General features: G+C 33.2%; 5 protein-coding genes across 5 annotated transcripts in view; 2 read left to right on the top strand and 3 right to left on the bottom strand.

Annotated features, from left to right (window-relative positions):
* LOTGIDRAFT_171371 (hypothetical protein) overlaps positions 1–8494 on the top strand; it is a gene marked incomplete at both ends in the record, with an annotated part of 11358 nt that extends 2864 nt beyond the window's left edge. Inside the window, 13 exons of the mRNA XM_009047558.1 lie at positions 557–715; positions 840–924; positions 1631–1758; positions 2174–2308; positions 2489–2585; positions 2801–2916; positions 3248–3403; positions 3979–4027; positions 4754–4884; positions 5105–5248; positions 6439–6591; positions 7576–7710; positions 8190–8494. Of these exons, the coding sequence (XP_009045806.1) occupies positions 557–715; positions 840–924; positions 1631–1758; positions 2174–2308; positions 2489–2585; positions 2801–2916; positions 3248–3403; positions 3979–4027; positions 4754–4884; positions 5105–5248; positions 6439–6591; positions 7576–7710; positions 8190–8494 (1793 nt within the window). The remainder of the gene's footprint in view (positions 1–556; positions 716–839; positions 925–1630; positions 1759–2173; positions 2309–2488; positions 2586–2800; positions 2917–3247; positions 3404–3978; positions 4028–4753; positions 4885–5104; positions 5249–6438; positions 6592–7575; positions 7711–8189) is intronic.
* A 7465-nt stretch (positions 8495–15959) lies between these two features.
* LOTGIDRAFT_171370 (hypothetical protein) lies at positions 15960–21370 on the top strand (the record flags this gene model as incomplete). Its single annotated transcript, XM_009047557.1, has 8 exons — positions 15960–16030; positions 16293–16470; positions 17129–17223; positions 17582–17616; positions 17739–20153; positions 20592–20671; positions 20990–21042; positions 21247–21370. 8 exons carry the CDS (start codon positions 15960–15962, stop codon positions 21368–21370), a joined length of 3051 nt encoding a protein of 1016 aa, XP_009045805.1.
* A 3203-nt stretch (positions 21371–24573) lies between these two features.
* Positions 24574–24972, bottom strand: LOTGIDRAFT_69446 (hypothetical protein; the record flags this gene model as incomplete). The annotated part of the gene is made up of 1 exon (XM_009047556.1): positions 24574–24972. A coding segment is annotated over one exon (399 nt), but the record flags the coding sequence as incomplete, so codon positions are not given.
* Positions 24973–27764: 2792 nt separating this feature from the next.
* Positions 27765–29485, bottom strand: LOTGIDRAFT_137239 (hypothetical protein; the record flags this gene model as incomplete). The annotated part of the gene is made up of 4 exons (XM_009047555.1): positions 27765–27864; positions 28284–28444; positions 28764–28931; positions 29240–29485. Coding segments are annotated over 4 exons (675 nt in total), but the record flags the coding sequence as incomplete, so codon positions are not given.
* Positions 29486–50285: 20800 nt separating this feature from the next.
* LOTGIDRAFT_237670 (hypothetical protein) lies at positions 50286–57417 on the bottom strand (the record flags this gene model as incomplete). Its single annotated transcript, XM_009047554.1, has 7 exons — positions 50286–51532; positions 52955–53068; positions 54706–54741; positions 55415–55450; positions 55494–55523; positions 55628–55850; positions 57328–57417. 7 exons carry the CDS (start codon positions 57415–57417, stop codon positions 51117–51119), a joined length of 945 nt encoding a protein of 314 aa, XP_009045802.1. The 3' UTR covers positions 50286–51116.
* Positions 57418–63855: the final 6438 nt, after the last annotated feature.

Genomic DNA, 63855 nt, shown 5'->3' with positions numbered 1-63855 from the left:
AGAATGGGAATTAATTTGTACATGCAGGATGGTGAAAGATATAATTTAGTGGTAAAATGGAATAGTCTTTGTAATTCCATATCAATAATTCATATTTATTTAACTTAAGGTCCTAGAGCTTTAAAGGGACAGGTAGGCCATTTTTTTGACCAATCATACTTTAATCTAAGAAAATGGAGTATTCACAGCTCACGTTCGAAATTTGAGCCTTCAAATCCATGTGTGTCGAGAATTATCCGCATTTGAATGCATTTGAGTATTAAATGACGACTCGTCAATTTAAGATACTCTGTGATAAATAGAAAAAAAACGTATAGAAAAAGTGAGTAAAATTCCTAGTTTGAAGTATTTTAAAAGGAATTATGTGATTTCCTTACTTTTCTAGTATACTTCTTAATACTATTTACATATACTCTAGACTCAAATCAACCCCTCAAATTGGCACACGTGTCCCTTTAAAATGTAATTCTGTCTTTAACTTAATATAAGGGATGATCATGACATTGGTAGAAGAGGAATATTTGATTGATATATAAATGTATAATTTATATTTAAGGCAGTTCCAGTAATGCTAAATTTTTGACAACGGCCAATCAACGCAGCACAAAAGTCACCGGTTCCAAAAAAAATATGTTTATTAAACTCATTCGACAACCTTTCTACTACAGTTTTTTCAATCGAAAGGATACTTTTTTACTAGAAATGACAGCAACTGGTAATACTCTGATTAAAATATATTTATATTTTGCTATACCAAATGGAATTCTAGAATACACATCTTTAAAATGAAATCATTGAAGTGATTATGCTGCATTATAAATTTATGTCTTTTGATATAGATCAATGTGAAAGTTTTGTTAAGAAGTTAGAGGTTCCAAAAAATCAATCTTATATTACTATCCAGAGTCCAAACAGGTTTACAAGGTAAGATCCCCAGTTAAATTTTAATCATCAGGATCTAATATTTGGGAGAAATAATCTCACTGTAACATTTCAAAATGTTAAAAAAAAATATTCAAAATATTGAACAATTGATCACTATTTTATCAAGTTGCACGTAAAATGTAAACGATGAATTGTGCTTTGTAAGTTTTTATGTTAAGTTTTTTTCTGATGACTTGTCGAAGACACGACAGGTCTTGAATGTTTACACGCAGTAAGATGGCCTAATGGGGACTTTTCTTTGGATTTAATATTCCACAAATCTGTCCTCCACCATTCCAATCAATTCTTCATTTCACTTTCCCACACTTTTTTTTACCTTTGAAAGTCAGGCTCCTAACTTAGCTTTTCTCGTCGTTTTTACCATGTGCTTTTTGCTTCTTGTTGTTTTTGTCGACAAAATGGCATAATTCTCAAACTCAACTCCGATTGTTTTATTTTGAGAGATATGACTATTTCTTTGACCATCTGACCAAATCTGAAAACGGTTAAAACTCTAAGTTACCTGATCAACGCCAGATTCATCTAAATGTAAAAACCATATTAAAAAAAGTTGAATTTAGAACTGAATAAATAATCTTTCCAAAATCTAAGGTAGATCATTAGGTAGAGAGATCGGTTAAGGGGACTGGGGTGTCATTGAAAAGGTCCCAATATTATGATTTATTTTTTTGTATTGAATAAATAGGACTGTTTCTAGAAATGCAGTGTATGAGTATGAGGTATCAGCTTCTCGACCTGATTCTCTTCTCTATATACGAGGTGTTGTTAGTGTTAGCGATGGATCCTGTAAAAGTAAAGTAGAGTTTTATAACTGTAAGTAAAATTATACTTGTCTAAGATAATCACATCAGAATTTCGAAAACCAAATTTGAATTGTCAATAGTCATTTGGAAAGAGGTCGCCCAACAGAATATTCTAGCTTTAATCTTTAGCAAAAAAAAAAAAAACATATTTTAATTTTTGCTGTTGCTAAAATACACAAGATTACCAGATTACAAATGTGGGTTATACTTATGAAATTCACCCACAGACCACGTCTATAGCACTAATCATTAACTGATCAAAGTCTCGATCATCTGAATATCGATATTGTTCAATAGCCAATCATTATTGCAGCTTTTATCGCGTGCATACGGAGCTAATCTGTTTTGATTTGTTAAGTAAGTAAGTCATATTTTCATTTCAGTAATACTGGAATTTAAGTCATTTAATTACATTGTCTTTTCAGCCAATAACACATTTTATGAATGGTGTATACTTGATCACTTTTCTAAGAGGACATCATTCAATAAAATAGGATTTACTTTTCATTTTGATGAGAAATCTAATGTCAGTTATGAAGTGACAGTGATAGAATATCAAGGTAAAGGACACAAAACTGTATTCAAATTTGACAAGGAATAGACCAGATTTAAGTCTAGAATACATTTTCATTTGATTACGGAGCTCAACAGATATTCAATTGAAAGTTATACTACTAGCTACATTTATAAAAAATCAATTCTCTCAGTTAATTCAGTTTATATCTTTGTTTTATTAACAGGACATAACAGTCCGTCAAGTCATCAATGTAATGAAACACGAACCATCTACCCTGCAAGAGGAGAGAGTAAATATCTCTACATAAAAAACTATCCATCGTAAGTCCTTTAAGCCACCCTGACACGCGTGTCGTGCGTACCACTCATATATCGTGTAAACTCGGTGCAAACACCGCCGACGTGTATGTAAAAGCGTGAACAATGCGTAACATGTTGTGCCAATGTGTCAATGTGATCATGTTTTGTCGTGCATTGCGTATACAACTTGCATGGACAGTCCTATGCGTAACTTCAGATCTGTTTATGTTTTCCAGGACTTTCGACTGCTCATGGTTGTTCATAGCCCCTACAAATTACGAGATACAATTTACACTACAACATATTGAAATAGATTCTTTCGAGTGTATTTCTTCATTGGAACTTTACAGAGGTTAGTCAGGTTTAAAGATTGATTTCATTCCAAGCCATTAGAACGCCTCTACTTTCTATTCATATAGGTGTAAGCATTTTCATTTTTATAAATGAAAATAAGGGAACCCGTCTTTAAGTAGTTTTGTCCAACAGAGAGCATGGTTTAAACAATAAAATGCTTGAGTTTTTTGCAATTTTGACCTCCGAGGCGTGCAATTCCAGTGTAACAGATTGATATCACGCATAGAAATGTTTGGTATATGATACACTAGAAATTCCACATTTCTTGAATCTAATCGACCTCTAACACGTGAAAATGACAATAGCATGTTTCAATATTTATATTATAGGTAGAGAATATTCATTTAATAAAGAAATGTTGCACTATTGTGGAAATTCTAAGAGTATTATTAGTAAACGATATACAAGCAGTGTACTGCTATTACATGTTTTATCATATTTTATAAATAGTATTGATGATGTTGAAATAAAATACGAAGTAACAAGTAAGTTGAATTTTAATATCCAATTGTCTTGGTAATCCTTTCTATCAGAACCATTTCATGTTATGTTATGTCGCCCATTATTTTATCGTCTGCAAGACATAGCGTCATTATCCTATCAGATTCATTTTCCTTTCAAATGCATGGTCCAATGATCGACATAGTGGATAAACGGCAGACTGGAGATTTTTGTTTCCTCGATCAAAACCGTTCGTGTGCCTGCACGAACATTTCTCTGATCAGCTTAAGGTGGAATTGTTTTACTAAATCTGTCCCTTCTGCTTGTACGTTAGTCACATAACGGTGACCAAACTCACCATCACGTCAAGCAGCTGTTCTGTTACTTAATAACAACCATAATAATTTCTGATACAACTGTTACGTTGCATTCACGCTTATTAAACTTAACTACCCCGCATGTTGCTCTTATTTAGTTCAGCGATTGGTAACATTGTGTTATTTATTTTACTTGTACCTCTATTTGACAAGAATCTAATGCTTGCAGCTTAACTATATCTGTAATATAAGTTACAGGGCAATTCCGATCTATTCTTAGTCCTTTCTTTTGCATTTACCAGGTCCTGCATTCTATGTTTTGAAAAAGCAACAAACAAAAACCTTTTACAGGTCAGTATAGCCTACTTTGTTTTTCCAGAAAAATAATCACTTTATGAATCTCATAATCCTTCCTTGATTTAAAAAATAATAATGCCATTTTTATACGCCCACATGAATATCTGATCGTATATTGTCGTCGCCCCTGTCCGTCGGTCCGTCCGTCAACATTTCTTGTGAGCACTATAGAGACTACAGTTTTTATCTGATTTTGATAAAACTTGGTGTGATGCTTTAGATTGATAAGATCTCGGTCAAGTTCGAATTTGACATATTTTTGATGAACGGTTTTTTGAGATATTGCCCTTGACTTTGTTAAAACGCCTCGAAATTTGATATAAAATAGTTTGTGAGCAGGATTGAAGCTACAGTTTTCAATCAATTTTGATCAAACTTGGTGTGATCATTGGAATTGATAAGATCTCTGACAAGTTCTAACTTGAAGCATTTTCGATCGACGCTTTTGGAGTTATGGCCTTTGACTTTGTAAACACGCGTCAAGGTTGTCGTTTGCCCTTGAGCTGTGTGATTTAATTGTTTGTTGTATTTGGGTTATTGATATTGATTTTAAAAAATTTTGTGGAATTACTCAGCATAAATAACTGGCATATATGTAATTGAATTCAAGCTTATAAAATTTCTTCCATATGAGAAAATTCTTACTTTAGTCACTAAAGACTGTTTTATCATTTCTGACAGCTTCCAGTGGGCGTATGTTACCTTTTCTGTTGTTTTTAGGTCATTAGAAGTTGGGAATACTATGTTTTACCGTTTTACCAAGGAAAAAATATACTCTCAATATAGAATTGTTTTAAACATCCAATGTGAGAAGAATGTCTCTGAATATGGTTTTATACAATTTGCCAATGGTAAGTATGTGGTTATGACAGTCTAATTTGAATAGACCGAGCAGGACAGTGTTAGACCTTACTGTAGTGGTTACGTACAAAGCTAATGAAACATTTGAAACGAAACTAATAATATACCAACGGAAGTTAGGTCTGATTTTAATTAGACTTACTATTTGATTAGCAAACTATTTAGTTGATTGTTAATTACAGTGTTAAATTTAATTGATTGTTTTTACAGTGATAGTGGGAGGTAGATACTATAATAAATATAACACGTTGGATAAATCTACTACCCTTTATGGTGTTAACGATATTATTACTATGGACATATACAGGACTAAAACGTCTAGCTTAAAAGTGGACTATATGTTAGAAGACATCGGTAAGTTTTATCAAATGGAAAACGCCCTGTGACAGAATGTAATGAAATTTGTAATCTTTCACAATTTTCGGCCGATACAATTATTGAAATTTAGATGTCGGTTTTTAAATATACCAATTAGAAAAGTGAAGTTGGCATCCTTTTTTGACATTTATACTTTTTGATAGGTGAATGTGGATCCAGTGGGAATCTTATTGCTACAGATCATTATCAAGAAGTTGCAACACCAAATATGCCTGGGCATAATGTGGAATCAACTTGAAGTGCGATAAAAGAAATGAACAGGGTTCATGTGTGCCGAAAAAAGTAGGTTTAGACAGAATTTAAATGGGGTAAAAGGGAGTGGCACTGACATATCCGGTTTCGTATCCGTTTGGTTCTTAATGGGGGGGGGGGGGGGGGGGACCCTTTGGTGGTTGCTATTCAAAATGCGGCAGATCTGTAGAGGTGCATGGACGTTGACTTCCCCTGAGGCGTCTTTGAGAGTTCTTCTCATGAAAATTTTATGATTTTTTATATTTTTAGACACTGTGATTGGAAGATACGCACCGACCCTGGTTATGTCGTGTCTGTAGAAATTACTTATTCTGATTTAGGTACAAGCACATTTAAAGATTATATCAAAGTTTGGGGTGAGTTATAATTAAACTCTATTTCAACTAAAATAGTTTAAAATTCAAGTATAGGAGGCTTGGGCGCCCATTATTGTTAAGATGGAACACACATTTGCGGCTCAAGTCAGCGAAGCATTTATTGAACACTGCAATTGAGCTAATTGAAATAAAGTTTACAATGGCACTATCTGTTAAAAGATTCTTGCTGATTCTTACTGATCGTTGATCTGTGTAAGCTCGGAAGCTTTTAGAACACCTCAAAGTATGACTCTTTGTAATAAGGGGCAAGTGGGATAATCCACAGGAAAATACACGAAACGTCCAAATATTTTCGGATAAGATTGCACCTGACAACAATTACTCTGGTTTGGTAGTTACGTAATGCGAAATTCACTGTTTTTGTTTTTGAAGAAATGCACACAAAAATATGTAGTGTACCAAAGTTTATCGATTGAACATGAATTTTAATCTTCATAGTATGTGATAGTGGATACCGTATCATGAACAATCATCACCCGGTTAGTATGAAGATCATATACATGTATTTATATAAGCTTTACGTATTAGGCCTTTCAGATAACGGATATTATGTATATATAAACGGATATGGTGTACGTGATTTTACTAGTGTTCACAGAATAGAGTTTTCGTCTGATTCACCACTATCAGAATCTGGTGGTGCTTTGATTAAATATACCAGGAAACCGCTCCCTTCATATTCAAGTAAAGGTATGTGATTTTCTAAATTTTTATCATTAAATATCTGTTGAGATGATTTTAAGAGTTTAATATGTTACCAGTATAGTTGAAAAATCGATGAGAAAATAGTTGGCACAAAAAGCAGTTCTCGAAGTTTAAGATAATTTTGAAATCAAGCAAATTTTGACAAGTTTTAAGGGTCTAAAAAATACATAAAGTTTGAGGTCCAGATCCAGAATCAAGATAATACATAATGTAAGTTATTGAGATCCAGAATCAAGATAATGCATAATGTAAGTTATTTAGTTCTAGATACTAGATAATACATAATGTCGGTTATTAAGGTCCAGAATGTAGATAATACATAATGTAAGTTATTGAGGTCTAGAATCTAGATAATACATAATGTAAGTTATTGAGGTCTAGAATGTAGATAATACATAATGTAAGTTATTAAGGCCCAGAATGTAGATAATACATAATGTAAGTTATTGAGGTCTAGAATCTAGATAATACATAATGTAAGTTATTGAGGTCTAGAATCTAGATAATACATAATGTAAGTTATTGAGGTCTAGAATCTAGATAATACATAATGTAAGTTCTTGAGGTCTAGAAACTAGATAATACATAATGTCGGTTATTGAGGTATAGAATCTAGATAATACATAATGTAAGTTCTTGAGGTCAGAATCTAGATAATACATAATGTAGGTTATTGAGGTCCAGAATCTAGATAATACATAATGTAAGTTTTTGAGGTATAGAATCTAGATAATACATAATGTAAGTTATTGAGGTCTAGAACCTAGATAATACATAATGAAAGTTATTGAGGTCCAGAATCTAGATAATACATAATGTAAGTTATTGTGTTCTAGAAACTAGATAATACATAAGGTAAGTATATATATGTATGTTTATTGCTTGCATGGTATTTTAAAACTGATTTTGATTAACAATAAGTTGAGCGAAATTAATTTTTTACACTAATACAGTGGTTTTATTATACAGGTTCGGGTTCTTCAGTTGCACTGACAGGAAGTTTGATTGCAGTAGGAATTATTTTAGTGATATGTTTTGTTACATTATGTTTTGCCTGTAAACGGAAAAACACCAATTATCAACAAAACAATTCAATAAATAATGGTAAGTACAACACTAAACATTCTGACAACTATAAGCTTTTTTCAGTAAAACCTCTAAATACTGTCTCTCCAATTATGTTTTCCATACCGTAATTGGTCTGTTTGTAATTTATTAAAGGGGCGGATTTGCCTTTGACCGATCATAAACTTTGAAGTTTGAAGGACTTTTGCGGTTTTCATTCATTTCTAGTACTTGTGAAGACTATTTACATTTTATTCAAGACTCCAAAAGATGTTGAATCTGCCTTTTAAAGCAAAATTGGCGTTTCGAATGAATAACGGTTTTTGTGCAAAGTTATATGAAATAAAGGAGTTTTTGTGAGGAATAACTGGTTATCACAGGTTGTTTAAATGTTGATATGTGACAAAATAGAGCGCTTCTTCCCCATTTTCCCAATATCGTGAATTACGTTACTGACTCATGATAATACTTTCATTTCCCTCCTAACATTGATATTATATTAATTGTATGTATTTCAGATATATTATCACAACCACCACCATCTTATTCAGAAGTAGTAAGGTCGAGAACTGTACACCATTCGTCTGATTGTCCTACTCCTCCACGGATACTTACTATTAACGATGGATTACCAAGCAACCAAATGGCAAAACAGTTTGAAATCCCTAATAGGTCGGTGGACACTAGAGATAATGTATCGATTCAACATACCTCGCCTGAATTACCTCCTTCCAACGATGGATTACCAAGTTACGAAACTGCACGGCAGTTTGAAATCCCTAGTTCGACGGAGGCTGAAGATCATTCTTCCACCTTCTTCTAAGATCCAACATATGAAACCTCACAACATTTTGATAGGTCTGTGGACACTGGAGATCGTGGTTCGATTGATCGACCTTCTCAAAATATACCTTCTTCCAACGATGGATTACCAAGTTACGATAACTCTCGACAGTTTCAAACCCCTAATATGTAGTTGGATACTGACTTCTGACGGTCCTCATTCTGACTGATAATGACATTATGACATTGTTGCTAAAATAAAATACTAACCTCTTTGAAGGGAGAAAGTAACCAGATATTAGGACTCAGGTAAATGTCCACAATGTGATCATTATTTCCATTTAACGGTTAATATCGTACATTTTTTAGAAGTATATTTATATTAAAGCCGAGTTAGTGTTGAGTTAGTGTTATTAATAAAACTTGGTTAGTTATTGTTGTGTCTTCAACATTTTATTGCAGTTTGATAGTAAATAAATATGAGTATGTAAAGTTGTATTGTATTGATAAAAATGTCGTTTTTGTTACAAAAAAACCAGTAAAGTACTAAATTAAAGTATTAATACACATTATGCAATCGCTCAATATAATTGAATAGCGCGTTTCTTTACTCGTGAAAATAATATTGTTTTAGAAGTTTCCATTGCTCCACTTTTTACTTACACCATTTTTTAATGTTCGTACTTTATATTTTATGTTGTTAGATAGCCTATTGTTGAATTCTTAACACGTTTTTATGAAATGTAAATGTATATTTTCGTAGCTTCTGGTGCCGTCTGAACACCTCTTGAGGAATTTCTCCTCGTTTTAGCGTGGACATTAACATTGTTTTTTCGTGCAGCACCTTTCAAAAATGCTATCAAACTAATTATTTTGATCTCTAATCTGAAAAATGGATATTATATTGAAAGTGAAAGTTTTAAAAAAAAAAGTTAGGCGCATATTGTCGTTCTCCCGGTTTGTCGTAATCATTGCTCTTGTTTTCACTAAATTTGGATGAAACTTCATATTGTCACTGACAAAAACTGCAGTGTACATGTTTTTAACTTTTTAACGTAATGTGTAAGAATATTGTATAAAACAATTGGTATAGTTCAAAAAACCACTTGCCATCATTTTAGGTTGACATCTAAGTATTGGTACTATTTACCTTAATGCTTTTATAACTCTTGATCGTTAGGTGCCATCCCACATCTAGTACATTTCGATCAAGACTCATTCTTCCATTTTGATATTGATATTATTGCTAAAAAGCAATGCCGACCAATCATTATTCTTACAATCATTCAATTGTATTTTTAATTTCTCAAAAAACCTTTTTACAACCCTAAAGAAATAAGTCTAAAGGGTTTTTAGAACATATCGAGCAAAACATATTTTTATGTTTCATTTCATTATGATTATATTTTCTTATGTCTCCTTGAGAGAATGTGAATAAAGTTATTATTATTATTATTATTACAACCAAGCAGAAATAAGTCTATAGGGTTTTTAGAAAATATCGAGCAAGACTTATTTTCTTATTTGATAAAATACATCTGATTGGTTGATATTATAGCTAAAAGCAATGTCGACCAATCAGTATTCTTAAAATTATTCAAATATGTTTGGTGTTTTAACTGATATTTATATTTGGATCATTCTTTGTCTGTTATTTCTGCATGGTGCAGAAATCTTGATCAGCTCATGTGCACTACGACGCCAAAACGATTAAAACAAATGACATTGGCGTTAGTGACGTCACATAAGATATAAGTGTTCCCGATACATATACATATAATAAGAATAGGAAACCTCTTTTACTATGTTTTAACATTTATTTTTTACGTTGGTTTACAATTTTTGTTAATTATTCATCTTAAATTATTTTTCATAGAATTTTATACTTTATTGAAAACAATTAACATTGCTTTTATAAAATGATTATATAGAGTGTTGGTTTATTTCTTCAAAATGGGGTGGTCAAATAGGACAGATCGGCCATGATGTCATAGAGGTGGGTTTGCGTATTACATTATGCGCAACAGTTTAGGGGAGGATGCTTTTCATCTAAGCTATTTTATCAACAAGACTGGGTCTTTGAACATCGAGAATCAATTTCAAGATGTCAAGGAGTAAGACAGAGTTTGTAACACACTGTGAAACTAGAAACGGGTTACCTTTGCAAACAAATTGTCTACTGTATCTAGGCCCCAAAGTCTTCGCAAATAATCTACATCGTCAGTCGTATTGTATTCACCTGTCGTCGTAGAGTTTTTTTCAACTTGTTGAAAACCCTTACGGAAGTAATTGTATTATATAACATGGTGCTTACTACTTGATACCTGTTTTAGCTTAGCTTTCTGGAAAGTTAAGTTTTGGAATATATAGTATTAATTCATAGAAAGCACAACTGGTTTAGTTTACTTCTAAATTCTACTTATTCAATGGTCTGCCCTTATTTCGTGCCCGAATGAACACAAAAATAAATTATATACGAAGAAGAAATAGCCACAACAACGTTTTTGATATACTTTATTAAATTACTTTCCGTACAAGTTGTTTTAATATTGTTCTATTTCTGTAAGCCTGTAAATCAATAAAAAATAATAATAATAATAAAATAGAAATAAAACATAATCTGATCATAATTGAATATTATCTATTGTCTGAGTAAAGTGAAAAAGTATTCAAATTTTTTCTATTATTTTTCTGCATTTTTTTTCGAGCTGCAGAAGTAATTCGGTTCTATCCAGTTCTATCCAAATAACTTCCAGATGTTTTCTCAGTGGCAAATAGACTTATTCGGTTATAACCAAAAGTAATCTAGATTGGAAAATCTACCTCCAGAGGTGGATTTCGTCTAGATACGATACATGTGCAGTGCAAAACCAAACAGGAAGTTATCCAGATAAGTATATCAAGTGGGGTGCACGTAAAAAAACACATCAAAATGGAGTCTCCTGTTGGTGGGGATGTTATATTAAAAAAGGAAATAGTTGAAAATCACACGAAAGGGATTAATAAAGGACGCAAATATGCATCGGAAAGGAAATGGAAAATCATATTGTTATTATGTTCATATGTTATATTGAAGACATAGTAGTTCAATTCCGTCAACTGTTACTAAAATAAAAAGTTATCTAAAGAACCTTTCTCTCAGTGACTGAGTTAGGTTTACGTCCGAGGGGCCGAAATATCTGAGGTTGCCCGGATATCTAATATAGTTATGAGATTTTTGCCCGAAAAACTTATTTAAATATAATAAAACACAGTCTGTGTTATAAAACCAACATCATTAAAAGATACTACTTACAAAGTATTATCATATTCACTGGAGTCACTGTTCGATTCTTCATCATCCTCAATACTACCAGGTGTAGTACCACCTCTCTTAACTAGTTCAATGTTGAGTTGATCTGGTGTTTCGATACGGTATTCAGTACTCATGCTAAGCATACTGATGAATACAATCAAAAACAATGCAGCTGTGAATACCTTCATTTTGATTACAGATTTTTTTTTACCTTGTAAAAAATAAGCCTACTTTAGTTATAGATTGTTGAATGAAAGTCTGTTAAAATCTCCTGGCTTTTATAACTCTTCGTAAATTGCCAATTCAAATAAAACTGATTAATAAGGTAGATAATTGATGTATGTTTTTAAAATATCAATATATTCTCTTAATCTATATGAACAATCAGTAGATATGAAAAGTGGGAATGTTATTTTGTAGAGTATTCGAAGTTTAAGAAGGATCGTGTTTCAATCTTTACAAGACTCTGTCTTAACTTCTTCAATTACACATCTGTATGGTCTTTTTAGTCCAAACTGATGAAATATTCCGTTCAAATTTAAACAGACGTGTGCCATAGTCAACAAGTTAACGTCATCGTCAAATAATTATTAAGGACAACATTTACATGTTCGTCAATCATCTATAAGTATATTGCATAAGATAGCCGAAAGTTACGATCTTTAATAGCCCCGTCACATAGGAAAGGGGTCCTTACTTAGGTTTTACAGTCGCCATAAGCGTGGTATTAGCGAGTAAGAAGAGTCAGATATCGTGCGGTGGGTGGTATTGTTACTAATAATCGCAATGGAATCGAGAATGTCTTTAGACATTTCATTTAGCGGTAGATGGCATCAATTTGTAGATGTTGTGCTTGTGAACTTTAGGCCTACATTAGCTATTATTTTTTCCACTGGACAAATACTAGTGGCATTTTTTATCACCATAAACGGCATTGCCTCATCACCAAAACACTAGGCGTAGTAATTTTAACCAGTGACGTCGTTATTCATTGTGAACAATCATATCGGTAGTCCCAAACGTTAAAACGTAAAGAAATAGGCTCTACTTAAATCCATACTAAAGACTTTTTTTTTTATCAAAATTTAAATGTCTTGAAAACGTAAATATAAGCAATAAACTGTTACCCTATGGCGGTTATGGTCGTATATCAGGACAAAGGATGGCTGGAAAATAGGCTGTTTATCAACTTCTTAAATCATTTTTCTAAAAAAAATTGCCATTTATGATTCTTTGACTTTATTATACACCTCTATGTTTGACTCACATTTTTGCTATGACGTCATAAGGTAGAAAAACTTCTATTCCATTTTCAAATTGAAAGTCTTCTTAGATTCAATTTCTAGTTAAACGATTATTGATATAACCAACTGAAATGGGTGATTAAATTAAAATGTATCGTCCAGATAAGAAGCAATATAGTAAAATAAATCTAAAAGAAAATATATTCAACCCAAAGTATTCGATTTCGGACTCATTTTTTCGGATTTCTGTGTTTTATCTCCAGACAATCGGTTAGTTAATTAAAACTTAATACTTAAATGATAATTCAAATATAATTGACAAATAATGCTAATTTTTGTCTGACCGAGATTTTAAAAATTGTTATCATGTAATGAAAATGATGAAGAGACAGAGGGTATGTTAAATATTTAGCCAATAAACCTTTTTAACATTTTGGTAATTTTGGTAAATGATATTTTTGTTACCATGCGTTTGCTTCCTGGACAGTCGTCTTTTAAATATTGTTGAAGGTTTATTCTTTAAAGAGTGTTATAACCTCAATCTCAGCAACACCTTTGACTAGAAAATATCTTCTATGCAATAATCTAGATTCTTTAGTCTGGATTATGCAGACATGGCTTGAATCAGTCGCATGGTGGCTCTAAATTTGCTGGTGTGGTATAAACTGTTTTGGCGCCTCTAGAAAACTGCACGTATTGTACAAATAAATTTGAATGAATCAGTGCTTCTCAACCTGAGTCAATATGCACCCCGGGGTGAAATTAAAATTGTCGGGATGAAATCTGTAAAGTGGGTGAAATGAACGCAAAATAAGGAATTTTGTGAATAGGCTGAATAGACTGAAAGTTCCAAAATAAAATCGCTGATCCTCAGAATCACTCCTGAGCTGATGTTTTCGTCCTGAAGAAAATTGCTCACGTGGCTTGACAAAGATATCATTGAATACTATCCCAATTTGAGTGCGTAGCATGTATCTTTGATGTGGCGATCTAAGCCTAACATTAGTCAAGCTACTTCCAGGTGTTAAGATCCTTGTTCGAGATTATCAAGCACAAGTTCTCACTGAAGGATCTTGGCATTGTACTTTTTGTATATATCCGTGGCCTGTGATCTTTAAATATAAGTGTGTAACAATAACTCACTAGATTTAAGTTTTATAATAATTTGAAGTTTAATATTGCTAGGGATGAATGCCGGAAAAATTCCAAAGTGATGAATTGGAGCTGATCGAATGGTTGAGAAGCATAACGTATAGTTCTCGGAAATAACACACACGAACGTAGTTCACAGCCGTTTTGAATCACTATCTAGACTAACGAGTCACAAAACCTTCAAATCACATTATTTTATTAATTTTTCATTCATGGACAAAGCTTATAAATCTTATTTGATTGATATAAATATTGGATAAAAACCAAATTTGACATTATTTCGTCGTCCATTTTATTTCACATTCATTACAAAATGTCTAAACCTTCCAGGAAATAAAATAGCCATCAAAAATGAAAAGTGTAAAACAGACTTGCCTTTAAAGGATGGTAAAGAGGTTTTATAAATTGTTTATGTGTATTGGGGACAGTGATAGCATCAATTTGCGCCATTCCAATTTTCAATCTGACGTCTGTGGTTCTAGCAATTCTACTAAAATTACGTGATTTATGACACAGTCGTCATTTTAACATTCAAACGCATATAATTCTAGAAACACGTATATGACGTAATCTCAAGGAAAGACCTTTACTAATGGACATTATTTACCAAATAATCGCCTCACTGTACATTCGAAACCGGCCATTTTATCATAAATAAGGATATTTAGCGCTCTGATTTGCACTTCATATCATGCAACTCTTCCGTTCCGTTAAAACTAAGCAATATAAGATGTAGTAAAGAGTTCTATAAGGCAACGGTGAAGCAAAATGTGAAAGAGTCGACAATTTTCAGTTATAAATTCCACCATCTTATAAGAGGAGATAACATATTATATTATTATGTTCTTGTGGTTTGGTGGTAGGTTGGTTATGAATTCTCTTGCGAGAGCTGCGTCATTTCCGGTGACGAAGAATTGAAGTGTCCCAATAGAAGTCAAAGGTGTCCCCGATACACATAAAAAGGCTTGAAAACTTAGGCTCGCTTTAAGTTGTCTAATGTACTATCCCTATATATGATTGACGTAAACGTAAATATTGTTCTTTTTAGAGAATGATGATAGTTTGCTTGTAATATCTTCGCGTATTTGTAGTCTACGGTATGTTTCAATTGTTTGAACTAAAATGACTGATTGTTCATATAGATTAAGAGAATATATTGATATTTCAAAAACATACATCAATTATCTATCTTATTAATCAGTTTTATTTTAATTGGCAATTTACGAAAATTGTAACAGATTTTTATTCAACAATCTAAAACCAAAATACATTTTACAAGATAAAAAAATCTGTAATCAAAATGAAGGTATTCACAACTGCATTGTTTTTGATTGTATTCATCAGTATGCTTAGCGTGAGTACTGAATACCGTATCGAAACACCAGATCTACAACAACTTATCGCTGAAACAGAGAGGTATTCTTGTTGATATTACACTTGGTATCAAAATAAAATAAAATCCATCTTTCTTTTTCTCTTTTAAATGGCCTTGCGACAACTCCCTTGACAATAATATATCTATTTCGTATCCTATAAGTAGATGAATATATTAGATAATAATATTGAGGGGTTAACTCGCTATTGAAGAGTTCGTTAATTAGTAATTTGAGCATGATGATATCTACTTCAACTCATTGCGATTGACGTGACAACTGGTTTAAATGACCGATGTCACTCACTCCCAATAAGGCCATAAATAGAATTCACGATTAATCAAAATTCAAGTTACAGATACAGGTCGACATAAATGGTTGATTTATGAGTGTTTTTAGTTGATTTGATAATTTTAATTCTATTTTGTTGAAATTGTCAAGATGAATTCCACAATTTTTATCAGAATTTATAAAGTACATTATTCAGATATACCTGTTTCCGAGACTTTAAGGTAAGTTTTTTTTTTCAAAACTCCTCAATTGTTAGATAATTCTTGTCATGCCACACGAACAGATAAATATTATCAAGCGTGCGCATATCCTCCGTCCCTTCCGTCTTTTAAAGTTGTTCGATTCTTATTAACCCCAAGACTAAGAAGGGTCAAATTCCCGAAAGTTCTGAGAGCTACTTTTATATCGTTTTCAATAAAAAAATAACGGCAAATTGTAAAACAGTGCAGTGGATAACAGAAATATTCAATCGGTTTTTTTCAGCATGAACTTGAAAGTATGTGGTAAATTTACAATAGAAAGTATGCGACAAGAATGTGACAATCAAGATCCTAGTTTACTACATTTACACGTTACAGTACGATTCAACAGACTAGATGACGCTTTAGACGCTATCAATAAGTATGTAATATTTCTACAAATGGGTCTACAGTTTAGTGGGGTGGGTTCCGAGATGACCTTGGTCACTTGGTTTAAGTTTGAAAGGTTAACTTCGTGGTTGAATTGTAAGGGTATCATCTTCGTGTTAATTGTTCTTTTAAAACCGCATGTATTGGGAAAATATCTTACTCTGATCTGAAGCACTAACGTGAACAGCAGAAAATCAAAAAGAGGAATTTTTTGCCACTGTTCCCTCACAGTAAAATTAATTAGCCAAATCAAGAACGTATTAGTTTATTTCATTTCTGTGGATTTTCGGCCTTGATCTGACGCTATATACACGAAAACAAATCCTTAACATTCGATTTGTTTTCCTACCCTACAGGTACCATAACACACGGTTTATGAATCGTTACACAATGAAAGTAGCATTTTACAGGCCAAGTTTGAAACAAAGTAAGTATTTGAACTTTAGTTTTCTTTTAATGTAAGTTTTCAGTATACTTTCATTATGGCACTACAACCACTCATTTCTATATCAAAGGATAAATATATTACATTTTTACTGACGAACAGTACAACCTTATATTATATAACATTAAAATTTTCCAGTTTTTTCATTAACAGTTTTCTTAAAAGTCATACTTAGTTTATGCATAGAAATGTTTGTGTAGAACTTTTATAATTTGAATAATAATTAATGATTTAATGCCATACAGCACGTGATAAGAGTCAAGAAACAGAGTACCAGAAGAAGTATAGAAATACTAGCAAGGATAGAACAGTTTCTCGCAGTAATACTAAAGAATACAAGGTAAGGTATTCACTGACTTTCTTTGTAAATCTTCACTGTACCTGCCTCCCAGACCTCCATTTTCCGGAGGGGTAATGGTGTATGACGTTTAGTTGCCGTAATGTTGCAGTTTTTTCGGGGGTAGTGGGGGGGGGGGGGTGGCTTGCCTCCTCCAGCTACGGGTTTGATTAAATATCTTTCTTTGTATCCAGGCTTACAAATCTTAGCTAAGCATAAAAACCGCCAAACTTCGAGGCATTAGAATTACTTAAGCTGCACAAAGCTCTGGAAATGTTGAGTCATGCCACACATCACAAGCTGAAAAAAAATCAAGATATGTGAACAAGAAAGTATTAATTTTGTAATAATCTGCTTTCAGGTTACTGAAAGGAAAAGGTCGCCTCCAATTAGAAGGTTTGTAATTTTTTGACAAATTTGAGCCTGGTATAGAATAAAGTTGGCTTTGGTAGTCACTCAACGTTATCGATTTTTGAACCTTTTCCTTTTTTGTTTCAAACTCGGTATATCTTTTCCAGGAGTCCACAAAGACAACGCAGACGACAATCAAGTTCCTCTTCCGAGAAGATCTGAACATACCTCAAGAATCCGATCTCGTTACAGCTATAAGGAAAAAGTCAAAAAAGCTATTAAACGTCGTGTTCGGGTGTTGTCTAACAGCTCGAGTTCTGAAACTTCCAGTACCCTAGTGACGTCTGGAACAGACAGCAGCAGTCCATCCTCTACGATCAGTAACCATGTCCGAAAAATATCAATTATCTCCAGGTCGGAAGAGCTTAATGATGTTTCACTACCTATAACTGATAATAAACCAACAACAGTTTTCGAGAAGAAAACAAAGAAGGTAGAAATTAGTCCAATTAAGTTTGGGTATGTCTCGGTAACCAACCAAAAACCAAAGTTTCAAGAAGTGAGAAAATTAGTAGTAGCAAAGTCTCATGAAGATTCCAGACGTATTGTTTCTATGGCTCCATCTAAGACTAAGCACCAACTTTTATCAAGTAGAGACATTTCAGGGAACAAATCGTCTGTAAAAATGAACCACCAGGAAATAAACTCTGATTGTACTTCAAGTGAGTCAGAGAATAACAAAAAGGTTCCCGAACAAACTGATCCCAAGAAAGCAAAGATTGTTGAGTCAGATAACTTGTCTGTAGGTACAAAAGAATTACTTGCTTCTGCAGATAGGACATTGTTACCCGATAACAACGTAAACGTTCCAAACCAAACTAGAAAAATCAAATTTAATATAAATAAAACGTCTACGCTTGTGAAGGATTATAAGATGTTTCAAAATCCTTTAGATTCGAACGAGCTGTGCAATACTAATGATGTTAATGCTAATTCTGAAAATATTAAGCCAAAAAGAAAGCGAAATAAATCCGAAATTACGCCTTCATTTAAATCTAAAATTCCGTCAACTTCTTCGAGCCTTTCGAGAAATACACAGAAACAAAGACTATATAAGAGCAAATCTTTTCAAAATTACGAGGTCGCAGATAAATCAATAGATATCAATGGATATAATACTGTCACACACGATCATCACGAGACGATAAAACAAGCTGATGTACAACCTGATGTAACATCTTTGATATCTAAACGGTTTGTGGACTTTCACCAGAAAAAGTTGACAAACAGCCAAACCAATGAAATTACATCTGATGTCCAACAAATACCAAATATCTTGACAATTAAGATAGATGGTCCTAAAGAATCTTTTAAAGAGGGCAGAGTAGAAAATGTTTCATCTCCACGACGACGTGTCACAACAACAACCGAAGGGATAGAAGCAAACAATAATGAAGAAAGTGACCACATGTCCACTAGAAAAGATTTGGAATCCCATCTACCTGATGTAACATTGCGTTCATTTAATGCATCCGTTGATTCTATACATCAACACTCGGGACCAAGTCCAAAGACCCACCAAGAATTTAATATTCAAATTGAATCAACCAATGTGCTCAGATTAAATCTAGAAAAAACAAAATCAACAAATCACAAGATCCAATGTGACGACGCAATTCTTCCTGTTGATTCAGAAGCTCTTGACTCAGACCATTCCATTCTTAGTGACAATTTGAGTGCTACTTCCATTTCTTTCAGTGAAGACAAATCTAGCATTGACACTCATGTTGAAGAGTCTACGATTCTATTAGATGAGGTCATGCATTGTATAGATTTAAACACATCTTCAGTGACTGAAACAGATGCAACTGTGCCTATGAAGGAAGAGCTGCAAAGACATAACAATAATACTTTTTCTTGTAGTCAACTGGAGTTAAGTGGATCCCCATCTTACAAAGTGGATTTTGTTTCATCAAACGATTCTGGTGTTCAACCCCCTAAACTATTAACTTTGGTCACAAATAACAACACGATGAAAGACAATTTAGGCAGTAACACATTCGAAAAGACTTCACCGTGTCTGAAGTACTGTAGTATTGCATTAAATCCTGAAAATATCTATATACCTCCCTGCACTGATCTTGTAAGTTCAAATCCTCAAGTTAATACATCGACAAAATGTGAAAAACTTTATTTATCGAAACCACAAGACGCTTTAAAAGAGTCCACAATACAAAATGTATGTTGTGAACAGAATATCAACTCACTAAAAGGTTATTTAAAGGATCCACCAATATCTGCACCAGGTCCTAATTCTGATTTGACAAACACTGAAATGGAAACTGTTTCCAAATATGGTAGAAAACAAAACCAAGAGACAGGTATGCGACTTATCGAACACTCAGAATCTGCACCATATGGTTTACATTCGGACACTCCACTGCAGCAGATGGGTATAGCTTTTGCTGAAGAGACTGAATCAACAAATAAACTGAAACGACCAATATCTGAAGATATAGACCACCCTGGGGGGGAAATCAACATCAAGCAGTCAACCAATCCTGCAAAACGACAAAAACAAGGTAAGCGCAAACACTAAATGGATCTTGCTGTCTAATTACCCCGTTAAGCTTTCAAATCGGATGGGTTGGTTTGGTAGCTATTTCGGGTTTTTCAACCAGGCTTCTACCGGTTAAGGGCCGACATTGAAAAGATGAATAGTCTTTCAATGAGATAAAACAAAAGCTATCAGCTATGCGCTAAATGTGGATCACGAATCAAGATACAGAACACTCGACAGTTTTTAATAGAAAAAGAAGTAGTCAAATGTCGAAAGGTAGAATTTTTCTCTGTGAAGACAGCATGGAGTTATCCATCTTTATAAGCAAAATCTGTAACAGAAAAAAATTCCTTTCATTTTAAACTGATCGTTGTTAAGGATAAAATTTGGACTGAATTAATGGTTTAAAATATATAGCATAGCATATAGCATATGTAATGTGTAAATTTTGTATTTCCAGCTGATGATGGATATGTGTGCTCACTAGTCAAACCGCACCAAATGTCATTTTTACTGGGTGAGAAGGAAAAGTTAGAAAAGGTGGGGACATGGTATTATACTTTGAATGTCAGTTAATTGTGGATACTTCTCCAACCTTTGAACTACCAGTTTGCTTCTTGAAAATAATTCTTTTGATTTTGTTTGACTACCAACATATAGTTTATTCCACGGCAGCAATCTTTTGCAAGTGTCTCATTTTTTTTGCACTAAAAGCAAGTTATGCTTTTAAAACAGCACTTCAGCAAACCTTGACTATTTCACCGTGATGGTTCAGAATATTGTGACACTTTTCCAGTGTCGTGACGTAGGTTCAAATGACACTGAGGGCATTGGATCTTTTTTTTCTTTTTATTGTAGTTATATAATGAGGAATGTCGAACGGTTTGTAATGTGGTTCAACTATTAGTCAGGTCAGTATATATATTTCATCCTTTTCCCCCTTTTTTTAAGCCATTGTGTGTTTATAATAGGCAAATATAGCTTCAATATGCATCATTTAGATTTCTGGTCTATGATTTCTGTAATTCCATCAAAAGGGGCAGACATTTTTTTATGGACCAAATTAAAAATGGCCGCCACCCTGTCATAACTTACTTGTTTTCATTAACTTTCAGTCAAGATCCGAGTTTAGAGAAACATGTTGAGAAAAGTTTGAGTCAAACATTGGAGAATATAGGAGAGAAATATGTCAGTAAACTACAAGAAACTGTTTTGGAACTGTCTGAATTGGAAACATGAACCTTGAATACATAAAGGAAATCGATAATGGGCATTAAATGTACCATTAAATAAGTGTGCCCACAATTCTCATATGGTACATCTTAGACGTATGATTTCGTTTGACGAGATGACAATCTAAGTGCAGAAATGTCTTTTATATTTTAGCTAATAGCATTTATTTAATAGAAATGGCATTTCAATCAACAGGGATTACTTTTCATTAAATAGAAATCGTATTTCATTGAATAGGAATTACATTTCATTGAATAGGACTGACATTTCATTGAATAGGACTGACATTTTATTGAAAAGGAATGACATTTTATTGAATAGGGCTGACATTTTATTGAATAGGACTGCCATTTTATTGAATAGGACTGACATTTCATTGAATAGGACTGACATTTCATTGAATAGGACTGACATTTCATTGAATAGGACTGACACTTTATTGAATAGGGCTGATATTTTATTGAATAGGACTGACATTTCATTGAATAGGGCTGACATTTCATTGAATAATTTCATTGAATAATTTCATTGAATAATTTCATTGAATAGGACTGACATTTCATTAAATTATTTCATTCAATAGGACTGATATTTCATTGAATAGGACTGACATTTCATTGAATAGGACTGACATTTCATTGAATAGGACTGACACTTTATTGAATAGGGCTGATATTTTATTGAATAGGACTGACATTTCATTGAATAGGGCTGACATTTCATTGAATAATTTCATTGAATAATTTCATTGAATAATTTCATTGAATAGGACTGACATTTCATTAAATTATTTCATTCAATAGGACTGATATTTCATTGAATAGGACTGACATTTCATTGAATAGGACTGACATTTCATTGAATAGGACTGACACTTTATTGAATAGGGCTGATATTTTATTGAATAGGACTGACATTTCATTGAATAGGGCTGACATTTCATTGAATAATTTCATTGAATAATTTCCTTGAATAGGACTGACATTTCATTAAATTATTTCATTCAATAGGACTGATATTTCATTGAATAGGGCTGACATTTCATTGAATAGGACTGACATTTCATTGAATACGACTGATATTTCATTGAATAGGACTGACATTTCATTGAATAGGACTGACATTTCATTGAAAAGGAATGACATTTTATTGAATAGGGCTGATATTTCATTGAATAGGACTGACATTTCATTGAATAGGACTGACATTTCATTGAATAGGACTGACATTTCATTGAATAGGACTGACACTTCATTGAGTCGGACTGACATTTCATTGAAAAGGAATGACATCTTATTGAATAGGGCTGACATTTCATTGAGTAGGACTGACATTTCATTGAATAGGACTGACATTTCATTGAATATGACTGGCATTTCATTGAATAGGGCTGACATTTCATTGAATAGGGCTGACATTTCATTGAATAGGGCTGACATTTCATTGAATAGGGCTGACATTTCATTGAATAGGGCTGACATTTCATTGAAAAGGAATGACATTTCATTGAATAGGACTGACATTTCATTGAATAGGAATGACATTTCATTGAATAGGACTGACATTTCATTGAATAGGGCTGACATTTCATTGAATAGGGCTGACATTTCATTGAATAGGGCTGACATTTTTTTGAAAAGGAATGACATTTTATTGAATAGGGCTGACATTTCATTGAAAAGGAATGACATTTTATTGAATAGGGCTGACATTTCATTGAGTAGGACTGACATTTCATTGAATAGGACTGACATTTCACTGAATAGGACTGACATTTCATTGAATAGTAATGAGACTCCAAGAATTATATAACAAAAATGACATTCGATCAAATTAAGACAATTTTGTATGAGTAAGAATTTTCACTAATATATGTATAAAGGGAAAATATTTTGTTGCCTTTTGAATCTTTTGTTGATATTTATTTGTTATTGTTTTTTTAAGCTAGAAAGTTTATAGATTTGAATATTTTAATAAAGTGGCTTAACAATGCTTAATATTTACATCATAATAAGTAAAATTTTCTTATTTCCCACTACTCAACCACTTAAATCTTAATGTGGTCTAACTTACTAACCTAACGTTAGCTGTCGGTCAAAAAGTCAATTCTTAAAAATTGTGAACAACTTAATAGCAAATTTAGCCAATGTTTATCATCCATTTGTTCAAAATATATACAATGGAAAATGTACATGGAAAAAGGTATACATGAGTCAACCAGTCAACAATTAATCCTAGACATGTTCTTAATCCTTACATCAATATCACTCAAAGATCAATTTTTTACTGTATGCTTTCTTGATTCCGGTAAAACGATCTTTCAGTTCATTTCCTTTTTTGATTCTGGTAAAACGATCTTTCAGTTCATTTCCCTTTACCTGAAAAATAAAAGAAATATTCTGACAATAACCAACTTCTACGTATGCTCAGTTTAAACAGCAGCGGATTTAAATTGTTAAAATGAATCATATGTGAAATTCATTCTTTCTGTAAGAATTGCGATATTACTACAAATATAAATTTAATGTCTTGGATGTCAAAAATTAGCACCTCAATCCAAAGCAATGGCAATCCTTGTACAACCTCTTATACAGCCACTTTAGCGAACGGCCTTGCATTGAACCTCCAACGGTGAACCAAGAAATACTGTGGAAGTAACCCTTCTTTACTTTATCATAAAATATAAACACAAAATCTAATTTGTTTTATACACACCCCTGTTATGGCCTTCAGTTCGTCGTTTAAAGATTTTAAAACATCTGCAGCGCCATCTTTCTCCAAGCTACACTCTGTGGAATCTACAAAATATATCAAGATTCAGTATTTCTTTATTGAATCATGGAGATTAATAATTTCGGGTTGATGTCAGAAAATGTGTTAAAGACCAGATTTTACTACAATCATGATTGCAACAGTAACGTTTTGTGCATTCTGAAGCCATAATGATTGATGATAACCTGATTGCAATATGCAAAAGAAAGTATCAGCATACACAATCGGATCAGCAAATTACAACAACTTGAAAGGTACGCACTGGCTCAATACTTCGTGTGTCAAATTCTTTGCTCGATATCCTTGGCGAAAGAATGACTTTACAGAGAGTGCAATAATCTACATTATAATATATTGTACTTACATCCACTGGTCTCTTGTTGTTTATTGTTGTAACTAGTTGGTAACCAATCTCCTATAAATGTTTGATACAGGTTCTTTAACACATTCGTTATTCCATATGGTGCTGGAATTTGATCAAGGTCGCTCTTGATTACTGCCATGCTGGAGTTGAGTATAGCTTGAAACATGGTGATTAATATAAATATAACATAAAATACCAGGCCCATAAAATAGAGATTGTGCAGAGGAGAGTCGGAATAAACCATCATGATATGTCCAAGTTTATTTTTACCGAGTAAATATATGACGGAATTGAGTGCAGAGGTGAAGATTGACATGTACTCGGAGCGCTCTGTGTGAAGAATTGCATAACCGGATAGAATAAATGCGCTGATCGTGATTCCAAAGATTATTCCCATAGAGGATAAGTCATTTGCTGAATGTTTCAATACACTGCCTATCATTACTAGGCGTTTGTTGTAACCCAATAACTTCAGAAGTCCAATAATGGTAATAAATACAAGGAAACTCAAACTGCACACAAATGTACTATCCCATGTAACAATGTGCGAAAAATCCACAAATTTCTTAGGATCCTCTCGAAATTTAGCCAAAGCTTCATCAGAGTAAACTTTTCGCAAAACGTAGAAAATGACCACAATAACAGAAAGCATGATAGTAATAGTGTCTACGATATTCCAAAAATTCTTAAAAAACTCACACTTCAACTTTTTAAACTTCTTTGCACATTTAAAGGTAAAAACAAGCATGATTATTCCAAGAATAGCCTCACATATTATGTTAAAGATCCCCATGTTACCAAAATATTGGAATAGTCTCATAGCATCGATATGACGCCATACGAATACACTTCCAAATTCTGGAAACTCTGCTATCAACTTGATAGTCAAAACTAAATTTGTGTTAATATTATATAGGGTAAAGTCGGTAAAAACGGCCCTAGTTTGTCGATCCAGCCAATTATTTGAATACAATTCCTGGATCTTTTGTAAAGAAATATCATAATTGACCGATATATCAACACTATAGCCGGTATTATCATAGCTGTCTAATTGGCCAGTATTCGACGAATCAATGTCACCTCCGTTCTGGTATTTCCAAGCTGCTGATGACACTGATAAGACCTCTTCGTTCTCAGGACATGGTTTGTGTTTCCATCCCAGACAGTAATCACTATCATCTTGTTTTGATGTGCTGTATTGCCAGTAGTAGCTGTGGTCTTCATCAGTTAATAGTAAATACTTCAATCCATAAAAAGGTACTGGGCCTTAAAACGACAAAAGATCCAACCTTATCAAAAAGCAAAAACATAGCTTAACGACATCTGGAATTCCCTGCTCCTTATTGAATGGAGATGCCTGCGCAATGATAATATGTGTCATAAAAGCACAGATAGCTACATTTGACTTGGTTTTAAAGTATGATCAAAATATTCTGTCGAACTAACTATTGTTGTTGTCATACCAACAACTAAAAAGCCTAAAGGACGAGAGATGGATATTAATACTCACGTGCTTTAGAGCGAACTTGGCGAATTCTTACAGGTCCTACTCTAAAATTAGCTAAGTCGGAATACAAGAGTTTTTCCTGCCAGGTGAGAGTTTTACCATTATACAGATGGTGAGGAAATATCACTGGAATCAACGTTGAGTTGGTCCAATCCAAGAAATCTTCGCGAGTTTTAATCTAAAAAAATTAATTGATCATTGAATCATATGATTATCTCTAAAGTGAATATGTTTCTAAGTATACAGAAGCTAGAATTTGCAACAAAATAAAATTTTAAGAAATACGACAAGAGATTAATTTAATACCTGTTCAAAACTACCAATAAAGACTGTTCGATCAATATGGTGTTTAAAGATATAAGTTCTGTAGTCTCTGTTACCAGTTGACACAATAACTAAACACAGTAGAAACACCAGATAAAGCACAAGCTGTATCAATGTGTTTTCAGCTTGTAACGTTTCTAGCCGTTTGATTTGTAGCTGTTCGATTTCTTCCTTTGTCACAGGTTTGGGTGTTGATTTTGGTATTCGATCCTCTGAAAATATAATTTTAATGCTCACTTAGCCAACAGTTTCTTTCAAGATGTAAGAACCGATTGAATAGTGTTTGATTTATATGATATATTTAAATGTTCTGTAACTTGGACACATAACGAATACCGCTGAATAATGAACAGTATAATTTAGTTAATTAAGTCTTTAATGAGAAATTCGTAGGTTGTTTTACCGATAGAATGCTTTGCTAACTTGGTTGCTTCTTGTTTTGCTGTTGCGATGTCAACTTTCACAGGACTTGTATAAGGATTCTTAGAACAAATTGCATACAACACAGCAATGATCAAAATCTGAAACAGAATGTATATAAGTGTTAAAAGCCAACAGGATAAACTATTTTCAAGAACGCAATGGTAATGGGGTAATAACCAAAATTATGTAATAACGTTTTAGTTTTATTGGGAGCAAACCTTCAATTCGCCGATTCAAATTAGAACTGTACTCACCTTAAAAGGGTCAACCATAAAAACACTCTCAATAAATCCCAAAAGGAAAGCAGTCAACCATTCTTCTGATACACTAGTTCCCCACTGCATACTGAAGAGGATTAGACAGAAGCCTGATGCTAACACTGAGGTCACAACCAATATATAAGCTAGATATACACACCAATGTGGCAGGGGCAATTGAGTATTAGGAGTTATGAACCTCTCTTCAAGGATTTGCTCATTCTCCTGTTGATTATGTGCTGAATCATAGCCTGGTGTCATAGGGTCCGCTATAGGATGTTTATGTGGTTTTATGTCAACATCTTCAGTCTCTGGGATTAGTTGTGGTAATTGGGACAAATTCAATGAATCTGTGTCAGTACTATCTTCTACTTTTCGTGACTTGCATTTACCACAACAGTTCCACGAGCAAGAGGTCTTCTGTCGGTATGGCCGAGACAGTCGAAATAAGTAAATTACGAGCAATGTCGGCGGTAAAGTTATAAGCAAGCTCATTAACGATGTAAACAAAATAGACATTGAAAACCGAAATATTCCGATTTGAATTTCACTCTTAACAGTTTCCTCTTCATTTACCGTTTCTGAAGATTTGAAGAATATAGCATTTGATATCATAGTCAGGAATAACAGAACTAAACAACAGGATAACCTTTGTACTCTAGTAAAAGAACTTCTATTTGGGCGCACAACTACGGATAACCATAAGTGGCTGTCAGTAAGTGTAGCTTGTCTATGTTCAGAAAATAATTTATTGAATGACATAAGTTCTGTTGAACTGGCGACTGGTACCACCCTCTCTAGCATACCATCACCTTTATCAACAGCCAACCAGTTATTCACCACGAATACACAACTGTAAAGAAAAATTATACACAAATCAAAATTAAAATATTACTTAGATAACGAGTGACGAATGTTATCTTTGTTTGAGTGATATCATATTCAGAAGATCACCAATCAAGGTAACAGAACCTTTTTGGATTTGGTCCCTACAGTAGGTGAAAATTAAACATTGAAGAATTTTGTCTTCTTGAATGCTGATGGGCTGTTTACGACCGCGTTTCGACAAACAATGATACTTTTTAATATAGATGTCATAAACACCATTATCAAGTTTTCTCAAAATACCCAAATCCTCAAGAATATGCTTGCTATCAAGTATAAAAGCAATTGTAGCCAGACTGAAGGACCGCATATATTTTTTTAATTCCGTTAGGTTCAGATAAAAGGTTCAATTTTGTCACAAGATTAAATTTAAAAACTTATCTTTACCTCTCTTTTGTATTGAGGTCTTCAACAATTATTTTCACTAAGTACCATGATGCCCATTGGTTCTCCCCACTACTGTCATTCCATACCCTCAAATACAATAACTTCCCTAAACTCATATTAGTAGTGCAGATAAAGTTCATTACACTTCCGGATTCAAAGTACTACAAATTAAAAAGATTTACATAACACTAAATCAGAATTGGAGCAGCTATGAATTATCTACGATACTCGAATTCAAATATGAAACCTAATGCATATGATTTCAAAGGCTTGTCAACCATAACAAGTTGCTAGATTGCACACATTTCATAAAAGCTCCAAATATGCTAGTCAACAATCAGCCATGCTTTGCTAAAAAAGGTATCTTGTCCTGCCCGAAACCATTTATCTTTAAAACTAAGGTAAAAAGGTTTAACGTACAATAATGATATAAGAACCGATGTGATGAATTGTGACGACAACAACTTCAGTCATACTTACTCTTTCCCCATCTCCCAATATCCTAGCACCTGTATCACCATCTTCACCACTCAATATAAAACTGATAGTAGATTTACAACCAGAATGTTTCCTCAGTCCAGTTTCCACACTGATTAAATACATGTAATTCTCATCAATCTTGTTATCTTTCAAAAAACCATACTTCCACTGTAAAAGTAAAAGAAAAACAAAATTCAAAATGGCACACCAACGATGAAGATACAACATTCATCCATATCTGAGAATCAACATAGAGGTCTTCTTCCCTGAAGGAACTACCAAACACCACAGTGCCTTGAAGGTTGCATGATATTTTCGAAAACTAGAGTTCCATTTCTATCAGCAAGAAACTTTGCCCATTGTGCAGATCATTTTGGTGTTGCGATGAAATCTTTCTTCCAATAATCATTAACATGTATGTTGTAAAGCATAATTATTCTTTGTTTAGCGTTTTGGAAAAATATCACTAGACTTACTTTTACTTTATCTTGATTGTCCTTCCTTCTCGACCAGATCGCCATCAACCCGAACACTACCAGAGTGGCTATAACAGTACCATACACTGATGCATTACTAGCATCAAACTTAGAAAATACCGTGCCAAAGTCAATTAAATTGGGTGGAACATAAAATGAACTTGCAAATGAATTCCCTGGTGGATCATAACAAGAACACAATGTTTTATATGGTGTTGAATACTTTGATATCTGCAATGAAAACATAAGATGGTTTGATACACAATGTGTATAAAATGTTCATCATGATGATTACTGTACATCACCAATGACTTAAGACTGCGAGAATCCATGAAAAAATCATTGTTTTCACTCTTCCAAAATAAAAATATCATGGCAATACTTGCCTTGCATGATGTTGAATCCCACGCCTCTTCTTCGGGGTCCCAAGTGACACATCCATCAGTTGTCGTGTATAATCCATAATCATTATCTTGTGAAGCACCATTTGATTTACCAGATTCATCTGTCTTTGTTCCATTTGAAGAACCGCTTTCATAAGTCGAATTAGGTGTGGCTGAAATGAGTGATAGACGGGGTTTTCGTTCTACAATTGACCAGCGTAGCCCATTGAGAAGGTAGTTTTATGAATAGTAGTAAATATGTTTCGTCCGTGAAAATTAATTTGATTTGAATTTGAAATTATGTCACTTACCATTATCTAACGCTTCTCGTTTCTCTCTGTTTAAAACTTCCGTGGATTCGTCTTCTGTATTATCGAAAAAGAAGAAAATAGTATGATTCTAAGCAAAATATCAACTGTAAAATCAAGTTTTTTCATATACCCTTTATCAAAAATGTTACATTAAAAATAAGAGAATAAAAACGTCCAATATATTTGGTTGAAATGAATGTGGGATTTGATGTTGAACTAACCTAAACTTACCAAATAACAAACCGAATATCACTGTACCACTGGCTGAAAAAGTATTAGACGGGACAAACAACTTATAGACATCGACATTATTTAATTTACTAAGTTCAGCTACTGTTTTATAGTCATAATTTCCACTGAATTTAGGAATTTTCTCTAGCCGGAAGATACCCGTGATGGATTCAAACGTTTTATTCGTTTGTAAATACACATATATTGCATCTCTGGCATTTTTTAACTTGGCAGCATGGAAATGGTTTCCATTAGCATCCTTGGTAGCAGCTTCACCAGTTACTGATTTAAACTTGACGTTGGTGTTTTTGTTTATGGTAAGGTCCAGGCTGGTTTTTAAAACTGAATTGTTGTTATCTTTAAGATTGACCATAAGAACTGGAGAATCGATACCATAAGATGAATCATTTTGTCCCCAGGTGTATGGATTTTTCTTGAATAACGTAGTCTGAAATGAGAAAGACATCACTAGTACAGAAATTTAATGTTCATAATGTCAACATCGACAGGCATATCAGTATCAATAATATACTGACTTTTCACATCTCTCAGTACCATTACCTTACAGCGCATCGGTAAATCCAATACAATCAGTGACCATTGCCTCATGCTAGATAGACTCATGGTTACATTGTCATTGAATCGTATGGAATCGTTCAATTAACCTACCCGAATATTTAGCGTACTTGTTGAATTGCCCACTGTGCTGTTTAGATTCGGAAACTGAAGCTGGAAATCCCCCGACTCAAACCCGTTGGTGCCTAGTTGATTTGGATCTAACTTTTGATTCTGTAACAGCATGTTTTTCTTCTGGATCTTCAATGGATCTTGGTCTTTAACCAACATAGCTGATAAAACATCATGACTCTGGTCTAAACTAGTTTCTAATGTTCCTATCATTGAACGACTCTGAAATTTAACAATAATACTGATACTGATAGCCCATGTCGTGAAGTCTAAATAACAATTCATAAAAATAAAACAACCTCATTGAAAAGCAGCAAGGGGTCAATTTCAGGATTATACTATATTAATGAACACTCTCCAGTAGAATCTAATAGGCAAGAGTTCAAAGTGTACCAACAGGTTTAATGATTCGGCCAATTTATCATAAGTACGACAACACATCTGTTATATCAACAATGAATTTCCTACCGTAGATTTCTTTTGTTCAATTTCGTATGTCTCCGATTTCGCCAGTCGTAAAGCAACAAACGTTGCCTCATCTTCGCCAATCTGTTGTCCGACTATACTATTTGTTTTCACTTCCTCTCTTATACTGTCTTCATTAACATCCGGTACTCGACCCTTTAAATCTGGTACTGACGCCATCATTAGATGGTCAATGAAGTCAGTTACACCTGATGAATCAATGAATATCAATGGTAACTGTTTTATAGAAATTGTAAATGTAAAAATTGATCAGGGCTTGATAACCATATAATTAATCTTTATTCCAACGATTGCTTTTAAGGAATATATACAAAAATCCCACTTGAGCTGTGTCATTCACTCATATTGGCTCATATAAACAGATATCAAAGCACTTCCTAAGTATCGGCCTTCGCCTAATTTGAAGCTGAAATTGGTTTACAAAAATCAGTAAAAAGATAGCAGAATGGAAAATTTCTCAGGAAAGTGAAATGTCGCTATTGCTTTTGACTGATATCGTCCAACCCTCACTTACTTGATACTGCGCCTTCAATATCATCTTTTATAGGAAATGGTCGAGTTCGTATTATATCATTGATACGACTAGCAGTTTCTAATGCCATCTTGGAACCAGATTTCTGAAAATAGATATGAGTGGAAGATAGAAGAATTAAAGATATTCCTCTCATGCCAAAATTAGAAGTAATGTGCTAAAAGTTTAAACATATTTAGTTGAAAATTGGTTTGTTGTTTGAAGGCTAATTTTAAACCTATTTTTTATCTGGAGAAGTATCTGTCTAAATTATCATTATTATTTACATTCAAATGAGACTGGATTTCGAAAAAAGTGTTTCATGTATACGGAATATTCCATGAACAAAACTGTTATGAAGAACTTACTGCTGTATCGAGTTTTGTTGTAGAAGGTTTGTATACAAGATTGGTTAAAGACTGAGCAAGGGCTGCGACTCCTTGGCCATTTAAGCTCTTTACGTCTTCTTTTCGCATCAATAGAGTATCCATATAGCTTTCTCCAGACTGGAAATATATTGAATGCTATGTTTTGGCGTTAAACGTCTTTGTATGTTTATCGTCTAGATAATAGATAGATCTCATTGTTCTCTTACTCCCATGGTAATAAAATCCAGTTTCAATCAATGGCGTTGTTTTCAGACAAAAGGCATGTTTGACTTGTATAAGAAAGCAGAAATAATTCATGTAAACTTTATGCTATTTTGAATACTGGGCGTAAGTTAACATACCGGTGCTATCAAAGCATTTTTGACCTAATACAAGGATTGTTAGGACTAATAAACTTTTCTTAGAGAACATTTGAGAGATGCCAATATTAAGTCATAATTCTAAGCCCCTTTCCATCTATTAGCGTGGCCTATAAAGTAAACATGTATAGTGTCAAATATATGCGAAAATATACATTATCATGTCTTGAACTAAAAAGTGACTGGAAAAACAGACATTTATATGGCTTTGCAATAAGTTAAAATAATTACACAATGCCCAAAATTATGGAAGTTTCTGTCATTATTCCTACATGTACCCACCCGTTCACAAAATGACATAAGCAGTGTATTGCACGTATTACTAAGTAGTAATTTTCCGATTGATTGCAAGATTACTTACATCCGCCACTCTATTGGAAGTGGTTTTATCTCTTGGGGTTTCAAAATCTTTCCAAATTTCTGCCCATGAGAGTTCTTGTTCGTCACCAGCCAAAGTTTTCTTAAACAGATACTCATCTTCTGGTATATCCTGTAACAAAGTACCCAACCACTCAGGCATCAAATATGTGATTGGTGCAGATGATGATGATGATGATGTACGATGATGATGATGATTGATTGGTACAGATGATGATGATGATGATGATGGTTATGAGAATGTGAATGTTTGCTGCTGTCGATCGATACTGGTTATTACAATGATGAAGATATGAGTAATAATTTATTTGATCTATTGTAGAAAATGTTCATACCACAGTTTGGATGACTGACACCACTGAATTCACTTCACGAGTAAATTTAGCTGAACTTCCAGTCAAGTTCACTTCCTTTAGGTTCTGTTCATTTTCATTTATCAGTTTATTGATCTTTTCGACTTCACTCAGATCCTTCATAGTATCAAACGGAGAAATAAGCTGTAATATAACAAGCAAAGCTGGATATTAGGAAACAAAAAACTCCCATGTGTTAGGGGTTGTCAAAAAATAACAGGCACATTATTTCCCGTCCTAATAACAAATGGACAATGGATTCTTTGAGAATTGTCCATCAATTCATAAGATAGAATTGCGAATCAAGATGGATAAATTTGCCCACGGCTGAATGCCATGGAACACTAATAATTGCACCAAAATAGCATATAAACTTAATATAATATAACCAGAACACAATGGTAACCAATCTAAATCCCTTTGTAGTTAATAAAAAGTAAGTGGTGTATTAAAATATAATTTGTATTCAATTTAAACATCTTCATTCTTATTCAAACAATCAACAATCTTTTGAAACTTAAAAGAATTCCTTATTCCGTAACTAAAAGGTTTAACACATATGAAATATTTATCAGTAGGACTTGTTAAATCATTCAGCTTCTTCTTACATAGAATGTAATGCAGAAAAATAATAGATTGCTTTAGATTATACTAATTTTGACAAATTGTCTACAAACAATAAGCACAGAAATAAAACTGTAAAAAGCCATTCCTAACAAAAAGACTGAGAGTGGTTTTTATCAAACAATGATTTACCTTAGATACATAACAAAAATCTATGTAGATCAGCAGTATATAGATCGATATATACGTATCTGGAAGTTCATCAGACATTGCATACTACTTTGGTATGTATCCTATATACATTTGTTGATGACAGTGCTCTCTCTATGATGACTCCTTCGAGAAGATATTATCAAAGGCACGGATCGGGAAAGATGGTAAGGAATGATGGACATCACCGTGTTAAAAAGATTTAAATGAAATCTTTACTAAAACAGTGTACTTTTGACAGTACTGTTGTCCATTAAACGATCACGCACGTTGATATGTTTTAGAATGTTACCCGTATATATACCGACCTCTATTGGTAATTTAACTCTGGCGAAGTCTTGTAAAATATCAAATATTTCTACTACAATAATATAATCTGTACCAATTAAACCAGGAAATACTGGAACATTGATTTCAGGGGTTGTACTTTCAACTGACAATACAAAAATATACCTTCTGAAATTTATCCGAAAAAAACTATCAATTTGTTTTCTGTTTACACTTTAAAAAACTTAGACAAAAAATATGTTAACATGTTTTTGGATAACTGTGACTAAGGGAGTTCTACAATACTAGGCTCTCTTTAAGGGATTTAGTCGTCTAAATATTTGAGCCCAATTTCAGCTATCCATAACATATTCTATAATCTGAATTCGACGTCCAGTGAATCTACAATACAGCAAAAAAATTTCGTGGTCTGTAAAACTGTCGTAACTTACAGATTTAGCATTCATACTTGAAGAGCAGTATTACAATTATAATGATTTAATTCTTATCTTAGCACGTTTTTCCTTGAATTATAGATATCTGAATTCGGGCTCTATCGGATGGCAACTCAAAAATATAAAAGATATATCCCATTAACAGTTTTTACTGACCTCCAGATACTAAAGGATTTAGGAAATCGTCTTTATTGATGAAATACTTGTATGTTAATGGTTCTTTTTGATCCAAGTTGTCACTACGATGCCGTCGAAATCCTTCATCTTTCCAATGTTCACATATTACACGGAACTTAGTTTGTGTTGCTATTCCTATTAAAAAAATTAACAATCAACCTGGGGGTTTTGAAGCCTGAATCTACAAAATGTTTGCCCAAAAACTGGAATACGGAATTTAACGCTTCTTGGCTACCAATGGAACAATTTTAATTATGGTCTACGATACATTATAATGGTCTTCTTTAAAAAAAAACAACTGTTAATATCGTATTTGATGGCATAACAAAATATCAATGATTTATATTTTTAGCCTACCTGATGAAGGATTTACCGTGCAGTTTCCATCATAAGGAGGTAAGTTTGTCAGAATGGAAAATCCAGCTAAACCATTCCCAAGTCGACCAGGGATAGTACAGACAACGTCTATTCTGTACATCTTATCAACGTCTAATACCCCCTTCTTTATCACTATTGTTGAAGGGTTGTCACCTGCAATTATTATGGATGATACTTTGTGGATTAAAATGTCCGTCCAAGAAGAAGAAGAAGACTAAGAAGAAGGAGAAGAAGAAGCAGAGGGTTTAACCTGCAAGAATATGGATGAAGTGTGAACCGATCGAATACAAATGTTTGAAGAAGACTAAGAAGACGTTGAAGAAGAGGTTGTTACCTGCAAGATTATGGATTAAATTTTGTTTACTAAAATGTTCGGAAGAAGATTAAATAGAAAGGAACCGATTAAGAAGCAGAAGACGAAAAAGAGGTTGTTACCTGCCATGATTATAGATAGAGTATCTGTGGAATAAAAATGTTTAAAGAAGACTATAAAGAAGTAGAAGAAAAAGAGGTTGTTATCTGCAATGATTATAGACGAAGTATCTGTGGAATAAAAATGTTTGAAGAAGATTATAAGGAAGAAGAAGAAGAAAAAGAGGTTGTTACCTGCCATGATTATAGATAGAGTATCTGTGGAATAAAAATGTTTAAAGAAGACTATAAAGAAGTAGAAGAAAAAGAGGTTGTTATCTGCAATGATTATAGACGAAGTATCTGTGGAATAAAAATGTTTGAAGAAGATTATAAGGAAGAAGAAGAAGAAAGGGAGGTTGTCACCTGCCGTGATTATAGATGAAGCATCTGTGGAATAAAAATGTTTGAAGAAGATTATAAGGAAGAAGAAGAAGAAAAGGAGGTTGTCACCTGCCATGATTATAGATGAAGTATCTGTGGAATAAAAATGTTTGAAGAAGATTATAAGGAAGAAGAAAAAGAAAAGGAGGTTGTCACCTGCCATGATTATAGATGAAGTATCTGTGGTGTAAAAATGTTTAAAGAAGACTATAAAGAAGTAGAAGAAAAAGAGGTTGTTATCTGTAATGATTATAGATGAAGTATCTGTGGTATAAAAATGTTTGAAGAAGACTATAAAGAAGTAGAAGAAAAAGAGGTTGTTATCTGTAATGATTATAGATGAAGTATCTGTGGTATAAAAATGTTTGAAGAAGACTATAAAGAAGTAGAAGAAAAAGAGGTTGTTATCTGTAATGATTATAGATGAAGTATCTGTGGTATAAAAATGTTTGAAGAAGACTATAAAGAAGAAGAAGAAAAAGAGGTTGTTATCTGTAATGATTATAGATGAAGTATCTGTGGTATAAAAATAAGACTATAAAGAAGACTATAAAGAAGAAGAAGAAGGAGAAGAGGTTGTTACCTGCAATGAATATACATGTAGATGAAGTATCTGTGCTATAAAAATGTTTAAAGAAGACTAAAGAAGAAGAAGGAGAAGAGGTTGTTACCTGCAATGATTATAGATGTCTGTGGAATACGAAAAAGCACAAGCACGATAAAATACCGAATGGAGTTTTACGTCCAACTTTTGTACACCATTTGGACTACTGAAGATGAGCAACGCCATGCAAGGTACAATGAGGGAAATTTTGCATTAGCACTAGCCTGCTCTTTTTTGGATTTCCAACTGTCGAGGGATCTTAACCGTTCACAGCCTGTAGCACACGAGGCCTCGGTTTATTGTCCCATCCAAACGAGGTGATGTCAAGAAAAAGCAATGAAAAAGGCGGGTATGGTGGAAGCACACGCAGACAATCTAGAGATGATACAAATGAAAAGGTATGGTGTATCTATGAATAATAAAGTTAAAGTCACCTGTATTTTCAATCATATTCTTGATATCTGAAATCTGTTTGTATTCTAATGTGACATCATTATATTCAAATATTTTCCATTTATAAGTTGCTGTTTCCAGTTCCCCGTCTATACAGTTGTCACAGACAGATTGTAGTGAAAGTGCTGATGTTACTGCGGCTTTAGATTCACAGTTAATAATACAGCTACAAAAGAAACACGAAAGATCACCAGTCGTTGAATATGCACAAGGAACGCTAGAAACATACATATTTTAATAAAAACAATCATGGACTATGTACCATATACTTACAAAAGACTCATTTGAGGCGCCCCAGACGTTACTTGGACCATTTGTATAAACGATGATGCCTTTCTTTCTGGTTTAGTAACATAAACTTTAAAATAGAAACCACTGACTTCTGAAACTTCGCTACCCCTAAATAGAAGACGTGCGTCAGACAGGACAGTGCTAATGTTGTTGCAGTCTATAATCTCAGATTGGTTATGGTATAGTGCTTCAATTTTTTCAGGGGAATCGCTTTCTATTCTGCCACATTCCCATGAAAATTCCAAGGTATCGTTTTCCCCATTATTAGAAACGAATAAAGGATCGTAAGAAAGTTCAGCATTGATTTCGTCATCCGTTTGGCCATTAACTCGGACATTTCCTGAAAGAAATAAAATCATAAAATAACTAAAGGCGGATACAAAAGGGAAATTAGTTTGTCATCAACACCTTCAAGAACTTACACATCTACATTTCTGAGATATCCTTATATCACTTCAATTAGATATTTCAATAACAAAAAAGCAAATGTGGATAACCAATGGATAATATTGATAATTTACCTCCAGCTATTTCTGCTCTGAGTGGTGGATTAGTATACTCAACATAGGTTGATTCCACAAACCAACGATAATGAAGATCTCCAAAACTGGCATTCATCAACAATCTGTACAAGCCCATTGCAACTGACTTTTTAGGGAATTCCATGAAATCTTTCCCAGGCTGTTTAATTTCCATCTCTATTTCAGTATCGTTTACCAGTTGATACATTGACCATGTATAAACTTGTGTGTTTTTGACACAATAGACTGTCATACGATTTGTTAACTGTAGAAGTCTTGACGTATACGATCTCATTGGAGAATCTTTATAAGCATACTGACGATCAAAGATACCGTTTTCAGAGAAACAGTTGTTCTGAATTTCAACATCAGACTTCACTGTTAAATTGGTTAGTAGATTTTTACAGAACACGTTTATCTTGTGTTTACCCAAAGTAAGGTACTGGTAGCTAGTTTGTAGTGGACTGGCGTCCGTTAGATTTCCTGATAATGTGTACATTTGCTTGTCTATATCGTCCCCATAGTTGATTTCACAATTTAAGTAAGGCAGGTATAAAGACTTCGGGGGTTTGGTGATTTGTAAATCCAGGATACCGGATGGATATTTCTGTACAGCTTTGTGTTGCAGATTAAGAACAGTTATGGCATGTTCGACCTGGATGTATTCTTCGAATTGTCTGTACTCCGTCAGAGTTGAGTTGAATGCTTTAATCACTGGATAGTAATGTCCGTATTCATCATAGGCATGAACTTTACTTGAAGTCCAACTTGACCCATCATTATAGTTCATTTTGAATTGAACTAGATTCGAGTATAAAGCATTGTCTCGACTGTAAGGCGTGAGAGTGACGTCCACATCATTAAGTACCAAGCGAGACGAGATGGTATACATAATGATACCTACTAGTTGTTGAAAAGTTGTGTTTCTTGCCAAACCAGAAAACACTACTTTCAGAACAATAGTATAATCTCCTCGTTTAGGGAATTCATGATACTTAACAAATGTCGTCATCACTTCGCTTTCGATTTGGCTTCCATCACCAAAATTCCAAAATAGCTCGACGCCTGTGGGGATAGTTTGAATGTCGAATATTTTCAGTTTAAACACATTTGTGGCAGGATAAGAAAAGTTACTTGAAATGATGTCGTTATATACTACTTCAACATCATTGCTTGTGAAGTGTCGCACAAAAATTGTCACAGAGAGAGTGGTACTGCTGACTCTGTTAAAGCACTGAACTCGAACATTGTATTCCCCTGGTGATTTGAAATCGTATAAATAAACCAAAGGACTGTTGAATTCAATTGTTAAAGGGAATGTTTTGTCTGGATATTCATCTAATTTGATAGTACACACAGCGTCTGTTGGTGATGGTGCATCTTCCAGCATTGTTATGGTAAAGTTCACTTCTGTATCGGTAAACGGAATGACCAAATGTGTCGGCGAGATTGTTAGGTTTGTTATGGGATGTTGCACGTACAATTTGGATGTGTAGTGTCTTGTATAGTAATCATTCCAAGCTTTTGATACGATGTCATATTCATTAGCAACGCTGTATGCTTGTTTAATGGCTGGCTGGTAAAATTTGGAGAACAATACAGTCCTGTTGAGTTCCTTAAAGCTTGCAATTACATAATCAATCGTATAGAGAAATCCAGAGATAGGCGTATTTGTAAAAACAAAGTTTGCCGATTCACCAACTTTAATGGCAATGGGACTTGCGTCACATCTCAGGGCATCAAGGTTGTCCCACACCATAATGGTCAAATTGAAGGTTAAAGAATTAATAGATGAAGTTAAATCCACCGTTGCGGTATAATTGCCTTGTATTTGGAATTTCCTGGGTTTACTTTCAATATCAGGGCTAGTTTTAGTTATTTTCGAGGTAACCAGATTGCTATCACCATCAAAGTGTGTTGTTACCATTTTAACTCTACCCATTGGGAATTTTGAAGAAGCATCAGCAATAAACTTTATAATGAAGTTATCCGCTGTATTTACAGGATTTTTAACAGGAGATGCGTCTCCGATTAAACCAAATGTAACTGCTGTTAAGACCCATGTCGTGTTAGGGCGATTCCCTTGTAGTGGAACCAAGTTAACCCCATCTTTAGTTCCAACAGAATCGATTTCATAAAGTTTGAATAATTTTATTACATATCCATTGCTCATTTCTTCAATTTCTATACCATTGGAACTGGTGTTTTTATATCGTTTATTCCCTTCTGTAGCTAACAGTAACGCAGTGCTTTGAGGTGCAACGGAGTGCAAATCGCCTTCTGGAATTATTGAAAGCAAATCTGTAAGATGATACAGAAGTAACACCATATTCAAGTCTCCATTACCGGTCGAATATTCAACAGTAAGTTCGTAAACATGTTTTTCCAAATTAAGATCCGTGGAATATATAAGAATCGCCCCTGACTGACCGTTGGATTCGATTGTTCCTTCTATTGTCTTTACTTCAATTGCAGTAACAGTCATACTAGATTTTAAGCGAGCAGAGAGTTTGTCTAAGCTAGCTGAAGTGGTATTGGAAAGTTGAAAAGTTAGTTCGAGATTATTATTTGGGTTTATTTGAAGAGTGTTTGCTGTAGAATCGGGATTAGTAAGTATCAGTGCTGGATTAGATGCGGTGACAGTCAACCAGAAGAGACCTGAAAATATACATACATTAAATGGTACAATAAAAGATATAACGACTTAATTCTAGAATATTGTATTATTGAGCAAGTTTGTCTGTTAACAGTTTTAAAACACAGATACTATTCTGTTATCCAGTAATATCCTGGGCTGTATGAGATCCGCATACTTCTACACCATAGTGTACAATACCCGAGATGTCATTATCTAAAAATGGTAATCTGGTTTCAATATTAAAGGGATTGTAAAGGCACTTTATAAGTATCAGAGTCACTTATAGCATCGGTTTGCACCATTCAAATTTGTAGTCAAATTGCTATGGTTTGCAAATATACGTCGTAGTAAGAGGAGAACGAATAAATATTTTACTTGTACAACATTTTCGACGTAACTATGGTGTCATTCTCAAAACTTATTTCTAACCTATCACCTATTTTTAATCAAATTGCTATGGTTTGCAAATGCGCTGGTGGGCCTATATGTCGAAGTAAGAGGAGAACGAATGAACATTTTACTTGTAAACATTTTCGACGTATGGTGTCATTCTCAAAACTTATTTCTAACCTATCATGATTAACGTTCTTTGAACCTATGTGTCAGAACATTTTTGTCATTGTAAGTTGACGTATGTAGACGTATTTGACATGTTCTGAACGTCCTTACTAATGTGTTTTTCTTTACAGTTATCGTATAATAGCGGATTGGCATCTGATATTTATTTCATACCCGTAAACGCTGCATTATACGCCATTATATGATAGCTGTAAGTTAGACACGCATTAAGTAAGTTCTGTGGTCGTCCAAGATAAGACAAGCATAGGTTCAAAGCAATTTACGTTCCACGTATGCGAGAAGTATGAGTCATACGTAGTTATAGATTTTGTGTATGCACAGACATTTTCGACGAGCTCGCCGTACTACAACATAGGTCTAAACCAGCGTGCTTTCAACTTAACCAAAACAAAATCCTTAACTCATTCGACTTACGCAAATGTATTCACCAAACGTTGGCATGCGCTAGCCAAATTGACATTGTGTACCAGCATCTTAGGGCAACTGGTATATTATCACAAACGTTCGTATAATTTCTCTAGAAGTTATCATAACGTTCTAGAGGCTATAAGCTTTGTTGAAAGCCTCTATTTTGTCACTGAAGGCAATGACGTCAAAACAGCAATTACGTCATCATTGATCTTTGATGACAGTGGAAATAAAAATTTGCGGAGCGCTTTTATTTTGCGACGAAAAACATTTTTTATGCTAGCTAAATCGTCAAGGTGCGACAGCACCATTAGATACTTTTAAATAGCACCTAATGCCTTTCTGGCATGACCAGCTATGTGTTGCTCCGTCTTTTTTTCCCATTAAAACTAAGTAGAATTTCAAGTTAAATTGATTGAACAGCATCAAGTTTTTATACCATTGCCTTTTACATTGCTGACATTTATAAAGACAACAATAGTAGATTTTTTCTATATGAGCCTTCATATGCCACTTATTTGTATGATTGTATTTTGAATTCCGTCTTAACCTAATCAAGGACTGTATTTTTATACGCCCACATTATAATGTCGTCTTTTATTGTCGCCGCCCCTGTCCGTCCGTCAGTCGGTCATTCGGTGACTTGTGCACACAATAGAGACTACAGTTTTTATCTGATTTGAATTAAATTTGGTGTGATCATATATATTAATGAAATCTTGGACAAGTTCGAATTTGACGATCTTTCGATTAACGGTTTTTTTAGTTATTGCCCTTATCTTAGGAAAAACGCGCATTTGTTTGTGAACACTATAGAGAAATTAAAATCTTGACTTTAGAGAAATTTGGTGTGAACTGAATTTAACGATTTTTCGATAAACGAAATTTGAGTCATTGGTGACCACCCTTGATATACTGAAAATGTATCACTGAAGCGGGTTAATCTTGCTAGGCAACCACCTGTTTATTTTACAATATAGATTAGATAATTTCTGTTATATTATGTAAGATGACTTTTCATCCCTAATGTTCTTTATTAGAAGTTCGTACATTCAGATTGAGTGAACAATGAAAGCAAGTTTTACTATATTTCAATGTTAATTCTTGCAAAAATTGAAAATAAGTCAACATAGTGCACCTCGTACAATTTGAAATAACTATTCCCTCAACTACACTGTATTTTTTTTTAGAACGAATACGTTATATAATTTCTATTATCGTTAACCTGCATTGAATATATCATTATCTTGAGATGGGATAGGAGACCTATGGGACATTTGAGCAATGTATATTATTACCTTGTAATAAAAAAAAATAAATAAAAGACAATAATTATATTAGTTGCTTTGTTCACTGAGGCAGAATATTTTTTTGTAATTTTTATAGTAATAACCAAAGTAATGATAAATAATAAATAAGACACTTCCAAAAAGTTAAGGTATAATTACGATAATTTTTTTTCATTGTAAGTTGACGTATGTAGACGTATTTGACGTGTTCTGAACGTCCTTGCTAATGTGTTTTTATTTATAGTTATCGTAATTAAGATACTATGATAAAGCTTACAGTTATATATCATAATTATCTGTGTTGTTATTATGTGTGTTGTTTTTGTCAATTGAATAATTGAGAGGTTTATCGTGATGCGATATAAATTACTTCTATTATTTTTTTTTATAAAATGAAAATATTGAGGTGATTTTTCTGGAGTGAAATTATATACATGTAATTGATTTATTTATCAGATACCCGAAAGTTTTAAGCTTTTTTGTTCAAAAAGTGTAGACTAAAAAGCACCGGAGTTGAAAGCTAGTAGGCTAGAGGTTTCAAAAGGTTTGAAATCCATGGGATAAGGTATCGTTGCCACACTCGGAGCTGTTCACAGTTCTAACAATATAACATTATATTATATAATCAGTAATCAGTAGATCTGTTATAAAGATTTGAGGTCGGTACTATAAAGAGGATAATAAAATTTCACATTTTTCGATCCGTTTTACCCGTAGGTAATGATGATGTCGATCTTTGAAAAAAAAACCCCTAGGTAATGATGTCGATCTTTGAAAAAAAAATAATGTATGCCTAATCGGTTGTATTGATGTCAAAATCTATTTTTGAGCTACCATACTTTAATACGTAAAATTTTTCAACTTAAAAAAAAATATGTCTTCTGTCGGTCATTAATTAATTAATCATTATTAAGAGGATAATAAACTTTGCTTCACATTTTTCGATCCGTTTTACCCCTTGGTGATTTTAGATTGTCTCGATCTTTGAAAAACCTAATGCATTCGGTTATATTGATGTTAAAATCTATATCAAAGCTACCATACTTTAAATACGTAAAAATTTTCAAGAGTATGTCTCCAGTCGACCGTATTTAATAAAAGCAATCGTCATACTTGATGAAGAATTATGGATGCTACCGGTCAAGGATAAACTGCCAGTAAGACACGCCCACCACTCAGTTAATCATCATATCTTAACAAATAAAAACTAATCAATATCATTACAACTGTTCACTGAAAGTAACCATCTATGAAATTATTCTACCATTTCTTTCAAATAAAATCATATCATCGGAGCTACATGTAAGAAAATACAAAATCCCAAACATCCTCTCCTAATTTATTATATCTCACTATGGCGACAGCAAGCAGTAAGCCGACGGTTTTCACAAGGGCCTAATTTTTTAACGATAATTTTACTTTTTATGAGAGCACGATAGCTTTAACAACAAAACTCAGTCCGAAGACACCCATACATTTTAACGATTTTAATTGGTCGATGCAAGGCTTGCAATTCGACGTTTCGCAGTGGAGCATTACTGGTGTGTACTAATGGATTAAAGGGATTGTAAAGCGATTTTCTAAACAACATGTGAACATACGGAGATAAGTCCTGATAACGTCCATTTTTTCATTACTGCACTTGCATTCTCGAAAACTTTTATTGGCCGTCTGTGCGACTTAAATAGTGTATTTTTTTAAGATGCCAATTACCACCCATTCTATTAGATGACTCGTGTCTCGAACGACATCATTGTCGGTTATGATTTTGATTTTGTCCAAGTAGATCCAGGAGTATCAATTGCCTTGTTGATATTACCATCAAGAATGTCATTGTAAACTTGCAAAATAAAATTTAGTTTCTGGAAGGTTACTAGAAGCGGTATTCTAGAAGGTCGTCGCTTTTCGTCACTTTAATATGTATATGATGTAGGTGAAGACTACATGAATTGTCCTTAAATAAATGTTCAGGATTTTTTTGAAATTGCTGTTTTACATCAGAACATCTATGGCCAAAGCTTTTTGTCCGAATAATGACTTTGATTCTGGTACGCTGTGCAGCAGAAATTCTTTATTCTTTATTCCAAAAATAAAACAAAAGTTTGTCAATTGGCCAACATCTTGATGCAGATGAAGTTGAAAGTACTGAAATATATAAAGACCTTGAACACACAGAGTGCCAACTAATTACCATAGTCACCCTGACGGGTGTGGCGGCAGACAAGGCATGCTTACTCTACTAGGCACCTGATACCACTTTTCATTATGAAGCACTTCCTCACTTAAGATTGATGTACACGTTCTTCCTCGTTTTTCGATTCGAGAATAACCCCGTTGCACTGGTTTGGTCGCCTGCAGACGCGAAGAAAACGTTGAAAAAAGCCCCGTAAAATTGCGACATATGAGAACATATTGCGTTAATATGTGCGTTTCTAATACAATCTACTGTACTTAATGACGCTGGTCTAAAGACATTCTCGATTCCGTGGCGATCTACACGGCGAATATTGGCGAAAATGACGCCTTTACGGCGTGACGGAGCTATAACTGCCAAAAGCACTTATTCAAAAACTGAACTGAACGATATTCTGATCCTATGCTCTTATTAATAAAATATCTTAGCTACAATAAGAAGTATAAGTTAGAGTTTTGCATTATTGACTAACATGTGTTTAAATGTTTTATGTATATCGGATTGTACAAAAAGCGCAGTTGTAAAAACGATTTCTGTCCCCCAAGCCAATTTGGAGCCACCATCACGCTACTAATCAGTAATAGTGTTCACAGCTCACCCTCGAAATTTGAGCCTTCAAATCCATGTGTTTCCAGAATTATCTGTGTTTAAAATTAAAATGACGCCTCGTCATTTCTCGAGACTGCGATATATAGAAAGGACATTAATATATAGAAACAAAATGTAAAATTCCTAATTTGAGGTATTTTTGAACGAACTATGCGATTTTCGTACATTAGACAATTTACACGTAGTTTTCATGATCCAAATAACCCCGTCCCCGCCCGAAAATGGCGAACTATGGCATTTAACACGGTTTGATAAGCCCATGCGTTTTAGCTCGTCGAGTCAAATAGTTGAGATCGCCCCCTCCCCCTTGAAAGTTTTCATACCCCTTAATGATTGTTTATGAACTTTCATGATATAGCCATGAAAGAATACGTAAATGAACTCACAATATTGTAACTAAAGTAATTTAAAAATTAGTTTCTTTATAGTAATATTAATTATGGAAACGGGCCAATCCTTTCAACCGATGGTTTTTAACCTGTTGTCCCCAAATCGTATTTTACATGAAAACGATGTCCGTAGATATCGAAAGTTAAAACTAGAATGGGATATCAGACACGGTCCCTGGTAGGATTCCAAAATGCTGCAAATAATTATCCGAGTACTCAATGACATTGTAAGCCTTGAATAGTGTAGTCATGTGAGATGTTGAATATATTGTAGCTTTTTTCATTTTATCAAATGTACTTGAAGAAGAGTGCAAAATGTCCCAAGTTGGAGACATGTCCCTGTGTTTGAAAACCTACGCTTTCTAAGAACATGCTATCATCAAGAAGCACCCGAGGTGCTGATATGTTTTATTCGCTTTGTTGCCTGCACAGCCTGTCTCATTGAATTGCTGAATCTGATTTCGGCATATGAGGCAAAAGGCTTTAAGCCGAATTTGACACCAACAAAAAAAAGGAATTAAAAAGAAATTTTGTTTAAGAAATTTAAAATGGAAATATTTTATTCACTTAATAATATCGCTTATTTGATGTATTTGGTAAAAGTATCTTCCGTCTACTGACAGCGATGCCATTAAAGACATCAAAGACAAACAGGAAAAAGACCCTAGTTACGATATTGACAAATCAGAAGATAGTAAGTCAACCTTTGTGTTCATCATCTTAAACAGCAAGTGTCCTATGCAACACGGCTCCTCTTCTTACAAACGGATTTATAGAATTTTTCATACATCATCGCGCCTTTTTTGATTTTTAATTCTTTCACACACCATTAGATACATGGCAAACTCCACTTGGCACCATTATGGATCTTTAGAAACACAGACATCATTAGGGTTTGTAGGTTTTGCAATTTTCACACAAGTAAACTATCTTTACTATCAAATTTATTTAACAAATACATCATAGCAGAGGGGGGGGGGGGGGGGGATATACTACTTGTATGAATTTAATTCTTTTCTGCCCGAATAACATTAACTTTTATATTGATTTTATACTTTGTATCCACCACATAAGGTTATCTTAAAAAAATTTCAAAATTGGCAAATTCACTGCTTAACTTAATTTTTTTTTATTTAACTTTTAAATCTATTTAGAAATGGGTAGAAACTGCCTTTTGGATGATCTTGGTCTATTGTTGAAAAGATTTAGATGAACTTGATGACTTTAATCGCGTAATTCTTACTCAAAGACGTTAGAGATCGTCATGTTACATGTGTGTGTTCTGGAGGTGGAATTTAATTTATTCGATTGCTGATAAAGTTCCAAATAGCATATTAGACGCCAGACTAATATATTTTGCAAAGTATAGAATCAATGCATACACCAATACCTAATACTTATAAAAATAATTTGAATGTTACCACGTATTACCAATATGTTGTTTTGGATTTCGGATTCCGTGTTGCGATTCGGATTGGTATTATTTGGGTTTGAAACTGATTTAGGTGTTTTCTGTTCACTTTTGCTAAAACCCTATTTATTTAAAGATAGTAAATTAAATGCAATACTTACAAAATATAATGATATTCATTTTCACTGCTCGCTGGTCAAACATCAACACAGCTCACGTATGTGGGTAGCAAGCTCCAGTGTTTCGTCTGAGCGAATGAATGGCAAGACACAGACTTTATAGATCTTGTCGTTAAGTAATGAATTATTACTATGTTATTGTCTTCACGCTTATATTACAAACCTTCACCACGCAATACACATTTATTTTGTATAAAGGATTGTGAGGGTTTTTTTCTAGATTTGTATGTTAATCGGGGACATTGATAGCATCAATTCGCACCATTCCAATAAGTGCCGGTACGATATATCGGTGAATCGATGCATCGCGATACGACATGCCACGATACATTATTACATAAAGGATTTTTATTAGTTGTTTTATGACAACAATTTTTTTCGCTGCAATTCTTAGAAATTCTTAGGCAGTGGACCCTTACCACTTCTATCAACTATATTACTAAATATCGCAGTTATAAAGTTATGAATTAATATATATAGAAACTGAAGATAAAATGTTAATTTTTTATCCCATTACCCCACATCGCAATACGTATCGTATCGTGACCCTATTATCGCAATACGTATCGTATCGTGACCCTATTATCGCAATACGTATCGTATTGTTGCATGATTGACGATACCCAGCACTAATTCCACTTTTCAATCAGACGTTTTGAAAGACCTTCAGTGATGAAGCAAATTTTGCGATTAGTGACGTCATTGAACACTATTTCCTGTGTAATTGCAGGGATCACAGACGTCTGATTGAAAATTTGAATGATGCATTTTAGTCCCTGATATACATGAAAAAATTTAAAAACCTCTCTATAATCTAATTTTAGAATATTTCGAAAATTCCACAACCAAATCTCACGAAAATTGTTTTAATGATTCAGATCTCACTGATATTTGCCAATAAAAATAATCAGGAACATGTTTTGAATTTTGTCAAAGGAAGAAAGTACATAAATTTTAACGTAAAACTATTAGGAACTAGCTGAAAAGGATAAATTATGTTAGATTCATCGCAATCACCTTTTGATTTTTCTGATGGGACATCGTGTTATCGCGATATTGTTGCATTTATCAATTCTCCAAAGTTTTATTTGCCTGGACAGTTTCAAAATAATTGCCAATAGTTGAAATTTTATCAACTATTATCAATTAATTGAGTTTTATATTTCTAGTTTATAAAGAAACAAGCCTCCGCTCGAGAGTCTGAAAAATTTGGATTGATTTGATGAATTCTTACACAAATAAAACGTATAGAAATCATATTTTAATTAATCATATTAAAATGTCTGAAATTATTATTAAAAATAAATCTCGCCAACACAATTTAAACTTTCTAATATATGACTTCTCCTGAAATGTAATCAAGTGAAAGTTTGAAAGTGTTACTAGATCTTAGACCAATACTGTAACGTTTAAAAGGCGGTTTTTGTATACGTTGATATACATTCAGACTATTATTTTGATCCCACTTCTTTTGAAATATATATCTCGATAACGTGCAATATATTTTGAAACCTCAAAAGCATTTTCAATAGTTGTCATGATAACACTTAGCGTAATGAAGCAAACCCTTTGATGATATATGAAGGAGTTGGGACGAAGTCAGTCTCAAGGCTAGTTGTTAATTTAAGTTTCGTTTCTTTGTAATCTAACAAGTTTTCTCTACTGTTAGTTTTAACCAATCACAGCGTATCATCTAGAAATTATTTCTTGAAAATATGACGAATTTAAGGATAGAGAAATCTAAAGTAGATCGATATGACTGACCGCCTTTTTGAGTTTTGCTTTTCAACAATTTGTCAAGCTTTTGAATGAAATTTGATCTCTTCCGATTTTAAAGGTAAGATGTGCCGAGAATTGTGGACATGCATGATTCACAGCTAAAATGGCGCCAGTGAGATGTCTGAGCCCCGTTTTACCCTCCAACATGAAGCTACATATAACGTCATCATGTGAATATTTCCATATCCCTTGACATTTCATCTGAGATTCAAATCGGGTAAGTTAACTTTAATCTATCACCTATAAGCAGTAAGATTATTGATGCGATCCAATGATCCGTACATCTTATTCATAATTCATCTAATCTTTCGCTGACTATTTTAAAGTATGTATGTTTGATAGCTTTCAGTCTGTGTCATATATATGTACATGTAGTTACATCAAAGAACTTTTGAACGATATAGAAACAATAACATGTAACGCTATCACCTACTCGAACGGCACTTTACATAGTTAAACCCTGTATAGGAAAATCATATTAACATATCTTGATATTGCTCGCATTTTGATTCTCAACTTTGACAGCTGTCCTTCCAGAGTGTCAATCTGTCATCTATGTTTACCCCTACTCTCAAGAAGCTGACTGCTGAAGCTGACTACAATTATAAAACTGTTTGTAAAAGAACGAGGACAATTTGGTTATTTCAACTTTTGCACACTGTAAGGGATGACCTTCTCATTAACCAATTAAGGGGCAGAAAAAAGTACGTAAATGTCAATTTCATTTCATGCCATACGCACGATGAGAATGGAAGTGATAAAATATTAAAGGGGAGGTGTTTATTCTTCTCAATATAGTTTCAATGAATATACCAAATTACAATAACAAACATTTCAATAAATTATTTAAACTTATCTCCTTGAACACCGATGATGCAAAGAAATGTACACATCTCCACTATTCAAAATTTAAAACCATAACGCCATATACAAGTACTGCATTATTGATTTTCTTGTGCCCAATAATCAAAGCAAATGGTTCAGAGCGAACTCTGTCATCTGTTAATAGAGGGTCAAATATTTCATAACATATAAAATAAATCAAATAAACAAGATGTGTGGACTCTCCGAAAGGGATGGTGAGTAGACAAACCCGATGTCAGAAAGCTATCAGGTGTTTCGGAGGTTCGAGAATGTCCTGTTTCGTTAATGATGCCCGCCGCAATACTTGATTGATTAAATTGATAGTAAAAAGGTTTTTCTGATTTTTGAAAAAACCTCTTTACAAACCCTTTAATCAACATATACAAGATCAAAGAGTGGTGCTATCATTGTCCCCGATACACATAAAAGATTTAGAAAACCTCTTTACAATCCCTTTAATCAACCTATAGAAGTGCAAAGAGTGATGCTATCATTGTCCCCGATACACATAAAAGATTTAGAAAACCTCTTTACAATCCCTTTAATCAACCTATACAAGTGCAAAGAGTGATGCCATCAGTGTCTCCGATACACATAAAAGATTTAGAAAACCTCTTTACAATCCCTTTAATAGATTCAAAATATCTTCTGATGCTTCATTTTCAATGTTTGTATAATAATAACAGAATATAACACAAAGGTTGTTATACTCATCGGAGTATTAATCCAATATCATTATTTTATTTCTTGAAGCTCTGACTGATCAAAAGATTCAGGGGAACTCTTTTCTTCGTATTCCAATCGCCCTCTAGAGTTTAATTTATCGGCTAACAACAATCGACAACGATATAACAAGTACACAAGGAGATGCATTAATGGAGCCCCAAGACACACCATTAATACTGCTAGGATTGACGCTTTGGTTGGATTGTTCCAATTTAAAACAGGATAGATAGAGGGTTCGTCACGTCGCCCTGTTCCACCGGAAACCTGGTAAATGGCAGTGAACAGTAAATAGATTAATCCATATATCATTACTTGATAACAATGCAATATACGAATGGGTATTCTGCTAGCGAGAATGTTAAAAAGTACATAAATTGAATTAAACGCATGAACTACAAATGTCACCAAATACAAAGTTTTTATACCTGGAAATAAAAAATATATATTTGAAAAAAAAAACACCTCAAAATGCTCATCCTGGTGTATTGTTTGGAATATTTTTCTGAGGGACTTCACTTGCCATCAAGGGTCTGACAAAATTATTCTGCATCTCCTGTTCTGGAAAAATTAATATTCAAGCAATCAAATGATCTGTTCAATAAAGAATTCCATTCTACATGTGATAAATTATTGATGTTTTCTTCATCTTTTAATCCTGTGTTTGAATAGCTTATAACGTGATATTATCAGGCTAAACTGTCACAGGACCTGATATAAAGAAAAATATTGTCAGATCATTGATGTAGGACCCTGTAGATCTCCATTTCGTTTCAATTGAAAAAGTGGTTGCCTAGCAAGATACTCCCACTTTCCTGATACATTTTCAGTATCTCAAGGGCCGTCTCCAATCTGTGGCTAATCATACCATAAATCTAATTTGTGCAAGATATTGTTGATTAAATCAAACATACAAAATTTAATAATATATACTGACATAAACTGTCACCTCTATCGCGTTAAAAAGTCAACAAATTTTGATGCGTTTTTACTAAGTCAAGGGATCGAAAAATCGCCATATTAAAACTTGACTAAGATCTCGTCATTTTAAATGATCACACCAAATTTCATTTAAATCGGATGAAAACTGTAGTCTCTATCGTGTTCACAAACAAATTTTGACGCTTTTTTTTCCTAAGTCAAGGGCAATAACTCAAAACCCGTTCATCGAAAGATCGTCAAATTCGAGCTGGTCTAAGATCTCATCACTATAAATGATCACACCAAATTTCATTTAAATCGAATGAAACTGTAGTTTTTATTGTGTTCACAAAAAAATTTTGACGCGTTTTCCTTAGTCAAAGGCAATAACTCAAAAACCGTTCATCGAAATATCGTCAAATTCGAACTTGACCAAGATCTCATTAATGTAAATGATCACACCAAATTTCAAAATCAGATAAAAACGGTGTTGTGTCTATGCGGTCAATTGGCCAATTGCGGACGGACGACGGACGGATGGACGGACGGACAGGGGCGACGACAATATACGACCACATTATAATGTGGGTGTATAAAAACGGTAATTTGAATCTATGGATCGGTTCATAAATGAATAAATTGATCATGCTATACCAGTATCAAACATGTGCAATTGTCAACCCAGTAATGAAGGTCATGCTGCAAAAAATGCCCTTCGTAGTGGACAATAAACCCAGTCTCTGTGTGCCACAGGCTCTGCACATTAAAGATCCCTCGACTTTTGAAAATCGAAATGGTTTATGCCACTTTCGTAGGAAAACTTCTCCTAATGCGCACTGCATTCTTATTAACTTATTATATGTGGTGCAGTAAAGTGGGATTCATTTCATTTTTATGGTGTGGTTGCGTAATTTAGGAGAAAATCTAACCAGGAAAAATAACAGTCCAGAAAGTTCCAGTAACTATAAAGGATCCACCATGTACAACATTACTTAATATCCATATACATTTCAAATGTACCGGCATACTACTCTCTTCCTTCTCTAGAAATGACAAAAAAATGAAGAAAAATTTTTTTTTGTCAGTTTCATTTCTTGCAAAGACAAGTAATAGAAAATGACATGAGTACTCTTAACTTGGATGTAGCAATGTATTTTGTATCTCTGTTCCACGTGATATACGGATGTCATTGAAACGTTTCGGGCCAGACGTAAAATGTCACTTATGGGCCTACCTACCGAGCATGTTTCAATATCTGTTTTAATATTTCTATATCATCTACAATTGATGTATTGAGCACTGATTTAGCAGTGAAATATTTTATTACTGTACTTGACTATAATAATATTGTTAATACAGTATTGGGCCTACCATTATCTTTATAATAGAATGAACAGTTGTTTACAGATCACATATCTTGTTTATTATAATACTGGTGATATATAACTACCACTACCATAATAATAGAATGAACAGTTGTTTACAGATCACATATCTTGTTTATTATAATACTGGTGATATATAACTACCACTACCATTATAATAGAATAAACAGTTATTTACAGATCACATATCTTGTTTATTATGATACTGGTGATATATAACTACCACTACCATTATAATAGAATAAACAGTTATTTACAGATCACATATCTTGTTTATTATAATACTGGTGATATATAACTACCACTACCATTATAATAGAATAAACAGTTATTTACAGATCACATATCTTGTTTATTATGATACTGGTGATATATAACTACCACTACCATTATAATAGAATAAACAGTTATTTACAGATCACATATCTTGTTTATTATGATACTGGTGATATATAACTACCACTACCATTATAATAGAATAAACAGTTATTTACAGATCACATATCTTGTTTATTATAATACTGGTGATATATAACTACCACTACCATTATAATAGAATAAACAGTTATTTACAGATCACATATCTTGTTTATTATGATACTGGTGATATATAACTACCACTACCATTATAATAGAATAAACAGTTATTTACAGATCACATATCTTGTTTATTATGATACTGGTGATATATAACTACCACTACCATTATAATAGAATAAACAGTTATTTACAGATCACATATCTTGTTTATTATGATACTGGTGATATATAATTACCACTACCATTATAATAGAATAAACAGTTATTTACAGATCACATATCTTGTTTATTATGATACTGGTGATATATAACTACCACTACCATTATAATAGAATAAACAGTTATTTACAGATCACATATCTTGTTTATTATGATACTGGTGATATATAACTACCACTACCATTATAATAGAATAAACAGTTATTTACAGATCACATATCTTGTTTATTATGATACTGGTGATATATAATTACCACTACCATTATAATAGAATAAACAGTTATTTACAGATCACATATCTTGTTTATTATGATACTGGTGATATATAACTACCACTACCATTATCATAGAATAAACAGTTATTTACAGATCACATATCTTGTTTATTATAATACTGGTGATATATAACTACCACTACCATTATAATAGAATAAACAGTTATTTACAGATCACATATCTTGTTTATTATAATACTGGTAATATATTACAATCACTACCTTTATAATAGAATAAACAGTCGTTTACAGATCACATACCTTGTTTATTATAATACTGGTGATATATAACTACCACTACCATTATAATAGAATAAACAGTTATTTACAGATCACATATCTTGTTTATTATGATACTGGTGATATATAACTACCACTACCATTATAATAGAATGAACAGTTGTTTACAGATCACATATCTTGTTTATTATGATACTGGTGATATATAACTACCACTACCATTATAATAGAATGAACAGTTGTTTACAGATCACATATCTTGTTTATTATAATACTGGTGATATATAACTACCACTACCATTATAATAGAATAAACAGTTATTTACAGATCACATATCTTGTTTATTATGATACTGGTAATATATTACCTTCACTACCATTATAATAGAATAAACAGTCGTTTACAGATCACATACATTGTTTATTATAATACTGGTAATATATTACCATCACTACCATTATAGTAGAATAAACAGTTTTTTACAGATCACATACATTGATTATAATGATGCTGGTGATATATAACTACCACTATCATTATAGTGGAATAAAGTTATTTACAGATTACATACCTTGCTTATTATAATACTGGTAATATATTACCTTCACTACCATTATAATAGAATGAACAGTTATTTACAGATCACATGCCTTGATTATTATTATACTGGTGATATAGAACTACCACTACCATTATAATAGAATAAACAGTTATTTACAGATCACATACCTTGTTTATTATAATACTGGTGATATATAACTACCACTACCATTATAATAGAATACGCAGTTATTTACAGATCACATACCTTGTTTATTATAAAACTGGTTATATACCACTGTCATTATAATAGAATGAACAATTATTTACAGATCACATACTTTGATATAGAACTACCACTACCATTATAATAGAATAAGAAGTTAATTACAGATCACATACCTTGTTTGTTATAATACTGGTGATATACAACTACAATTACCATAATAATAGAATGAATAGTTAGCAATAAATATGTCCAGTTTGTCAAAAACGTAAACCATTTGATGCGATTCGCCTCCGTAGATGCAAAATTGTAATTCAAACAACCACTTGCTATGATCCAACTTAGATTGAAGACCATCCATAGTATACGACAAACTAAATAAATCTTTCCACTACCAAACTGAAAATATAATCGTGACATTTTATACCTATATAAAAACTTCAATGCTTGGTGATGAATATTGGGCTTGGATTAATCGAATTCGTAGCCTTCTGATCAAGACAAAGGGGTTAAGTTAGGCTGTAATAGATGCCGGTTCTATATTGTACATGAATTGGTTTCGACTCAGTGAAAACTTCGTATAACTTTAAAGAAAAAAGGTGTAATGGGTCGCTGTATTTAAACCATCCATTATCTCAGCTCACTTTACATCGTCTAACTTACTTACTCACTTATGATTGTTATATACTTTCTCATAAGTTGCTTTGAATTTAAGGTTTCGTTTTGCGGTTCGGATCGTTTGTACTTGGTTTATTTATTTAACATTTAGGTTTAATTCAAACAACATTAGTATATTCCAGTGTCCAATCTGCAACACACGATGTGTAGGTTTATGGACAATGCATGGCGCTTCCTATGCCAGTTCTGATATAGAAAAGTGGCTGCTGACGATCAGATAAGGACACTTGCCTCCTATGATCCTCGTTATTTGTCGAAATTCGAATTACACCCAATGATGTTGCTTTGTATTCCCCAATATCACAAAAAAAAAAGTTACTTTTGTCTTTGATTCGACAGAGACTTCACAACATGCAAAAAGATTCTCATCAGATGGACAGATCGGATGGAAAGAGGAGTTCGGCACAAATAAAATGAAAGAAAATGATATTGCTACTATTTTACTTGGGATAGTGCCAGCAATGGTGGGGTTAAATTCACTACATGGTGTAAGTTAGTAGAGGTATTGCGATGAATAATTCCGAAAATGATGTTTGACTTCTGCTCTTTTCCTACTCATTTAACAAGCTATCACAGTTTTATTTACACAACCAGTGTAAACATAGGCTCAATTAGTCGGTTTACTGAATTCCTTGTTTGAAATACTCTAGATTGTTTTAGATGAACAGACACATTTTGCATGTATAAGCTTTCGATGTTTTCTCAAATTAATTTACTTCGTATAATCGTTTTAAAGATGGGTTCCCTTATTTGTATTTATGAAAATGAAAATGCTTATACTTATATTCTAATGAATTCCACTTTGTCTCTTTTACCATAATTAATTCATAATTAGTTAAATGAGAAGAGAATAACCAGCAGAATTCCAATGAGTGACCAAGAAAGGTCAAAAAGTCTTTTGTTTATCCAGACGTACATACATGTACATTTATGATTGGTTAAAACTCTTAATTATATTCAATAAGAACATAATGATATGATTGAGAATACATGATAACACCAATTAACCAATTAGTTGCAAAAAGTTTGCTTAATTTGACACTAAAAAATAAGGCAACCCATCTTTAAGTTTAAATTATGGCAATGCTTGAAATAGAAAACATTATTCAAGTAATATTCGAAGATAAACTGAACTGAACTCTTAGAAGGCAACTCAGTAAACTTTAACACTGTAGTTTCTTAACACTATAGTACTAACCTGTGGTTTATAGAAATCTTCAGGCCTATCGTAACACAACCCAAATTTCTTCACACGAAATTCTTCACGAAGTAGTTCACAATTCACCATTTCTAGTTCTTCTTATAGGCTACATTCCATATGCCTTTATGTACCTTTACTTCCTAAAGTTAAAACATTTCATCTCTTGTAATTATAATGCAAGTTTACATAATTGTTTTATCTCATTTCGTGGTTCCTATTCCAGACTAGATAGTTTCAATCAACACTACATTCGTAACCACCAGTCAACTTTTAAACAATATATAGTCTTTATCATACAATCATCAACTTTCAACCAAACTTTGACCTTGTTATGACTATGAAATTCATCTTTAATTAGTCAGTATTATCTATAGGAAAAATGAATTATTAACTTTCTATGCACAAACAGGACAAATTTCGCTTTTAGAAAAAAAAGAATATGTAGGTCTATTACTTTATTCTAATTACGGCGATATGAACGCTTCATGTATTTAATGAACTATTTGGTTCTTTTTTTAAACTTGCAATGTACATTTTGGATATGAATTTTTCTAATTTGTAGATTTCTAGCTACAAAATTCAAGCTTTTACTTTAATGTAAATACATTCTACGTAAAATGCAATTATCATTGTTGGCTAACTTTGTGCTTATTGTTAACTTTTATCGTAAAATAGTTGACGTAAATTTTAACAACCGCGTCTACTATCTACACTTTTGTCTTGTGTTAATTTGTCAATTTATCTTATCGTCTTTCTCTATCTTATCTTGTTAGAAAAAGTCGTAAGGAAAATCTGATAATAATTTTCATAAAAATTTCAATTTTCATACATTTACATTTTGTCATATGTGAACGCAACATTTTGATAATCGCTCGAATTATGTAAGTCATCGGCTATAGTTTCAGAAGCCCATTCCGTCCGGTTTAATGTTACGTTTTGTATTTGGGTCTTGAGATCTGTCATAGGTTTGTGTAAAATATCGGTAATACAATAGTCGGCTAGAACATTTTTTTTGCTGTATATAATTTCCTTAGATCATTTATAGTGGGTTGGACGGAGCAACCTACAGACAAACCACGATACAAAACACTTAAAATCACATTAAAGCATTTGCAATTATTTGGTTGATCAGGCACTTGCTAACCTGGTTGGTAGACTGACTTTGTTGGTTAGTGCCTCACTTTAATAAGGGTAGTTGCATAATTTAACCAACCGTTATTATCGAGATAGAAACCAGCCGATACACTAATATAAACAGGATGATTAATGCAACGATCGTGTCGGAAATAAGATTAATAGGAAATAATTTGAAGTCTTTCTGGTTGAGGTCTGAGGTCATCAAAAAAGTTAAAGGGGAACTATCAGAAATCATATGACCAAAAATGATTGTGTCCAGTAAATCGATCAATCCCCATCTGAAATGGGTCTAGGTCAAAAAACACACCCAGAACAATGTTAGCATCATAGCCACCATCATATATCGAAATAATAGACCAAAAACGTAAATCGAAATATAACAGTGTCCCTTAGATGAATAACATCAAATTTCACGTATATTTTCCACCATGTGTTTTCCAAACTTTTATCGAATTGAAATTTCTTTACTATCGGCCCACCCTCCTTTTATCCGTTACGCGCAGGCGTATACACATCTGTATGCATGTGCACGAATACGAACTATAAGTATAACGCTTGCACAACTACGAACAAAGTGCGTTAAACATTAATGATCACTATATATAATTTGGTAGTATAATTATAAAGATTAAAATAGGTCTCATGATGATTAAGACACAAGCTGATATTTTGTAACCAAGTCTAATATAAGACGTCATACTCGTAAATATCATTATCATACTCAGCCAAAGGTTGTATTTATGCGATATAGACGGAATAATCTGGCCAAATTTTTCAGGTCTTGCACTAAATTATAATTACAAGGATGTAAGACAAGAAATTGGAATGGTAACTCGTAATACTTTATTTACGAATATTCCGGCTGCAGAGAGATATGAAAATCAAATTTCACCCTGTTAGTGGTAAGCATTGACAGTAGTCGCCCGTAGTCAAATATTTCTTTTTAAGGGGCAACATGCAAAATTTTATTATCAAAAACGTCATAAATTATACCTGAAAATAATAATAAACTAGAGCCACACGTGGCACAGAGTGGGACTTTGCAAATGTAGCAAATTGCAAAAGACTCTGAAAAAATCAACCTTCTACGATAATTACATCACGCGCAAGAGCAGTCTAAAGTTGAGAAGAATTCTTTGGAAGATTGTTATAACGGAAGTAGACAGACCTCACAAATGAAAGTTTCAGAAGATAGCCAAGGTCAATGACATTTAACATTGAAAGGGAGAGGGTCAACAAAGGTCAAGGTTACGAGAAACAAGTCATCAAAATTTTTAAATATATACGGCTATAAAACCGGAAGTTGAGATAGGACAGCAAATATAAAAGTATAAATAGATAACCAATTTGAATGACCTTTAATCCTACAAAAATCAGGGTCAAAAAAGGTCAAGGTCAAAAATTGAAAATTTTGAATTTTCAAAACCTGTTCCTTTTTTTGAACTATAAAGCTGAAACAATCGAACTTCTAAGACAACGTGGCTCAAAGGATGAAGTAATTGTATGCAAAGTTCCATTTTGAACAAATGTATACGTTGCGAGTTAAGTCCCTTGTCAAAATTGTCAATAATGAATAATTTAACCCGGATGTGCTACGCCCACCTCAATTTCTTTTGCATAGGTTAATTGATATTCTGAATGTTATGTAGTATCCCAAATTTAAAGCTTCTACATCATACAGGTCAAAAGATATAGGTCAACAAGAGTCAATAAGGGTCAAAATAGAAAATTGAAAATATGGAAATTTCAAAACCCGTTCCTTTTTTGGAACTATAAAGCTGAAACAATTGACCTATTAACACAAACTGGCCAAAATAATGAGGTAATTGTGTGCAAAGTTCCTTTTTGAACAAATGTATCCTATGCGAGTTATGCCCCTTTCCCAAAATGTAAACAATTAGTAATTCCACCCGGATGTGCCACGCCCACTGTCATAGGTTAATTCATATTCAAATTGTCTTGTTGTGTTCCAAGTTTCAATGTTCTACATAAAATAGGTCATAAGATATATACACACCAAGCTCAAAGAAACAGAAATATTGTAAAAAAAAACTCAAATTTGAAAAATTCACGAATTTCAATTTTGCTTTAAAAAACGATTGTTATAATTCACTTGAAAGAGCATGAAAAGCACATTAAGAATCCAAAAAAATTAACCCTCTAGGTTAATTAGGTCACGTGCTAGAGCAGTCCAAAGTTGCCAATTTGGCTGTTTTCGGAAAGCTATAAAACCGGAAGTACATGTCGGAGGTCAAATGTCAAAGTATTAACTGATAGCTAAGGTCAATGACCTTTGACCTTATAAAGGTCAAGGTCATCCAAGTTCAAGATCACGAGATATGACCCTTCAAACTTTGAAAAAATTCAACCGGATGTTGCAAAAAAGCAAAATTGAGAATCGAAAAACGGCTTCCTAATGTCATGTTTTTTTCATTTGACACCAAAATCATTTAAATCGGATGAGCCATTATGTCCGAATAAAAATCGAATTATTTCAGAAAAATCAAAATGGCGGCCAAAGTTTCACTTCTGTTCCGGATTTTTTTTTCTTCGTTTTTTTGTCATAACTTTGTCTACCTATCAGCATAAAAATTTTTGTCCTATACAAATTACACCGGAAGATATTCAACCGGAAGTGAACATCGATTTCCTGTTTAAACCGGAAGTGAAATTGAAAATTTGACTGTACCGTTTTGTTTACTTTCTTAAACTGTCTTTGCTCAATTTTTTTCAAATCAGACAAAAAGCAAAAAAAATGAAAAAAATGCAAAATTTGGCAAAAAAAATGTCTGCGACAAATTTTCGAATTTTGAAATTTTGAAACTGCTATTCTTTCAGATTTTAACAGTAGATTCCAAAAATGCAAACCCAAAGAAAATCGACCCAAAAATACGACTTCTAGAGCCGATTATCTATTCTTGCACATATTGAACTGTGGCACTTCCGGTTTTGCAAAAAAGATCCAAAATATATTCATGCACATCGTCGCCTATATCTAAGGTTCGTGAACGTTGAAAGGACGCTGCAACTATTGTAGTCTAAGCTCAGGAAGGTGTGTAAAAATCGAAAGAAAAAAAAAAAAAAAAAAAAAAAAAGAATTGACATTTCGATAACAAACTGGGACTTTGCCGTAGCAAAGTCCCACAATAATAAATAATCCTTTTTTCGTCTATCCATCAAACTGAATTTGTTTTATATGGTTTAATTAAAAATGGAGAATACTAATTATTAGTTAAGTAGTTTGACCTAGTTTTTGTGTTTGGCTTTATAACTTTTCAATATTAGTAGTTTAATCCTTCAGAATAAGTAGGAGACAATTTTCGAGAGAAATTAGACCTACAAGCTAAAAATAAACACGTTTTCGAGATCAAGAGATTCAATAGGGAGAAAATCCTCCCTTGGCAGATAATTAACCATTTCAAGATTTGAGCTTTCTAGATTTGAGCTTTCTAGATTGTTTGCGATCTACAATTTGGTCAATATTGTTAGAAACATGTTGATGTGAAGTTGCATCGGTAGGACTGACTCTTGGAGTTTTCTTTTTTGTGAAGCTTCCAGCCATGTGCTCTGAATTCACAAATACATAATGCATAATACAACGTTTCTTCAAAACCAAACTTTGCTCTGATGGCATATAGTCCTTAGGACTACAGTAGTTGATTACTATTACATATTACCTGAGTTTGAATGAAAATAAACATATACACGGTAAACATGTATCATCAAATGACAGGTGTTGACAGAATCTTCTCAGCCAATCAAGTAGCTCGTTTGCTCTATTAGGCAATAACAACCAATTATATCACATGTTAGAAAGTTTGTATGCTAATTGGAGTTGCTTCCCCAATTCAAATCGATCAATTACATCGAAGTTCATTCGGTAATCCTCGGCAGTTTCCGCAAAGTTGAAGCTGACACGGTAAAGAAAAGGGAATTCCGCGGTTGTGTCCTCTTGGGCGAGACTCCAGTATTTAGCAGTGATTTGTCAAGTGATAGTAATATTGCGAGCTTAATATAATCCTTAAATTCAGAGATTTTGGGAGATAATTCTGACACTTACATAAGTAAAAATAACCAGTTAACTCAGGATTGAATTACTGATTAATAGAGATCATCAGCGTGCGGAAGTGTGACACCATGTTATCAACTTTTTAGAAAGATGCATGACAAAATTCTAAAGGATATTGTGAACCGTAAATATTAACATTTTGGTGAATACTAATGAACCATTTCAAAACACCATATTTCTGTTAACCTGAAATCATCAGCTCATCAGCTCACCTTATTATTCAAAATCTCTGTATTCAGTTGTTTCGTTAAGTTTTGCCGGGAATTCTCTTTAACAAATTATTTGTAGAAAACAAAAGGAGTTTTTTAACAAAATAAGTGTAAAAAAGATTGATTGAAACGCGTTTCGAAAGACGTATCCTTAGCGGAAGTTTGTGGATAATTTAAGTTTACGAAACTGTACTTGATGATACGAAATATTATATGGGATTTGCATGTAAATGAAAATAATGAATACACCTATCTAAAAAAAAAATATTAAACGCATCCAGGAAGCGAAACATATTAATTAAGTTATTGAACATGTATTAATAAATTATTATATATTCAACCTGTCGAACACGTTTCGGGCCCTGGATCGATTCTTCCACAAAAGACTGTATCATGAAAAAGGTTTGACGTTTGCTTTAGTACGACTGAACCTATTCATGTGATCAAGGCTGTAGCATAATGGAGGCAAAGAGATGGACGTAGTAGATGGAAAATGTCTTCAAAGAAATAGACTTGCATTAGTTGAAAGTTAAATTCTAAACTAACGAGTATTGAACTTAAGGTACTTTATAAAGATCACTTCCAATATATTTGAGAAACCGAATAGACTCTATTTTTGTTTTACCTCTTCTATCCAAAAGGATTGATCCATCTCCTCTATTTATCGAAAATTATAATCATACTACTTTCGACACATTAGAACATAATTGCTTTAAATTTTAATTTGGCCTTTTATGTATTGCACAATAGTATCTGTTTTCTGTTTACAGAAGATATCTTGTCCTTTTGATCAGTTCGTTCCACAAATGGTCAACGATAAAATTAATTAATAGGTTTGATCAAGACAAGTTTTATCGTATTTAAACATGTTGTAATATCAGTCAATGAGAGTGATGATAATAATATAGGTGATAAGATACCAGAAGTTTTCACGACAATATTATAATATGTCTCGGAATCTAATATTCTTAAAGATAATATATGACCTAAACAAACATTAGAATAATAAAGTTAGTTTGTCGGGAACTGAAAAAAAAACCTTCCTGAATTTGTTTAAAGGTTCATTTTCATCTTCATCAACAGAATGTCAAATAATTTAATTTATAACCG

This window comes from Lottia gigantea (genome assembly GCF_000327385.1).
Source record: "Lottia gigantea unplaced genomic scaffold LOTGIsca_113, whole genome shotgun sequence".
NCBI classification, from domain to species: Eukaryota; Metazoa; Mollusca; class Gastropoda; family Lottiidae; genus Lottia; species Lottia gigantea.
This window is presented reverse-complemented; position numbering and strand designations above follow the sequence as displayed.